Source organism: Megascapheus bottae, chromosome 2 (assembly GCF_031878675.1).
Source record: "Megascapheus bottae isolate mThoBot1 chromosome 2, mThoBot2.hap1, whole genome shotgun sequence".
Taxonomy (NCBI): domain Eukaryota; kingdom Metazoa; phylum Chordata; class Mammalia; order Rodentia; family Geomyidae; genus Megascapheus; species Megascapheus bottae.
Genome location: NC_143510.1, coordinates 94,768,183 through 94,837,716, shown reverse-complemented (window position 1 = coordinate 94,837,716; position 69,534 = coordinate 94,768,183). Strand labels below are relative to the sequence as shown.

Here is a 69,534-nt window from a genome sequence, read left to right as displayed (position 1 = left end):
CCTCAGCACCACTTCCGGCCTTTTTTCGTATGTATGTGGTACCGAGGAATCGAACCCGGGTCTTTGTGCATGCTAGGCAAACACATGCTAGGCAAGCACTTTAACCACTAGGCCAAACTCCCAGCCCTCCATTTCTTTTTCTTTTTGGACAGTCTCACCCCTTCCCTCACTCTCCAAGTTTTTTTGTTTTATTATTTTTTTTTTGTCAGTCATGGGGCTTGAACAGGCGCTGTCCCTGAGCTCTTCAGCTCAAGGCTACCACCCTACTCCTGAGCCACAGTGCCACTTCTGGTTTTCTGGTGATTAGTTGAAGATAAGAGTCTCACGGACTTTTTAGTGCCCACGCTGGCTTTGAACCTTGATCCTCAGATCTCAGCCTTCTGAGTAGCTAGGATGACAGGCGTGAGCCACTGTGCCCGGTTAACTTGGGTTTTGGAGGCAAGCCCATACTGTGTAGCCCAGACTGGCTTCAAAACCCCGATTCTCCTGCCTCACCTCCCAGGGGCTCAAATTACAGGAGCGCATCAGCGTGTCTGGTGTTTTTTGTGTTTTTAAATGCTGCCTCCAGCCCACCTTTCTCCCAGGCACCTTCTTTCTCATGAGCACCTGTTTTGTTTTTTTTTTGGCCAGTCCTAGAGACTGAACTCAGGGCCTGGACTTTCTCTAGGCTAGAGCTCTGCCACCTGAGCCACCGCTCCACTTCTGGCTTTTTCTGGGTATATGGTGCCTTCTGTCTTAGATACTGGAGCCATGAATCCTGTTTCTCCCCTGTGTCGGCCAAGGGCCTCAGTGCCGTCGGGGGACAGGAGGGCCGGGTGGGCTTCCTCACAGCGTCCCTCTGCCTCAGGGGACTCGCTGGCCATGGACGTGTCCTCTGTGCACCACGGCAGCACCCTGCTGCGCTACTCCGTGTCGCTGCTGGGCTACGGCTTCTATGGGGACCTGATCAAGGACAGCGAGAAGAAGCGGTGGATGGGGCTCATCAGATATGACTTCTCAGGTAACGTGGACGGCATGAGTGGGACGCCACGGTGAGCTGGCCATGTGTGCGAGCACACACACACATCATCAGATACGACTGCTCAGTGGTAGAGTGCTTCTGTAACATGCATGAAGCCCTGGGTTCGATTCCTCGGTACCACATACACAGAAAAAGCTAGAAGTAGTGCTGTGGCTCAAGTGGTGGAGCTCGAGCCTTGAGAAAGCCCAAGGACAGTGCCCAGGCCCTGAGTTCAAGCCCAGGACTGGCAAAAAAAAAAAGAAAAGAAAAGAAAAAAAGAGGGTCAGGAAATCTGTTTTCTCGTTCCCCTTGTTCTGTTGAAGTGCAAGGCGGATTTTGTTTGTTTTGGGTGCTGGTCCTGGGGCTGGAACACAGGGCCTGGACTGTCCCTGAGCTGCTTTTGCTCAAGGCTAGCGCTCTACCACCTGAGCCACAGCGCCACTTCCGGCTTCTGGAACTTTATGGGAAGTAGGAGTCACCCAGTCCTGCTGTGCCCACCTTAGACCTCAGCTTCCGAAGCAGCCAGTTACAGACGCTGGCCACAGCACCTGCCCAAAGGGGACGTTTCAATAGGGAAAATTGGTTTTGTAATCCGTCGGAGCACAGCAGTCTATGTGACACAAGTGTCCCCAGTGGGGACCCTGCAGTGGAGCGAGGGCACATGCGCCCCACATTCCCCCAGAAGTGCTGTCTCAGCGGCTCCACGTGCCGCCAGCCACCTGGTCCTGGGCCAGACCTTCCTGCCAGTACTGGGGACATGCCCTGGGCGGGACAGGCAAAACCTGCTCACATCAGAGCCCAGACCCTGGGCCACCCCAGAAATAACTGATGCAGGGCCGGACCGTGGCCTAGGGGTAGCGTGCTTGCCTAGCATGCACTAAGCTAGGTTCTATTCCCCGGAACCACATACACAGAAAAAGCTGGAAGTGGTGCTGTGACTCAAGTGGTGGAGCTTTAGCCTTGAGAAAGCCCAAGGACGGTGTTCAAGCCCCAGGACTGCCAAAAAAGAAAAGAACTGATGCAGGTCGTGCTGCTGCTAGGGAAGTGGAGAAAGCTACGTCTGTGGCTGGCTGAGGGCTGAGGACGCATGAGGTGGCGCCTCACTGGAAGTCTATGGGCGATGCCACAGGCAGGGTCTGCACGCGTGTGCATGCGGGGAGGGCAGGGCCCCGTGAACAGACGGAACCTTTCCTTCCAGAGGATGCGCCTGCAGCCGCCGCGCCTGTGGCAGCAGGCAGTGACCATGGCTCTCTGTGCTGCTGTGTTCCAGGTGTCAAGACGTTCCTCTCACATCACTACTACGAAGGGACCGTGTCTTTCCTCCCTGCCCAGCACACAGTGGGGTCTCCCCGGGACAGGAAAGCCTGCCGGGCAGGGTAAGGGCATTGTCTCCGTGTTTATCGCCAATGGTAGGCGGTGCGCAGGGCGGCCTCACTTGGTTCCTGTTGTGACGGTGGGTGCGCTGTGCCCGGGCCGAGGGAGACCGCCGAGGGAGGGGCTGCCCGGGAGCGAGGCTTACCTCTACGTGCTCCGCTTTTGTGGGTTCCGGCTGTCCCACTTGGGGATCTGATGGGTGAGAGACAGGCGGGGAAGGATGAAAGCGGCTTCCGTTGGGGAGGACTTGTAGCATGGCTGGACTGGAGTTGCGTTCTCAGCTACAGATGGGAACTGAACCCCTGCCCCTGCCCCCAGGAGCTCCCTGTCCACGGCGGGGGCTCCTCCTCTGGTCAGCTCCCGGAGTCCCTCAGGACGGGGAGGCATGGCAGCAGAAGGCCAGGGCTGCCCCCTTGTGCTGGGGCTGGGCAGGCACCTGGCCCGTCATCTGTCACCGGGCGTCAGGGAGTGTCCCCGAGCCGCCGCTGGTGGAGCTGGCCTTGCCGTGCACTGCGGCCAGCAGGCCAGGGCCTGCCTCAGACCCTGTGTGTCGATCACCGAGCTCAGGAAGGGATTAGCAGGTGCAAACATAAAAGCCAACCTGATGTTGAATTCTCAAAATCAGTAAGCTGAGTTGTTTTCAGTGGAACTTTGAGGTGGCACTTTTTATTCTGTAGAGAGTTTGAAAGCTCCTGTGTGCACCCGGCACAGGGGCTCCACTGCTCAGTACCGCTAGATAGAAGACCACCGTGTTCTTGCTTTTCAGATGCTTTGTGTGCAGGCAGAGCAAGCAGCAGCTAGAGGAGGAGCAGAAGAAAGCCTTATATGGCTTAGAAAATGCTGGTAAACCCCACAACCCGTCTGTTTGTGTCGAATCCCCACACCAGCCCTCTTTCAGTGCGTTGGCATTTCTGCTGTCTGTCCACGCTTTCCTCTCTGCTCTGCTGGGCCACACGTTCCCTTGATTTCTAGCTCCAGGCAACAACAGTTTGTCGTTACTCGCCAGACTTGGGGAAGATAATGGTGGCCGGGAGGCCTCACACGGCGAGGCCTGGCCAGACTCCCACTGGGCTGCCCTGCAGTGTGCAGTCAGCAAACGTGGTGTTTGGGCTTAGTCAGGTGAAACCTGGCGCTCTCCCTGCCCAGCAGTGCTGCCCACAGTGCGTGGCCTCCTGGCCAAGGCAGGTGGTTTATGGACACCAAGACTAGAGTGCTGTTTTCCATATGGTACAAAATAGGAAGCGTTTTATTTGTTTTCTGTTATATCTGGGGGGTCAAACTCAGGGTTTGCGCTCTCTCAACCACACCTCCAGTACAGCTTTTTGTTGGCTAACTGGAGATGGAGTGATTTTACAGTTGATTAGTTTTAAAGATTTTTTTTGTCTACCCTAGCTTCAGACTGTTCATCTCGGGCCTCAGCCAGCTGAGTTGTTAGGATTACAGGAGTGAGCCACTGTTCCTTTGATTTGTTTTTCAACTATTGTAAAATGTGAGATCCACTCTCAGGTCACAGGCGGCACACACAGACATTCAGCCCTTGGCTGTGCTTTGCTGGCCTTTGTTATAAATCACAGGCCCAGGGGAGTCCAGGCTGCCGCCCCACACAGGAAGTGGCCTTCAGGCCCTAGGTCAATGGGCAGCTTCAGGGTGGGGCTGGTGGCTGGTGGGGCAGCTTCCTGTCTGGGGCTCATGAGGTCTCTGTCTAGAAAGGCCAGGAATGTGTCCAGCATGCTGGAGGGAGCACAGCAAACTGCCCCATCTCCACAGAGAGGTTTCTGCCGCACCACACGACAGTGATGCCTTCCCGGTTCCTTCTGCTTCAGAGGAAGTGGAGGAGTGGCAGGTTGTCTGTGGGAAGTTTCTGGCCATCAACGCTACAAACATGTCCTGTGCTTGTCCCCGGAGCCCTCGGGGCCTCTCCCCAGCCGCCCACCTGGGAGATGGCTCTTCTGACCTCATCCTCATCCGGAAGTGCTCCCGGTTCAACTTCCTGAGGTTCCTTGTCAGGCATACCAACCAGTGTGACCAGGTGAGCGGAGAGCCCTTTACTCCAGGGAACAGAACACTCTGGAAGCCACTGCTAGTGAAGAGGTGTTTGCTCCGGGGAGGAGCTGACTCCGAGGTGTTAGCAGTGCTCGGAAGCACCTGTGCATGGTGCAGCTTACCTGGCTCAGGTGTGGCTTTGTCGGGTCGGGGGCAGAGTGGCTTTGAGCTCCTGGGAACCAGGCCGGCTGGCTGGGTGGCATTAGGGGAGGCTTGGCTCCTGTGCCCACAGTGGTGTGAGGAACTCAGTTTCCCCTTTTGTCTTCTTGCTGCAGTTTGACTTCACCTTTGTTGAGGTGTATCGCGTCAAGAAGTTCCAGTTTACGTCGAAGCCCGTGGAGGACGGGGACAAGGACCTCAGAGAACATGGGAAGCAGCGGTTCGGGCCTCTCTGCAGCGACAGCCCCGACTGCTGCTGCTCGGGCTCCCGGGGCGCCTGGAACTGTGACGGGGAGCTGCTGCACTCGCCGGCCCTGGAGGTCAGGTGAGTGCAGGGCCCCTGCTGGCCGCTCAGACGGCCAAGGAGACGCTGCTGTCCCAGGCTTGAAGCAGACAGGGAGGAGTCCCTGGACCCCCAGCCCCCTCCACCCTCGGCCCCTCTGTGACACCTGCACAGGGCAGGCCTAGTGCCCTGCTCTGGCATTCTCTTCCTCCCGTCCTTTTCCTTCTGCTATGTAATTCAGAAAGCAACCAAAGTACCTGCTTTCGCACGAGCCCTTCCTTAGGCCTGGTCCTGCTGGATCCAACTCCCGATGCCAGTGCTCAGAGCACCAGGCGGCAGAGGTGGCATGATTGGGGCTGAGGGGCCTCAGGATGGCAGGAAAGATGGGAGGAGGAACCACAGAGGAAGCTGTGCCAGGCCTCAGCAAACCAGGGCACCGGGGCGTGGTGTGGCCAGGGAGGACGGCGTGGGAGAGAGACGCAGAGCCATGTGGCTGTCCAAACACATCACGTGCAGTTGGCTTTTGTTTGGCTGGACTTTTCTTTTTTGTACTGGGATTTGAACTTGAGGCCTGGTGCTTGCTAGGCAGACGCTGTATTGCTGAGCTCTTTCCACTACTTGGTTTTGAAGCAGGGTCTTGCTTCTTACCCAGGCACACAGCTGGACTGGTTCGCCTGTCCTAGGATTCCCAGCACTGCCACCGTGCCCACCTCTCCCACGGAGATGTGGCATCCTGAGAGCTTTACGCACAGCTGGCATCACCCCGCAGTGCTCCCCGGCAGTGAGCCTCACAGCGTGGCGTGAGCATCAGCACTCAGCTTTTTTGCCTTTTTTTTTTTTTGGTGGCAGTCATGGCTCTTGAACTCAGGGCCTCACACTTGCGAGACAGGCAGTGTACTTGCGCCATATCTCTATAGCCCCTTTAGCTTCTGCTATTATTCAGTTAGAGTCTTGAGCTTTTTCCCCGGTGTCCTCAGCCTCGGGTCCTCCCGCCATTGCCTCCATCTGGGATTACAAGCCCACACAGTTTAAACATGGCTGTTTGCCCCGCAGGGTCCACTGCCAGCTTGTTCGCCTCTTTGCTCGAGGAATTGAGGAGAATTCTAAGCAAGAATCACAGAGCTGAGAAGCGGCTCCAAACAAAGAAACTACAACAGATCAATTATGTTCAGATACACATTTACATTTAGAAGTTTATTTTTGATAGTCCAATCTTGATTTTAGAAAAAATACCTTTGTCAACAATTTTGTGTAGACACTTGGCATTCTGAGTTCTACAGACTTGTGTCCCAGGCCGGCGGCAGCACAGCCAGCCTTCTTCATCTTAGTGATGCCAAGAGTGAAGATTTCCAAGCAGCCCATTCAAGCCACTGCTGCAATCATTTCAGGACTTGGCCGGCCCTGGGCTGCAGTGTGTGGACAGGGTAGCTGCCCCGGGCCCCGGGACGGTTTGCAATAACGTCTCCTGGAGTTGTTTGTGGCTTTGGAAGACAGATGTTGCTCTCCACCTTTGCTGCACGTCCTCCTTGGCCGTCAGGAGGTCGCTCCAAGGTCCTTCTGTGTGGTGCGCGGAGGTGGCGGCCCAACACTCCAGAGATGGTCCTGTGCTGAGCGTGCTGGAAATGGGCACAGGCCATCACCAGGTGAACCAAAGGACCAACCCAGCTGGATGTTCCAGGGACCAGCGAGCCGCTGGCACCCACTGGCAGAGGGGGCACACTGGCTCTGTGCCGACTCCCAGCCCCAGTCCTGCAGCTGCTGACAGGGTGACCCCAGCTCCTGCTGGGTTATTTTGGTGCAGGTCTTGAGTTGTCTTGAACCACATTTGTTCTCCTCATCCTGGATTTTGGGTATTTATTGGAAGCTTTTTTCCTGTCTACCAGAGGAGTGCAGGCGGCATCTTGGCGGATAGTTTCGTAGCTGTCTGTTTTGTCTCTAACAGAAGGGTTATAGCTTCCTGCTGTAGCTTCCAGGCTAGAGACCAGGGCCTCTGCAGGGTTGTCCTACACCTGCCCTGCCATCTTCCCGGCTCCTCCTGCGCCCAGCAACCTTGCGTGTTTCTAGACCAATGTGTATGATAAGATGTATGTAAACTCGTTTATGTGAAGTACAAGAATACGCAGCTTTAACTTGATTTGCAGAGATGGCACTGACTGTTACAAAAATGGTAAGCAAGGGACCGTGGCAGAGGTGCCACAAATCGGCTGTTGCATTCTGGCTTTTCCAGAATCCCTTGTGTGGATTTCCATTAGAAGCTACAGGAAATGTCCACTTCATCCCTCCCAAATCGAAGGACAGCCTTGCAGGGGGCTCTAAAATAATGGAGGGTCAGTGAAAAGTCCCACTCACACCCATGCCTGGAGGGAGGGGGCGGATACAAAGGTGTTGACTGGCAGCTGTTGGAGGAAGTGGTGACAGGGCTGGGCAGTAAGGCCGACTGCCTTGCTGTCCACCCCTCTGGCCACCCCAGGGGGGCACAGGCAGAGGAGCCGAGGCCCTGTGCTGCTCTGCAACAGGCCCCCAAGGGTCCAAGCCTTTGCATCTGGCTAAACTCCTTACACAGCGCCACCCAGAGGCCTTGCTGATCTTAGGAACCCAAGTGGAGGACTCGGGCCCAGGCTGGCACCGAAGACGCAAGCCTGGAGCTAGAGCTGCTCTGGGGTGCAGTGGGTGCATGGCATGCTGAAAGCCCCTTCTCGCCTTGCCCTGGGCGGGAGGTGGCCTCTCGAATTCCCGGCCAGAGGCTCAGACTTCACTGCGACATTTCCTAGATGCAATACAGTCCCCCAGCCCCACGCACAGGTGGAAGACCAGGAATGGCGTTAGACGGGGCACACGGGAGCCTTGGGGAGGGTCCATCTATGTGTTAACTTCCTTTGTGGCTCATTGGTGCAAAATAATTAGGCAGCATTCATGCATAGTAACTTATTCTTGTTGGTTCACATGAAGAGGAGGTAGAGGAGCAGGCGGCCTGCCTCCTGTTCCTGAACGGTCTCCTGCAGCTGGGACACTGACTTGGGGACACCTGATGTTCCTTCTAATCTTGCTGGTTTCAAGATTAGAAAATGGTGTATTTGACCAGATGTTGTATTGGAGAAGACAAAAATAAAGTTACTTTGGGCAGAAAGTGGCACTTGTGCTTTTATTTGCAAATAAATTCCTTTTTCTCAAGACAGTTTTTTTTTTTTTAATTTTTTTTCAGTCCTGGGTCTTGAACTCAAGGTTAGTGCCCTACCACTCGAGCCACAGCACCACTTCCAGCTTTTTCTATGCATGTGGTACCAAGGAATTGAACCCCAGTCTTCATGCATGCTAGGCAAGCACTCTACCACTAGGTCAAACTCCTAGCCCAGCAGAGTATTATTTTTTTCTTTAATGAAAAATGAGTGAAGTTTAAAATAGGGTGCAAGGGTGGGTTGACTGATAGGTGTGTGGGTGGATGGAAGATGGACAAGCAGGTTGATGGATAGGTGTGTGTATAAATAAAGTACAGGTAGGTAAGAAATGTAGATGGGTGGGTAGATAGGTAAGTGGACGGGGTAGGTGGGTGGATGGAAAATGAGACATATGGATTAGTGGGTGGATGAGTAGATAGATGAAGAATGGGTAGGGTGGGTGAATACAGATGGAAGGTAATGGATAAAGGATGGGTAGAGTGGGTAGATGGATGAAAGAATGGATGGCAGGGATGAGTGGATAGATGAGTGAAGGACAGAGAAACTTGAGTGGATGGAAGAGGGATGGGTCGGGAGAGATGCAAAATGGATGTGTAGGTGGGTAGATGACTGAGTAGAGAGTGAACAGATGGAAGATAGGAGAGTGGGTAGATGGGCAGGTGATGGGTGGGGGGGTGGGTGGATGGAAGATGGGTGGAGAGAGTAAATGGCTGGAAGATGGATGACTAGATGGATGGATGAAGGATCACAGGGTAGATGGGTGGAAGGCAGATGCGGAGTATGTAAATGTCAGACCTCATCTAGCCATACTTAAGGTGATTGCTGCTGCAGTCACTTCCCCCTGCCCCCATGTGTTCTAGGGGAGGAGGCATCGGTGGGCCACACAGCTAGGTACCAAGATTCCAGCGGTTTAGAAGCCAGCTAGATTCTTCTGCTCCGCCGTAGTGTCTGGATCAGATGCCTCAAGTCCCGCCAGGGCCCATCTTCCCAGCCCTTCCAGGAGGACGGAGCCAGGACCCACAGTGCCAGCTCACCCCTGCCTGGCCTCCAGCCCCACCCCCATCCTGGGTCCCTCCGCCCAGCCCCTTCACACTCCGGCCTCCATCCTCTGGGACTTGGGGCCACCTTCCACGTGTAGCCCCTCCAGTGCTGGGTCCTGCTTCCCCCCACGTCCCCCCGGTGGCCCCAGGGCCTGACATGCCATCCTACAGTTCAGGGGCTGGGGACACTGGGAGTGAGGATGGGCAGAAACTGGGGACTTACCCAGCTGCTCAGCCACCTACATCCAGAACTCTGTCAAGAACATGGTGGACCCTGCCTTGGCACAAAGCATTTTAGGTTTATTTGAATAAAAATTATAATTTATACAAGACTTTATTTAAACAAGGTTTTCTTTAAAAAACGTGATGGAGGACTTCTCTCATCCATTCTTCATGGAGGACGGCCCTTTACACCACCACCGATTATGTACAGATCAAAATAGACTCAAGCTTCAGACATACAAAATTTAACATTCAATCCAATCCAGTGACTAGTCGTAGAAATTAAGTATCTGCCCAGATTTATACCATCCGGTAAAAAACATGGTCTCTCTGACAGGGAGCCTGGAGCCCGCCCCTCCCTGTCGACTCCACACCAGGACGGCTGGCAGTGTCCTCCCCGGAGCTGCCTCACCTCCCTGACTGGTCAGGGCCACCCTGTGGGACCAGGCACCGGCCACGTGGTCAGTCTTCATCCCCCTTTCTCTGTAAAAGGGCTCCAACTAAACCACTCTGCCCGGCTCTGCTCAGGGTCCCCTTATGCCTGTAAGGGGCATTGCCACAGCCCTGGGCACAGATCGGGGACCCCCTGCCTCCCCTCGGGCACCCACGGCTGCTCCTTCCTCGCCCTCGTGCACTGGAAGGTGTGGGTCTCTTGTAAAGACCCGGCCGTGGTCCACAGCGGGTTCTGCCTTCACGGGCGAGGCTGATGTGCCGTCCTGGCCCACAGCCATGCCTGTGTGGCTGGAGCCCCCCCCTCTAGGGTGGGTGTGTGCTTGATCTAGCTGGTGGGCTGGTCCTGGATGCCCCAGTGAGGGGGGTCCCCACCCCAAGCCATCAGGCCTCACATCCAAACCAGCAAATGAGGATTGGAGCAAAGGTAAAAATTACATCTGAAAAATGATACAAAAATAAGAAAAACAGCTTGCTCTCTGTAAAAAATATAATCTGTTTCTTCAAAAAAAAAAAAACCAAAAAACAAACAAACAAAAAAAACCCCAACAAGTATCTTAATGATGACTCGGTAATCCACTCGGAACCAGCAAGGTGGCAGCAAGTGCCCCAGGACTTGTGCCAGTGTTCTGTTCCCAGTGTTCCAATACGGAAGTCCCTGGGGGAGGCGTCAGGAGCACCCCGCTGAGTCCAGGGCTTCCCTGGACAGGAGTCTGCCTCAGGGACAGGAATACTGTCGGATGTTGGGTGGACCCATCTCTGGGCTCTGCTCACAGCGACCACCACGGTGGAGGGCCCCGCAACAGCGTGCCAGTGGCTGGGTCTCCTGCCCACCCTGGCCTCCCCCCATCAGCCCGGAGGCCAAACGCCAGCCAGACTCCGGCTGATGGTCACCTGAGAGCAGCCGAAGCCGTCCTGACGCCGCCAGGGCCTCTCCAAAGAGCCAAGTGTTTAAAAGATGTGCTTTTACTGCACAGCCTCTGCCCTGCTCACCAGCCGTGGGCCTCAGGCTGGGATGTCAGGACAAGATGTCCACATGGACAGTGGGCCAGGACCAGGCTCCAGGGGTGGTGAGAGGTGGGACCCACGGGACCCCCGTGCCAGCCTCACAGCTCCCACGGGATTCAGGGAGCCATGCATGGAACAACACAAGGCTGTGCCCTGGCCTGCTCAGCCCAGGTGCTGAGGATGCATGCAGGCCAGGGGAGACCAACTAGCCGTTGGCTCTGGAGGCCATCAAGGAGCCTCCGTGCCATGTTCACCACCTCAGCTCCACAGGAGGGGCACAAACCCGCTCCGCTATGGCTTTGATGGAGAAACACCTGTGGCTGCGGAGCGCTGGGGTCAGGAGAGCCTCTGTGGCCGGCTGGGCCTGTACTCAGGCCAGGGCAGGGAACGAGGAGCTGTGCTTGGCGGGGCCTGCAGGCAGTGTCCTTCCGACCGCCCGCCTGTGTGGCCTGTGTGTGTGAACTAAAGTGCTTCACCCCTGGCAGGGGCCCAGCTCTGGCCTCGGGTGCCCCAGCCCCTCTGAGAAGGGGTGGGCAGAACCTGGGCCAAAACATGAGACACTGCAGGTCCAGGGGGATTATTGCAGAAGACCGGGTGGTGTGGAGGGGACCCGGCAGGGCCCGGTCAGTACTAGCTGTCGCCACCAGAGGCCGCCGCCGCCGCCGTGATCTTCATATACTGCCCGAAAATGGTCTCGAAGGCCTCATCTCTGTGCACCATGGCACCGAACACAAGGGGCTGGCAGGAAGGAATGTGTTTCTGAGCCCCCTTCAGCCGGGCTGGACCAGGACAGAACCCGCCCCATGCCAGCACAGCGAGCAGCCACGAGGGCTCTGGGGGCGAGATCAGATGCCTGTGACACCCACAAAGCTCCAGCCTCTAGAGAAACCAGGGCAGGGGGCAGAGAGTCCCCCTCCCCGGATGCCATCACCTGTGGCCCCATCCAGGCTGAACTCTCTGGACCCTGCATTGAGGGAGCCAGGTGGGAGCCGGGTTTCAGCCCAGCAGAAACCATACCAGGATGCTGGGAGCCCCGCCCACCTCCTAGGGAGCCCTTGCTTGGCACTTACTTTCTGGGTTGACGGTGTAGAGACAGCAATCCCCATGCCAGAGCCCGGGAGGACAGACAGGACCTTGTACTGAAAGGCAACGCAGGGCTGTGAACACAGGCGCGCCGGGAGGTCATGCACGCAGGAACAGGCTGGGCATCTGTGATGGCCCAGCCACGGGGAGAAAAGGACCTACGCGTAACTCCTGACTGTGTGACGGAGCAAGCATACCAGTGGCCTGGCCCACCAGCCTGGGTGGCCAGGGACAGCAGCTCTCCAAGTTTGTGGCACACGGATGAGGCCTGCACTGTGCATGGGGGGATGGGAGGCGTCTAGGTGGCAGCGCAACAGCGAGCATTAAAACCGCCAATACCCAACAATGCACCGTTTCTCTGCACAGCAGTATGATCACAACAGCCGTGGGTGACCAGGTGGCAGTGGGGGGCACAGAGAAGGCCAGTCTGTCTGCCGGGCCCAGGGGGCTCAGAGGCAGCTGAGGCGTGTGGGGCACACGCCAGCTGAGCCACCTCCCGCCTCTGGCCCGGGGAACCAAATCTGCAGAAAAGCAAGAAACTGCCCTCAGGATACAAGACAGCATCTCTGCCGGGAGCCTGGCCTCTCTCTGGCATCCCAGAGATAGAGCACGCAAAGCAGCACGGAACAGGTGCCTCCAGTGCTCCTCTGGGGACACGGCCTGGCAGGTGCACGTGCTCACGGCACGTGCAGCAAGAGACAAGCAGAGGTGCCAACCCATGGGAACACGGGGAGCTGGGGACCGAGGAAGGTCCCAGTCTGTGGGTATCTGGGGTGTGGGTTGAGGGGCATCCGCGTCTCTGATGGGGTTCTGCACAGAGCCTTGTAGGTGAGCTGCAACCTCGGGGGTGGCCGCACACGCGATCTCTCAGCCCCAGTGCTGAGACAATGCCCAGGAGGCCCTGGAGCCGTGTGACCTCTGACACCGGGATGGTGCCCCCACCTTCTGGATGTCAGTGATGTCCACCAGCTTGATCACTTTGTTCCTCTTCGACGAGCCAGACTTGGAGCTTTCGAAGCACAAGTAACTAGACCGGGAGGAAACGCAGAGGCAGGGATCGCACGCGAGCCAGGCGGCCCCTGCCCGCGGCTGCCTCCACCGCCCTGTGGGCGGCCAGTGACCCACCGCGCACCGCCCCTAGAAGAAGACCAAGTGGCGTCTGCGGGAGAGCTGGGCTTTGCTCCCACAGGCTCCCTGGGAGAAAGGCAAGCAGGGCCCTGGGGCTGGCCAGTGCTCTGCTAGGCCAGGTCCTTCAGCTGGGGAAGCACAGGGCATGGGAGGACAGAGTAGCTGAGAGCCATGCTGGCTGACAGCTCTGTACACAGGGAGGTGAGGATCACGAGACCCCAGCCTGGATCCTTGTCCAGCAGAGAGAAGCCAAAGCCCCATTTTTGCTGATGCAGCTCAACCGTCAGGACTTGGGCCCGCGTCTCCCTGGGAGACAGCTAGCTGCTTGACCTCTTCAACAGCTATGACGCCCACCCCCCCCAGCCTTCCACCAGCCGGGGCAGGGGTGTGGGTGGCACTGGCCTTGTCATGTCGGGTCAGAGGCAGTGCTTGGCCAGTGAGCAGGACAGGGAGACAAGGCCCAGTGCTTGCTGGGCTCAGCTGTCTACCCAAGGGCAGGGGAGCGCCTCGCTGTGCCTCCACTCACTTTTCTGTCACATAGAGAATCCCGTTCCTGATGTAGTCCGTGGGCATCTTCCGGTCTCTGTTTATCAGGCAGCAGCGCCAGCCGTTCTCACACACTAAGGGGAGAGAGCTGGCCTGAACCCCGGCTGACCGGCACATCCAGCCCGTGACCCACCTCAACTTGGATTCTCCCAGGGCCCATCTGTAGCTCCCAGCGACCATCTACCCGTCCACGTGTGGGCAGGCAGACCCAGCGGCCAGAGGCAGGTCCATGGCAGAGCACCGTGCCTAGCAGGCAAGAGGCCCTGGGTTCCATCCCCAATCCTGCACACAAACAGTCTATAGGGAGAGGTGCGTGGACTTGCTCCATCCTGGGGACGTGTGCGGCCCTGTGCGTGCACGCCTGGCCAACAGTGAGTGGACGGAATGAGGTGCAGCCCACCACACGCAGCCGCTATGCTCCCCTGGCCAGGCCCACAGACAGGGCTCGGGCTCTCACCTCTGCACCCACACTGCAAGACTGGAAGAATGGCTAGGGGTCAGCTCCAGAGGTACCAGATAGTGGACACCTCTGGTTTGTACACACAGACCACCGTGTTCCCAACGCTGCCAGGGCCACCCTGAGCCTGGCACCTGCCGTGCGGGGACACGGCCTCCTCCAGCGGGGGTGGCCCTGGCGTCCGTACCCCGCTCCCTGGGAAGCAGATGTGGGCTCGTGGTTAGCGGTGAGGGCACCCCTCCAGCAGGGAGAGCCTGCGCCCTGCTTCCTGTCCTGTGTGTTGTCCAGCTCCCGACTCGCCCACACCTACCGGCCAGAGGACGCTCATTCTCCGTCAGGTTGAAGATTTCATGGAAGTTACCCCTCTTGCTGCTGTGGAAGCGACCCACGTCTTCGTCCTTGCTCAGGCCGGCTGGCGTGCTGGACACGCAGCTCCGTGACGAGGCCGTCTGTAGCTGCCAACGGCACCCAGGGCGCTGGTCAGGTCTGGGGAGAAGCAGCTGGCCACACAGGTGGGTGCCCACACCAGCTGCAAGCCTTGGCCAGCTCAGCAGCTCCCAGTCCAAATGTGGGGGTGCAGTTCCCACAGGCCCCGGTCAGGGCGGGCTCCCTTCCCCAGCCCTGGGCACTGGGCCAGGCCCGAGCCCCGGCACGCCATGGCCAAGGCCATGGCTGCCCAGTGCTGTGGAACCCTGGAGCGTCAGCCACAGCACAGCAAGGGCACCGCATCAGTCACAGTGGCCGGGGAGCTGCACACCACACCGTACCTTGTCATGCCCTGACAGCTGGCCAGAAAGGAGACAACAGACACATGTGACCAACACAGACAAAAAGGGGGACGCGTAGGACACCCTAAGCTCGTGGATCTGAGCAGATCTGAGCAGACACCCGGGGCCCATCCCAGTGCTCAGGCCACACCTCGGCTCTACTTACTCTCAAGAGCGGACCAGGAAGACCCTGTACCAACTACCCTGGGGATGGGGAGGGGCTCCGCCTCAGGGCCGTGACCCACATCTGTCACGGGGGACCCCGGGGCAGCAGGGGCTCCTCCAGGGCTAGTGGCCCCAGCCTGGGAAAGGTGGGATAGCTAGAAGCAGCAGAGCCAGGATGGGAAATCTCCACTGTCCACTGTCCAGGGCCCCCAAATTAGCAAATTTCATCTCCAAAGGCGTGAGTGTGGAGGGAGGGCAGAGGAAGGGATCCCCCCTCCCGGGGCGGCAGGCTCACCCGGCGGGACACGGTGGCGCCAGAGCGCTCCTTGAGCTGGGGGTCCGTGGGGAGGCTGCGCCAGATGATGTAGGGCGTGTCGTACTTGGCTCGCAGCCTAGGGCAGCGCTTGAAGATGAAGTCGATGAGGAAAAACTTGATGCCGGCATACAGCCCTGAGGGCGAAGAAAGAGCATCTCACCCGGGCACTTCCCCTCTGGTCTGGCAGCAGAGCCTGTTGGTGCTCGAGGTGGGGGGGGAGGACACAAGGCACAAGGCCCCTGCTCCTGAACTCATGGGACAGGACTAGAATGGACAGAGGCCCTGGGAGGCCAGTGCTGGGTGAGGGATGTGGCCTGGGTGAGGATGACGATTTTTTGTCTATCATTAGCTCAAACTCGGGTGGCACACACCAAAACAGACACTCCTCTGTAAACAGAAATAAATCACAGAAAACCGTGACTCTCCTCTTAAAGGTGACCAGAGAAGTCTGGCCACTCCTCAGCAGTGGGCGGGGGTCAGGGGGTTCTTACCATGGGGCAGGCAGGGGGCAGGGGGCTCTCACCATGGCACAGGAGCCACAGGGATCCCCCCATGGGGCGAGCAGGGGGGGAAAGGAGAGGATTCCTACCACTGTGTACCCCTTTCTGGGTCAAGCAGCCATGGGCTGGCCCAGGGCCCTGGAAGAAAAGGGCAGAGATTGCACAGACGCCTCCACCCCAGGGCATTTTAGTGGCACTAGCACTGGCTGTTTCCCTCATGACCACACTACGCGCCACCCCTGGCTTTCCTGGTAAGGAGTGAGGAGAGCCCTCCAAAATGCTGAGGACCTGTCAGGATCACATACCCTGTGTGGACTTGAGGACAAGGGTACCAAGCTGGCTGGCGGGCTGGCGGGGAGGGAAGGGCACAGCTTCCCGTAGGCTAGTGGGCTGAGAGGACAAGGGGGCAGCCTTGACTGGACGGCCTACGACACAACCATGGTCTTCCAAAGCTGACCATCCGAGGTCTGGCTGCAGTGGTCACTCGGCCAGCCCAGCGCCCCAGGGGACTCTGAAGGCTCCCGTCTGAGATCTGAGACCCCTCCTGCTGTCAGACTCCCCACCTCACTCAGACTGGGCACCAGCAGCCTCCAAACGCTATCCCCTCATGTCAAGCTCAGCATCCTCCAGCCACACCCTTCCCAGCTCCCCGAGTCCCCCTGAATGTTTCCCTGGGGCTCCTTTCTTCTTCCAGGGTCCCCCCACTCATCTCCCAGCCCTCCCAGATCCGAGTCTTGCTTTCCCAGACTCACCTGCCCCGAGGTCTGAACTGCTGGGGGGTCCCCCATTGTACGCCTTCCCACTACAGAATCAAATTATACCCCAGCAGAACACAGTGGTGAGTCCCACCCTGGCTGCCTCAGCACTGGACCCCATCACCTCCCCAGCAGGTCAAGAGAGCTCACAGCGTCCCTTTCTTCCTCCTCTCCCTTGGTCCAGCCACCCGCTAACAAGTAGTTCTACCTGCTTGCCAAATGGTGGCTTCTACCCAGGGCCCATAGCCAGTGTCCACCCACTCCTCTCCAAGCCACGCCCACTCCTGCCAGCAGGCCACACCCTCCGCAATCACAGCCAGACCCACAAGGCCACCAGCTGGGGTGCTGACAAGAGTTAATAAGCAGCCCAAGTTAAGACCAGGGCTGCACAGGGCATGGTCACAGTGACAAAGTAGAACTAGCCACGGAGGCCGAGTAAGAGTGAGGACATGTCCACAGGGACTGACTGAGTGGGACCTGTCACTGAGCATGTCCGCACCCTCCATTTCCTTGAAGGACTCTCCCTTCTGCTCACCCTTCACTGGGCACAGCGCAGGCCCAGCGGGGGTGGGGGGTGGGGGTCTGGTTGCACAGGTGCTCCCAGTTTTTTCTTCCCGGGCGCATGGCGGAGCCAGGCTGCCTAGGCTGCCCAGGCTATGACAGTGGGCTGCAGGGGGGTGGGGGTCCTGACCTGGCTCCAGCGAGGACATCCTCCCTCCCCTCTCCCACCCTCACTACTCACACTCTGTGCGGCTTACAGGGCTCCTGCCTGCCCAGCAGCAGCACCAGGACCCCCAGTCCTGCCCTGTGTGCCGCATGGGCTGCGTCCCCATCACCTACCAGAGGGCTGAGGGAGGTGGGGAGAGAAAGAGACAGGAGGGCGGGGAAGGGACCAGTTCCACCCCTGTGCCAAGGTGGTGGGGTTGTCACAGACATTCCCCATCCCGGTTCCCCTGCCAGCAAGTGTTCCACGTGCAACGCTGACCTCACACCCTCACCACACCAGGCCCCCACCCGGTACCCAGCAGCCCGCGCGCAGTGGCCGGGCCCAGGGCAGACGAAGTGCGGATGGATGTACGATGGGCCCCCCTTCTCACGAACTTACATGCTTTGACTCTGGTGTGAAGCTGGGGCGCAGCCTCACCCCGTGGGTGCAGACACCAGCAGGCCCTGTCCCCGGTCCCTCCCTCAGCTCCACCAGCCTCGCGCCAGCTCTGGCCCTTGCTCCTTACCCACGGCCAGGCCCACCAGGCGGTAGGGGAAGCAGCAGGAGGCCAGGAAGGCGGCCCACAGCGCGATGTACAGCTTCTGAGTGATCTCGGGCTGGACCCACATGAACAGGCTGCAAGGAGCACAGGGTGAGTGGGGGCCGGGGGAGGCGTATGGAGTGGGCAGGATGGGGCCGGGGGGGCCACCCTCGCTGCAGGCTGGAGACTTACTTCTTGATCTTTTCCAGGATGTCAGCCATCTTGCCAAAGAGGTTCTGTGTGGAGAAGGCATGGTGGTGACCACAGGCCCCAGCAGAGGTGCAGGCCTTGGGGTGGAGTGCCTCCCGTCCCCCGGATACTGCACGAGCCCCAGGGCAGTACCTGAGCCTTCTGGGCAACATCCAGCACCAGCTGGAACTTTTCAGACACAGTCAGGTCTTCCTTTGGCGGTTCCTTTAAAAGGCAAGAGAATTTCCCACTGAAATTGGACAATCCAGGAAAATTACTGACAGCCCACATGAAGGCTCCAGGCCCCAGGCCGCTTGCCCACCTCCTCAAAGGCCTCCTAACTCCTGTGGGTGCTCGCACAGGCACAGTGCTCTCCTCTGGAGAAAGCTGCTATGAATGTTTTCATCTTTGGGGCCAGGTGGACTGTTAGAGCTATACCACCATAGTGCAAAACAGTGATGGCGGGTGTGTCGCTTAGTGGGGAGGGAGCAGGGCTGAGGGTTGAGTGTGCGGGGGGGGGGGGGGTTCACGTCTAAAATCCTAGCTCATCAGGAGGCTGGGATTTGAAGATAAAGGTTCAATGCCAAGTCAGGCACTCAAGTCTGTGAGACTTATCTCCAAAGAATCTCCAGAAAACCAGAAGTGGAGCTATGGCTCCAGGGGTAGGGAGGTAGCCTCCAGCTGAAGAGCTCAGGGACAGCGCCAGGCCCAGTCCAAGCCCCACAACCGACAAAAACAAACCTCTATATACAAATTAGACAATGGGCCACGTGGGTCCCCACAGTCCTAGAGAAAAAACTCCCAAGCTTGTCTGGCTTTCTGTCACCTCCCACTCTGGGGGATCAGGAGGGCCAGCCTGCCCTGCCCTGGCCACAGCAACCCCAGCCAGGACAGCAGGGCAGGGCAGTCCCTCCTCGCACTGCCAGGTGGGGCACTGTCAAGTGCCAGAGTGGACATCCTGCCAGGGCTCGGGCTGGGTGGGTTCCTTCTGGACCCATCCCCCCGCCGGGACAGGGTACCTTGCACTGGGTCCTGCCCAGTAGACAGGAGAAGGGCCCTTCTCCCTTGGGAACTCACCACGGCTTCCGACACCTCAGGCACAATGCTCCACTGGATCCTCCAGCCCCTGGAAACACAAGCCGCCATCCTTTAGGGCAGTATCGCCTGCAAGCGTGGAGCTGGGGACAACATGCAATCCCCGGCCCTGAGCTCCCCCGGGGCGGCTGTGCGGGTGGGAAAGGGCCCTGCCACTGGTCCCCAGCTGGCTCTCCTCTGGGAGGACCATGCATATGCACAGCAGGCGGATATGCACAGCAGGGGGATATGCACCGCAGGCTGCAGCATTGGCCCCAGCTCATTCACCTCGCCCTGTGGATTTTGGCTGCTTTAAACGCATTACCATGCTTTCTACCAAAAGCCTTAAAACCAGGCAGCTGAAGCAGGCCATGGTGAAGGACGGGAAGACGGGAGCATAGAAAAGCAATGCTCCGGGTGGAAGTCTGGGAACACTGGGGGTGACGTTCAGAGGGAACGAGCCCAGCAGAGTGAAGGTCGGGGGACACCTGCCGGCAGGTGAGCTGTGTACTACCCACGCTACAGTCCAGGCCTGGCAGCTCAGCCCTGTCCTGGTGTCAGCAGCCACCAGGAGCCCGGGGCATCACCAACCTGCCCCTGCCACACACAAGGCCCTGGGGAGGAGGAGGAGGGGTGCTCGCAGGAGGGACTCATGGCAGTCCACAGGGAGTCTGCAGGGAACCCAGGAAAACCCACCGCCGACCCAGCAAAGCAGGCAGCGTGGCCATCCTGCTGGAGGTCTCGGAGCCTCTCGCAGCAGCATCTCCACGACCAGGGCACAGCATGCCTGTGTGCAATGTGGTGGAAACTCAGGAGCCAGCTCACCTACCTGGCGATGAGGTAATTGAGGGACAGCCTCAAAATTGCTAGAAACAGGAACATGGGGATGGCCCAGCCATGCCACACGGCGTTCATGTACACCTGCGGGGAGAGGACGGGAGGGCAGGCACGCAGCAGGCGTGGCAGGGAGAGCAGGCCCAGCTCGGGAGCCATGGCAGGCTGTGGTCTGGGAGGGCGCCTGGTGTGGGCGGGAGGCGGGGCATCCTGACCAGCACTGCTACCCCAACCAGGGCCAGGAGAGGGCAATGGGCTCTGGGCGGGGCCTCACTCCATGGGTGACTCGTGAGTCCCAGCAGCACAACTGAGGAGGAAGTGGCCAGGGGACCTGGGAGTGACCGGAGTCCCCACCCCTGGACGGACCCCAGCTCAGGTGTGCCTAGGAAGTAGGCCTACTTCGAGGGCTCCTCTCCTGACAAGGCAGACGGGTCCTGGGAAGCTCCGTGAAAGTGACAAGGGGGCAAGACCCCAGGACCCAAGCAGACGTGCCCTCCCCTGCAGCTTCTTCTGTGGCATGGAAAGTGCTCCCCGCCCAGGGGCCTCGGGTGGCTTGGGCTGGGAGCTCTCAGCTCTCTAGGAGGAGTCGGCAGGACGAGCACTACATCAGGGCACTCTGGAAGAGGCCAGGAGGGCTTGGGGGTGACACAGCCATCTGCCTACCTCCTTCTGCTACTAGAAGGCCTGCTGCCCCATGCCACGTGTGCCTTCAGAGAAGCAGACAGGGCCCAACTGCTGCAGGACACATCCTCGGGCAGCCAGGCCCACTTTCCCCAGTGCCCAGAGCACGCCAGCCCCAGCCCTGTCTAGGCCCTAAGCCAGCACGCCAGGCACCGGTGAGCAGGGCAGCCCTGGGCCAGTGCGCTAAGAAAGGGCAGACGGGTGAGCCGCACGCAGGCCAGGGCCACTCCCGAACACACTGTGGAGGGACAGGCTACACGGCCACAGAGGTGACCACCTCTGGTCCCAGGACCCTGGGCAGCCCTGGACCATGCCTGCCTTGGCCATGCCTGACGGCCGGCTACTCAACACCCCTACTTGACTCACAAGACACCCCTACAAGCTTAACAAGCTGCCGGGCCCCTGGAGGTGCTAGGCAGGGCTGTCCACCCCTGGGCCGTGGCGGGAGCTGGAGACATGTACCCCACTCACTGTGAAGGCGATAGCCGAGGTATAGACGGAGTACCAGTCAGATAAGGCAGAGAGGTTCTTCACAAAGTTGGTGACAGGCTTGGCACCTCGCTCTGGGGACAGAACAGACCATACTGCTCACAACGGCGCTGGGCCAGCCACCAGCATACCAGCGGGGTCTGGCTGGCCTCCCGGCCTAAAGGAAACCAAAGGAGCAACCCAAGGACTGCCTGGCCACAGGTCCTTCCCTTGCCTGACCAGTGCCCCTCCTGCTGCCTGTAGTCCCTCGGGAGCCACTGCTGTCCCATCGCTGGTCCCTTGGTGGGCAGCAAAAAGGGAAGCGGCAAAGGCAGGGGTGGTACTTCATTCACATTCCCTGGGGCCTAGGGCCTTTGGAAAAGCACATCTGACTCCAGTTCTGCCACGGGCCTTCTTTCCCAGGAGGCTGGGCAGGAGTGGCCTTTAAAACAGACCAGTGGCGAGCCGGGCACCGGTGACTCATGCCTATAATCCCTGCCACTCAGGAGGCTGAGATCTGAAGACTGAGGTTCAAAGTCAGCCACGTAGACAAACCTATGAGGCCCTCATCTCCAATTAACCGCAGAAAGCTGGTTAAAAATACCAAAAGCAGGCCGGGAGTGTGGCCTAGTGGTTAAAGTGCTTGCCTAGCATGCACGAAGGCCTGGGTTCGATTCCTCAGTACCACATACATAAAAAAAGCTGGAACTGGTGCTGAGGCTCAAGTGGTAGAGCTCTAGCCTTGAGAAAGTCCACGGACAGTGCTCAGGCCCTGAGCTCAAGCCCAGGACTGGCAAAAAAAAAAAAAAAAAAAAAAGCCAAAAGTAGGAGTGACGGCTATGAGTTCAAGCTCCAGTACTGGTGTGCGCACATGTGCTCGCGCGCGCGCTCTCGCTCTCTCCATCTCTCCCTCCCTCCATCCCTCCCTCTTTGTGGAGAGAAGCCCTGTCTAGCTCAGGACCTCGTGGCCCCTCCTAGGTGGCACAGCCATCAGCGTTCTACTCACTCAGTCGTCTCATATTTTCTGTTAACCTGCAGGAGGGAGGGGAGAAAGGCCCAGAGTCAGTTCAGAGGTCAGTGCTGGTTGCATGCCACTGTCCCTCACCCCGCCAGCATCTGGACAGCAGGGGGGAGGATGTGGGATGCCAAGGCTCTCAGATGCCTGAAACTGTCACACAGAGTGGGACAGGACAGGGATACCCAATTGCCCTGGCTGCTATCCCTAAACTGGGATGGGGGGTGGGAAATCCACAACAGACCAGACCCTCGTCTACTCTGTCACACTGCCCTCAAGAGCAGGGGCTCAGGATGTGAACAACGCTCGGCCCGCCCCTCCCCGCCAGGAAGCCCTGGGCAGCGGCACCAGCCCATAGAGGGCCCTCGTCACCTATCAGTGAGACCCACGAGGGATGTGATGTGCTCCACTCTGACACAGACCTGAAGGCCCCCACCAGGCAGGTCCCCCAGGGGCCCCCACCTGCGGGCGCTGAGGGGCTCCTCAGTCTCCACCGTGCTCTCCTCGGGCTGGAAGCGGAAGTCCTCCACATACTCCCCAAACTTCTCAAAGAACCACTTCTGCACGCGGGAGGACAGCCCCTGGCCACGCCGGTCTGCAGGAAGGGGCAGGTGGGAGAGGGCCACATAGCCCCTTCGTACTGAGGCTGGGGCAGGGAGGGACCTCGATGGGCGAGGGCTCAGGAAATGGGGAGGGGTCCCTGCTATAGAGCAGGACAGGCAGGATGCGGCTCTTAGGGGCACAAGGCGTGTCTCTCCCCTCCCAGTCCCCAGTCATCTCGGCTGTGCCTCAGCCCTCCGTGAAAGTCTGCACCCTCTGTCCCCTCTCTGATTTGTCTGGAATGTGTCAGCCTTGCAATGCCACCAAAAGATCCTAAGGACCCACAGTGCATGTGCGCTGGGGAGTCAGGGCGCCCTGTGAGGGAGCAGGCGCAGTGAGTGACATGGCTGGCCGGCCAGGATGAGCCCACGGTAACTTAGAGTCTGACTCACACTCTGCTCACCCACAGCTGACACTGTAGGAAGCGGCCCACACCACAGAGCACTTGTCTGGGTGCCACACAGGCAGTGCCCTCAGAGAGCAGGCAGTGAGGCCGCCCGCCTGCAGGGGGCGCTCTGGGAGAAGGCACCATAAACATGTAGAGATTATGTGTCCATGAAAGACCCATGAAAGCAAACACAGCCAGGTGTGCTGAGGCTCAGGGCAGATGGTGAGTGAGGAACATACACGCCAGGGGCAAGGAAGCCCTGAGTCTGCACCCCGTGGGACTGCCAGAAGCACAGGGGAGGCAGAGACAGCGTGGGGCAGGCTGCTGGGGGCTCTCGGCAAGTCCAGGGGGGCCGGCAAGCTGGCCAGGAGCAGAGGATGGCCACTAAACATGGCGGGACCGGGGTCTGCTACGGATGCTGAGATTCCACACCCATGGAGGAATCTGAAATGATTTTCAATCTTCTCCACCATTTCCAAATGTAAAGAACACTTTAAAATGGACAACTAGACAGTGGCTTTGGGTTGCTGACCCGGGTCCAGCCCCCGCCCCTCCCCAAAGCCCACCATGGGTCATGGAGCTCAGGCCCCCAAGGCTAACCGAGGAGGTGAAAACCCTGAAGAGCTGCATCCCCAGCACAGACGCACACCTGAGGCCCACCTGTGGGCAGCTCCGGCCCTGTCCCCCTACCGCGTCCTCCTGGCAGGTGGCCGGGGCTCCCGGGAGGGCCTCCCTTCTGGCCTCCGAGCGGAGGAAGGGGCTGGCTCCACGCAGGGCTCACCAGCACTGGCAGGGAGGCCCCACGAGAGGTGAGCAGGCAGGAGGAACCGCCAGGGCCGGAGCAGAACGCGCCCCACAGAAAACGTAGACCGCGAGCGTGGGGTTTGATAGGAAACAGCTTCTCAGGGAGGAGGAGTAGGGCAGGGCAGGGCTCCCCAGCAGGGCCCGAGTCCAGCCTGCCAGGAACACTGCTGCCTGCTGAGCCCCTCAACCACGGGGAGCAGATCACGTGCCCATGCAGAGCACCAGGGACTGGACGCCCGTCAGTGGGGCCGGCCTGAGACAGGCACCGACTCGCCCTTCTCTGGGAAACATGGTCATGGGTGGAAGGCTTCCGTCTGATTGGACGGTCTCTGGGTGAGGGGGAGACTCGATCCCAGCCCTGACGGGGGACGGAGACACTGAACAAGCTGCCTGTGCCACATGACCCACCTGTGCCATTGCCGGCCTGGCTCTGCCCCTTGGGGGGCTGCTGAGCCTGCGCTGTCTGCTCTTCCGACCTGCGGGGGGAAAAGAGATGAGCCTGCCGTAAGTGGGAAGGCCTTGCCCCGCGGACCGCGAAGGCTTAGCTTCATGACGGCTAAGCCCCTGGACTCCCGAAGGCCGGAAGGCTGGTGGCCGGCAAGCAGAGCTGCGTTCCGATGGACACACATTCTGGTTCAATGCCCCAAACTACTGTCTCCTAAATAGACAATTCTCTTATTAATTCTAGTACAGTGAGCTCAGAATACCTAGCTTGCTGAGATACACATTTTTATCCGGCACTGTGGGAAGCCACTGCAGGGCCTGCCAGCTGCCCAGGTCTGACCCCACCTGGGCCATGCCGTGTGGGTTTCCAGGGTCCAGACCTCTCCCAAAGTTTCTGTCTACCTGTTGGAACCAAACTTCATACCAGCCAGGGGGGCTAGAGTCCAGCCAGCAGCTTGGGCCCTGTCTTCTAGACAGGGTCTCTGTCCTAACTCTCGGCCAGCTGTGCTTTCCTCCAATGCCTCCTCACCCACACTGACCTGAGCTGTAGATGCACCACTGAGAGTTCCCAGTGTCCTGGGCCCCCCAGGTGAGCCTGGGGGGGCCAGGGGAGGGGGCACCTCTGAGGTCTCCACAGTGATGGGGCAGGGTGAGGTGGTTTCTGCTGCTCACCTCCCATGAACCACCCCTCCTGAGCCCCTTTCTGAGGGAGGCTCCCCCCACCCTCTCCTGAGCAGATGGAGCAGCACACTGCCTATGGTTCCAGAAGAAGCAGCTGCACCAGGAAGCACGGGCCAGCTGGATTTGCCAGAGCTGGACCCAGGTGGGCACACAAGGGCAGAAGGCCAGGTGAATGGCCCTGTGGGACACACTCTGAGAGGCCGTGGGGCTTCTGAGGTGCTGCCCCTTACCATGCGCTCTGCCCTCAGTCACCACACTGCCGAGGGGCGGCAGCATGGTCCTGCCAGGCACAGAAGGCCAGAGCGGGGTGAGGGCCAGGGCAGGAACTCAACCTCTCCATGTGACACTGGGTGCAGGGACATGGGCCTCAGGATGGCTTATGAGAGCTGCAGGAACCCTTACAGATGGGGAGGCTGGGACAAGTGGTCCTTCCAGCCTTTGGGACATGGGAGGGGCCAGGTAGCCTCTGGGTCACGTGACTGCCACGTGACCACCACAGGCCCGTGTTGAATGGGGAGGGCCCACGGTGCTCTACCAACTACTGGTTCATCCTAGGCGGCGGCGGCGGCGGGTCAATGGCCCACCAGTACTGTGCAGAGGCAGTGTGAGCTGCTGCTTTTGCAAAGCCCGGTCCCCACCACAGTGACTGAAGAGGACTCCAAGCCAGGCCTGGTGCTGCAGGCCGGCAGGGCTGCTAAAATCTGGGAGTGGCAGTTTGAAGCCATTCTAGGCAATTAAGCACCAAAAAAGCCAAAGGTGGAGCTGTGGTGCAAGTGGTAAAGTGCTAGCCTTGAGCAAGAAAGCTCAGGGCCACCCAGGCCCTGAGTTCAAGCCCCAGACTGGCACATGGACACAAGAGAGTTCCAAATGTAATGGTGGTGGACCCGGAAGCTCACCTGCAGTCTCAGGTGTGGCGTGAGGGTGCACGTCTGAGTGTACACACAAGTGTGTGTCTCTGAAGGCAGCTCTCTGCAGCCACCCATACCTGAGTCAGCGTGATGGGAAAGGGGAAGCCCCCCGCCTGCTCCTCTTCAGGCTTCCAGGATCCTGAATATGGCACCCTGAACACCGGGGAGAGGCCTCCTCTGCTCTCAGAATCCCCCAACTCTATTGCCTGAGTCATGACCTCAACGTTTCCTCCTGTCCTCCTGCAGGAGGCCCTTCTGTACCCTGTACTGAGGCAGAGCTGGGCATACTCACTGCCAGGGGTGAAAGACGAGGTGGAAGGATGGGCAGAAAGCCCAGTGCTGCTGCTGCTGGAGAGCGGGGACAAGGTCAGCCCGAGGCTGGGCAAGCTGCCCAGTGCCACCAGAGGGAGCCTGGACTCCAGGAGAAGTGGACAGAACAGCTGGGCTGGAGGAAAAGGATGCACCCTGCACTGGGCCAAGTGCCGAGGGACCCCATCTGTCCCCTGGATCTCCTAGCATAGGCCAGGCCCCTGCCTACACACACACACACGACTCAATGTTCAAGTTCCTACAGAGTCCCTGAAGGTCATCTCAAGGGGAAACCTGGCTAGGGCTTGGTACTCATGTCTGGCCTGGAGCTTGGCCTCAGAGACTGGGATGGGGCTGGGGAGATGGACTGCCAGAAGCATAAAGAAGTCCCAGGAATATGCCAGAGGGCTAGGAACAAGTCAATCTTCCTCCTCAGAATTGGCCTCCCCAAGTCAGGGAAGACTTGAGTGTGGCCCATGTGCCACACGGGAGGCAGTCACGTACTGCCAGCCACGTACTGCCAGCCACGTACCGCCTGTGTAGACAGCCAACAGCAGGTTGACACCAAAGGAAGACACCCTAATAGCGAGGACACTCAGAGCCTCAAGCTACTGAGAGAAGGGCGAGACGTGCCAAGTGTGATGCTGAGCAGGAGACAGGGTCTCGTGGACTGGGGGTGGGCACAGCCTGCTGGCTCTGTCAACTGCTGCATTATTCTAGAACCACCTGCCTCCGTGACACCACCAGAATCCCAACCCTGGAGGTGCCCCAAGGGAGCTCCTCTAGGGATGAGGTGTGACTACAGCATGTAGAACTGAGGTCCCTGGGGCCAGGAGTTTGGCCTAGTGCTAGAATGCTTGCCTAGCATGCACGAAGACCCGGGTTCGATTCCTCGGTACCACATACATAGAAAAAAGCTGGAAGTGGTGCTGAGGTCAAGTGGTAGAGCTCTAGCCTTGAGAAAGTCCAAGGACAGTGCTCAGGCCCTGAGCTCAAGCCCAGGACTGGCAAAAAAAAAAAAGAACTTAAGTCCCTGCAAAGTGCTGGGGAGGCCAGAGGCTGGGGAGAGGACCCAGTCTTGAGGCTGAAGACCTCTTTTCTTAGTAAGCACCGGACCAGGCATTTTGTTACTAGACCAGAAAGACACGCAGCACGGGCGTCACCTGGTTTTCAGCACCTCCTGCATCCTCTGCTCCAGCTCGATCCGTCGCTGCCGCTCCCGGTCCAGCTCCTGCCGCAGCATCTCTGAGTTGGTTTCTTCTCGAAGCTTCCGGAGTTCCTCCTCTGTGGAGGGAACAGGTGAGCCGCGCTCACACCCTGGCCTCCAAGGTCTGCCATGGAGCAGCTCTCTGGCTCTGCTTCTGGGAGGAGCTAACAGCTGACTGGGGTCCTGGGGGGGGGGGGGGCGGGGGCGGGGATGGGAGCCCGACCGGAAGCAAGGATGAGGCCTTCTTTGCCTAGGCTCAAATAGTGGTGCAAAACAGACCCACAAAAGGCATTTGCCAAGCCACCAAAGCCCCGCAGGGCATCCCGAGCAGAGGCACAGACTCGCTCTGCTGGGCACCTGCATTCACCCAACACCTCCGTGCCTGGCAGGCTCCTGGAGGTGGTAGACAACACAGGGCCCAGCAATGGGGTGCAGGAAACTCTGGAAATCCCCCAACATGGTGAGATCAGAGACAAGCCTTAGCTGAGACAGGAGCAGGGCTGCAGGTGGCTGGGGAAGGGTACCGGGCAGAGGAAGGCAGGGATAGACTGGCAGCCTTGGGCCGGGAGTGTGGCCTAGTGGTAGAGTGCTTGCCTAGCATGCATGAAGACCCGGGTTCGATTCCTCAGTACCACATACATAGAAAAAAGCTGGAAGTGGTGCTGAGGCTCAGGTGGTAGAGCTCTAGCCTTGAGAAAATCCAAGGACAGTGCTCAGGCCCTGAGCTCAAACCCAGGACTGGGGAGAAAAAAAAAAAGAGCTGGGTGCGGTGGCTCACACCTGTAATCCTAGCTACTCAGGAAGCTGAGATCTGAGGATCGCAGTTCAAAGCCAACATGGGCACTAAAAAAGTCTGTGAGACTCTCATCTCCAATTAAGCATCAGAAAACTGGAAGTGGCACTGTGGCTCAACGGGTAGGGAGGTAGCCATGAGCTGAAGAGCTCAGGGACAACACCCAGGCCCAGGGTTCAAGTCTCATGAGGCAGGGGGTGCCATAAAGGGCAGCAGCCTTCAGGCTGCTCAGGTGAAGATGGCAGCCATTTCATAATCACTTCCTTTGTTTCTGAGCTGGCATGTGAGGACTCGTCCACACCATAGCCCCATGACACAGAGTCCATCCCGTCCACTCTGCCCACTCGGCAAGAGGACATGGGCACCCGAGCACATGGCCTCTCCTGCTCCCCTCACAGATGCAGGTTATCCATCCAAACTCTGTGGGACCACCTGTCCTCCTTGAGGCATCCAGTTCACTGGTGGATCCCTTCACTAGTACAGAACCAGGTGACCGGTCCTACCAGTCCCTGCGCTTGGTAGCCCGAGCACTGGCGGGCAGGGGTCAGGAGCAGGCAGTGTCTTAGAGGCAGAGTGGGCAGCCTCCTGGCATGGTGTTGGAAAGGAAGACACAGAACAAAGAAGGCACCAGGATGAACTGGATTCCACGCGGCCCCCATTTCCTTCTCACAGTGCTTCAACCACTGCCGGGGGAGAAGGGGGAGGGAACGCGTTCGCTGGCTGGCCACCGACGGTGTGCCATGCGGTAGGATTGCTGGAGACCAGGGCACGGAGCCCTGCCTTGTCCTGGCCTCTGTGGACACTGCCCTGAGGCCACTGAGAGTCCTGCCCACACCACATCTGAGGACCACCAGAAGTGGGGGTCACAGACCAGACCACAAGCCCTGACCTCCTCCCAATCTCCTCTGCCCCCAGCCCAGGCCCTCCACGGGGTGCTCTGGCTCTCTCACACACACACCCCCCACACACACCTCCACACCTCCATACACACCTCCACACACACACACACACACACACACACACACACACACACACACACACACACACACACACACACACACACACAGAGCTCCGCTCACACACACTCGGCTGGGAAGCCGACATGGATCAGCCGCTCTCTCAGGGGATGCCAACATGAGCCAAGGGGGAGCTGCCACACTGGGGCCGCCACTACGCTGGGCCCTGCCATGCTCTAGACTCACTGTGGCAAAGCTGTGTCTCCAGTGCAGGACCTGTCACCTCGGGCCCTTCCCCAGAGAGGGGTCACATGTTTGCCGGGGTGGGCTCAGACACAGGGCTGCTCCATCTCTGATGCTGTCCCCCTGTCTGTGTGTACACACACACACACACACACACACACACACACACACACACACACACACACTCCCCCACTCCCAGCACCCAGACCATCACTTCTGACCCTGGCCTGTGTGCAGATCAGATCAGCCTGGTGGCCTTCCCTCCCCACCCATGTGGAGACCCGCCCTCTGCCCACCCCCACCTCCTGCGAGGCACTGGGCTCTCCCAGCACTGGAAACAGGAAACCATGTGTTCCTTGCTGGCTACTGGGCTGGGCTGCTCCTGGATGTTTGCTCTTTCCTGGTGTCACTGAGCTAGAAAGGTAAGCACACCAGCCACTGGCTTACAGCACAGCAGGGGTGGGCCTGAGCCAGCTGGTGGTGCCACCAGGGGATGGTGGACATGGGTGGACATGGCAGTGAGAGGCACGGCGCCCGCCTACTGTGTGACTGGGTCACACCCAGGCTTCCAGGACCAGCGCAGGGCCAGCCCAGCCCGGCCCATCCCGATCTCAACCTGGCAGGGCCAGCCCAGGCCCGGCCCATCCTGAGAACTCAACCTGCTCGCTCAGCTGGTCTGTTCCCAACATGGAGATCAGCTGGGATTGCTGGGCTCCATTTCCTCTCAGTAGATGACCCCTGCAAGGCCAGGCGCTCACTCTGCAGCCGTGAGATCTAGCAGCCGGGCCCTGTGGGCCCGCCTCCACCCCACGGTGACATATTTAGGGCAGCACACAGTCGACTTTCCCGAGGACAAAAACAAAACAAATCCCCTATCACTGGCTTTTCTTTCTCTTCCCTGAGAGCAGGAATAGGAGGGCTGAATTCCTGCCAGAGGAAAGTGCTCAGCTAGGCATTCAAAAGGCGGCCTTGCCTCACGGGGTCTCCCCCAGCTGATGAGACCCCAAGGACCGCCCCTCCCCTGCCATGGCAGCTGGCTTTTATCCTCAGGGTGAATGGCTGTCTGGAGGGGCGGGACCCTAGCCAGGCCCCATCTCCCATCCTCCCACCCCCTCCAGGGGTGCCCCCCAAGTGCCCCCGGAACTAGACTGCCAGTGCCTGGGTGGCCCTGCCAATACAGTGCACTCACACGACCTTCAGACCCCATGCTGAAAGGCGTCATGAAGGCCAGCCAGCCACATGTGCCATGCTGCAGGAGCCACTGAGGCCCTCTGCCACACATCCTAGGGTAACGTGTGTGACCTCAGAATCCAGGCTGCAGCTTCTGGAGCCTCACCTCATGGTGGCCGAGCCACAGGTCGGGAGCTGCAGTAAGTCACAGCCAGCACATTACACTGTGGCACCAGCCCGGGCCCAGGGCTGGCCACAAAGGCTCAGAGCAGTCAGCTGACATGGTTAACCACTGAAGACAGCCAGGGATCTGCAGGGGGCCAGGGAAGACAGGAGGCCTGCTTGAGCCGAGTCTGTCCCCAAATTTTCCAAGTCCCAGGGATACACGGTAGAAGATAATTTTGTGCCATAATCAAGAAGTTCCCATTCCAGGCTTCTGCTCAACCCAGCATCAGTGCCAACAACCAGCCATCCAATTAACAGGGAGGCAAGCCAGGCCACTCAGGGTGACACTGCAGGAAAACCGGGGCATCCTCATGAGGCCAACCCACCCCCACCCCTGTGAGAGCAATGGGGAAGCAAAAATGACAGGGAGAGGGCAGAGACAGGGGACACTGAGCCAGGGATGCCCACGGGCCACAGGGTCTCAACAAGCCTGCAGGAGAAGGGCAGGTAGCCTGCTTGCCCTCGACTCTGGGGCCCTAACCCTCCCTCCACGTTCTGTGGGGGTGTACAGGAGCCACCCCACCCCTGTGTGGCTGTGGCTCGTGGACACCCAGCCGGCCTCAGTGCCACCCAGCCAGCAGGGAGGCTGCAGGGGGAGGAAGGAGAGCAGCTTTGGGGCTATTTTTAAACCTGCAAAAGTGGAACTCTCAAGCAAGAGAGCCCCTCTTGGCATACAATCCAACCAGCCCAGCCTCTGCCAGAAATAAAATCAAGTGATAATCCTTAAATAAAACTCCTTCCCATCCAGCCAGAAGTGCAAGCTGGGGAGGGACGCCCAAAGGAACAGAGTGCTGTTAGGCCTGGCCACCTGGAGCCTGGACACTGGGCCCTCGTGAACTCTCCTCTCCCAAGGCTGGAGGCCTGGCTCCAATGGTACAGCACCTGCCTGGCCCAGGCTGGCTTTGAACCTTGAGCCTCAGATCTTAGCCTCCTGAGTAGCTAGGATAACAGGTGTGAGCCAGGGTGCCCAGAAGTTCTCCCCCCTTCCCCTCTCTCTTTAACCTCCATCATCACGATGAACTCTAGAAGGCAAAGCCCTGTCCTTCCCCAAATGGACCAAGGGCCCCACCCCCTCCTGTTGCAGCAGCAAGGTGGTATGGGCTCCCTCCACCTCCCCACTCTGGGGCGGGGGCTGCCCTCACAGGAAATGCCTTCCTCTGCACACGGCCTCCAGCCACATTCTCCTCGCAGAGGCCACTTCACAGACTGGAGAGCAAGGGGGCCAGTAATCAAGCTGCCGCCGGGTCGGGGCATTTCTACTCTAACAGGACCGGCTGCTGCTCCAACTCCGCTGCGTCCCCATGTCACCATACTCGGAAACTGCTTCTGGGGCTGGGCTACCACGTACACTGGGATCCCCCTCCCTTGGGACTCCAGCTAGGGGAGTCCAGCGGGGTCCGGTGGGGGTCACCCACCGCCTCCCTTCAGTGTGAGATGGAGACATAGCCCCGGCTGCTGCAGCCTATGGCTGGACTTGGACCCTGGTACCAGGGAGCTGGAAGACTGGAGCATTCAAAAGCTGGGGTTTCAGTCCCCTCCCTCTGCCCCATCCCATCCCCTCTCTCTTTCCACACAGCCAGCAGCCCCAGTGCCTTCTCAAAGCATATGGCTCCTCATTAAACACCTAATTCCTGCTCAGCTTGGACTGGGGAACACGAAAGGGGACCCCTCACCTTCAGGAAGGGGAAGATGGAGGCAGAGCACCCACATTAGGGGTCAAAACTGACAAGGGAAAATGCTAAACAGGATGGGAAAAGAAGGAAGGGTTAGCTGGAGGTTGGGCTCTGGATAGTACCCGGTGTGGTCTTGAAGGATGTGTAGAGGACAGTCCAGTAAAAGGAATAGCCACTTTATCCATCTTACCATCCATTATCCATCCATCTATCATCCATCCATCTATCCATCCATCCATCCATCCATTACCCATCATACATCATCATCCATTCACCCATCTATCTATCCATTATCTATCATCCATTCACTCATCCTACCACCCATCATCCTACCACTCCTCCATTATCCATCATCCATCCATCCATCCATCCATCCATCATCCATCCATCCATCCATCAATCCATCCATCATCCATCCACCCATCATCCATCCACCCATCCATCCACCCATCATCCATCCATCCATCCATCCATCATCCATCATCCATCCATCCACCCACCCATCCATCCATCCATCATCTACCCATCCATCCACCCACCCATCCATCATCCATCCATCCATCCATTAACATCATCATCCTATCCACACAGTCATCTATTCAATCAGCCACCTTCCTGCCTACTCATTCATCCATCCATTTGTCCATCATGCAAACATACATGCATACATGCATGCATACATACAAACATACACTCAGATGTATACTGAGCTCTGAGCAGCTGTCAGTCTCTAGGTCCAAGCTGTTGGAATTTCCAAATAAAGGGACAGCGACCTCCACCACCACCTGCAGGAGCCCAGCGAGTGAAGGGGACAAGTGAAGCAATGACATGTGCCCACAGTGCTGTCCTGCACTGAATACATGCTGCCTACTGCACCTCAATCACATTGCATGGACACCCCACTAGCACAGCTCGGGCCAGGCGAGAGCCAATGGGACAGCGGTGGTTCCAGCACCCCATGGAAGCACCGTTGGGTGGTACTGCTGGACCCCAGGATCTGGAGCCATCAGCACAGCCTCCCTCCGCCCTCCCCCTCCCCCTAGCGGAGCAGGGCAGTGCTAAGCACTAGGGTCTCTCCCAGGGTGCAGGTCCGAAGGTCTCCTGGCCTTGCCTGGCCAAAACAAGTCTCAATGCCAAACATCCCCAGCGAAGACTGAGATGGCGGATGTCCATCGGGCAAGAGAAGTGATTCAGATTTTGTTTTCTCTTGAGACGCTTGGGATGGAAGGGAAGCTGCATGCATGCCAGGCATGTGCTCTACGACCAACCCACACCCCCGGCCCGAGAAACGTGGAGTTCTGAGCACTGGGAGGCACACCTTCGTGTCCTTGGGTGCCAATGTCATCCTTTTCATCTACCCTCTCACTCACTGTCCTCACTGCCCACCAAGCTGGGGGCAGAACCGGGCCCACCCATGTGACCTGCAAAGCAGCATCAGGAGGCCAGTGCCAGGGGACACCACAGGCACGGAGGTTCAGGGGCAGAGAAGTCTGGCCAGCAGGTCTGTGTCTGTCTCATCTCCGCTGGATGCACTGACAGCTCCCAAGACCCTCTGCTTTCAGAAGGCTGAAGGGGCGGGGACCGACAGTGTCAATCATCCCTGGAACTCCATGTTGGGCAGGACCCTTCCCTTGAGTCTGTGCATCCCGGGGGAGGTCCTGGTGCCTTCTGAAGCAGCTAGCCCTCTCTGACCCGCTTCTTTCAAAAGGCCCCGTACAGGGCCACTCTGCCCCCAGAATCCCAGAGCAGGAGGGGCTTCCAGGAGCACTGGTGTACCCCACGTCAGAGTACCATCATGCACGGTGCGTGAGCTCCAGGAAGAGCACAGCACAGTGATAGGGAGTGATGGGGAGGCTTCCACACCCAGCAGTCCCCTGAAAAATGCCTCCAAAGTCCAATTCCATCCAGGCTGCTTTTGGGTGGATGCAGGGTGTGTGTGCCTTACAATACGGGAGATCTCAGTTCGGGGCCCTCAGCCACAGCTGATCAATAACTTCACACTCGGGTACAGAAACCACAGAATACAGTGTATTTCGCTCAGAAAGAAACAAGCCATTGAAGTACATCTCAGGCTGAGAACAGACGATGCTTTTAATTTATTCATGCACTTCTTAACCAATTCAGGTTCCTCCCTTCAGCCTTGGCTGGGTCACTGCCCCTTCACCCTCTTCATCCTGCCTCGTTTTCTCACAGCAACACTTGTACTCTTCAATATTTGATAACTGCAGAAGCCTACATATACCTCATCTATTTCCTCTCCTCTATATAAAAAAGAAAAAAAGATGGCAGTCTGCAGGCTGTGCAGTGTAACTTCCACCTCCGGCTTTTCTGTAGTCAACTGTCACCAGGCTCAGGTCACAAAAATAAGTCCCACTCGTAGGCTCAGGGCCCAGAGCCTCCTTTAGCTAACAGCAACCACCAAAGCTGATGACAGAATAACCGTCAATCAGTAGGGAACAGGCAGGATAAACCATGCCACCGCCAAAGTCCAGTGATGGGGCAGGGTACCAGTGACTCACACCTGCAATCCTCGCTGCCTGGGAAGCTGAGAAGGGGAGAATTGAAGTTCAAGACCAGCCCAGGCCAGAAAAGTTACCCATTGCTTGATGGAGTGGCATACATATCTTAAGCCATATGGGAGGCTGAGATCGGGAAGCGGTGGTTCCTGGCTAGCCCAGACTTTTCGGAAAAGTCCATGAGACTTCACCTCCACGGAGGGAAGCTGGGTGTGGTAGCACTGACTCCCTTGTATTTCCAGCTGTGACAAAAATCTAAACAGGCAGATCACAGTCCAGGCGCACACCTACCTTTAAAATGGTCAGCCAAAAAGGCTGGGGTGGGGTTCAGCAGCAGAGCACCTGCCTAGCAAGGACAGGTCCTAAGTTCAAATCTCAGTGCTGAAAAAAAAAAATCAGTGGATGAAATTAGTAAATAATCAAAAGAAAATCTGTCATAGGGGAATGGAGGAAAGTGATCTAGCAGTGCATGAAGAAAAACTCATCTTCTCAAAATATATTCTGATTTCAAAGCCAGGTATCGTCTTTATTCTTGAGACAGGGTCTCCCTTTGTTACTTAGGCTGAGGTCAAACTCTTGAGCTCAAGTGATCATCTTGCCCCAGTCCTCTCCAGTCCTAGCGCTGCAGAACTGTCCTCCTCAAACAACTTTAAACAGCATGAGAATTGAAAAGAACTTCTGACCCCGAGCATAGTAAGACGACATCACACATTTCCTGATGGAATGAGCCCAAGACACCACAACATCGCTGAAGCTGGGGACTCGTCTACGCACAGGACAAACACAAACTGAGGACATGCCACCAAAAGGCGGACTCTTGCTCTTCTACAACACCCAGATCCGGAAATACAGAAGGCCTGAGCACCTGCTCTGGGGAAGAGGAGTCCGAGGAGACGAGGTGGGACACAACCCACGACGCAGGGCTGGCCTTTGCTGGGCAGATACCCATGGAACAACACCACACTGGAAGGTATCAGCACTGAACCGGTGCTAACTTACTGGCCTTCCCGAGGTGCTGACCTTGTTTCTGGGAAACACAGCAGAGTAGTCCTAACTCAGGGTTCAGTGTCAGCAACTGACCCTCAGGAATCCCAGAAAAAAATATAGATGGACAAACGGATGAACGAACAGATGCCTGGATGGATGGATGGACAAGTGGATGGGTGATGGATAGATCAAGTGAAAGAATGGATGGATGGAGTTTAGATGGATAGCAGTACGTGTGTGTGTGTGTATGTGTGTGTGTGTAGGTAGATGGTCAGATGTGTGAATGAACGGGGAAAGGATGGGCTGGTAGATAAAAGACAGACATGATAAAATATTAACCTTAGAGGAATAACTGTATAAAAAATACATGCAAGTTTTATGCTACTTTTGTAACTTTCCTTTAAGTCTAAAGTTGGGTCACAGAGAAAGTAAAAAAGAAAACAAAGACAACCTCTGAACATCTAAAGTGCAGAGAAACGGATGGAGCCAGGCTTACGCTGCCTGGGTAGCAGTCAGGCGGGGGAGTTCCTGTGAAGGATGGTCAAATCCAGCAGTGCACCCCCGCCTGTGGAGGCCACGAGGGGGTAGGCACTAAATCCAAGTGTGCTTAGTCATCTGATGGTTGGTGGCGGTCCCTCAGGGTGCCGAGATTTACATGTGCTTTCATAATGTAACAGAAACAAACAGGGAGGGCTGGTATCCCAGGAACCGGGGTGAAGGTCCAGTGAGATGTGAGTTTCCATCAGGTTGTGTGATGGACCCCCAGGTGCTGGCTCTGGCCAGATCAGGACACAGTGCCCAGCCAGTGCAGGAAGCCCCCTGCCTGCCACCGGAGGTCTCCAGCACAAGGAACCAGGGATGCTTTCATACACAGTTCCTTTCAGGACTGGGACAGGTTAGGTTTATAACAAAGCTGAATATGTTGTCACCCTGAAAAGGACTCAGAAACCAACCCTGCATCTCCCACATCCCACAGCCAGAACTGCGAGAACCCCAGCAAGTCATAACCGCATGACCAAAACCTATCAGGGTGCACTGATCCATGACCCAAGGATGGTAATAAAACCCTCACCATCACCCTCACTGTTCAACTCATTAGTTTAGAACTGGAGAGTAAAGGGGGGACATCAAGCATGTGTCCTGCACCCCCACATACAATGACAGCCAAACAACCAGCAGGGGAGTTTGTTTTCAGAAATGTGGGGGTGAGTCAAAGGAGCGTGAATGGCGAAAGCAGAAAATGAACACGCTGCAGTGGCTGCCAGGAGATGAGTCTCAGTAATAACGAGCCAGGCTGTTATCTGTGAAATAGTCCACACCCACGCCCACACCCACGTCCACACCCACATCCATGCCCACCAGCGGATGTCCTCCCCAAGCACCCATCAAATTCTGGGACATGCTGACCGCACACAGACACTGTCAGCAGGTGGCCCCGTCACTAATCAGAGTGACCAGAGAGAGAATCTGCAGTCAAGACGGAGATTCACACAGCTACCACCCCTAATCCTCGTGAGTGTCACTTCAAAGGGAGTTGTCAAAAATATGAAAGGACTACCAGGCAATTTAAGCTTGAGTCTGGTATCTGACAAAATCAAAGAAAAGCCATTTTTCATTTTACTTAGTATACTGGACACGCAGCTTTTGTCTTTAAAACATCATGAGCTACCTCGTAAAATATTTACAGATGAAATGATAGGGTGCTGGCTGGGGTTTGTCCAAAATACTCTGGGAGGGAGGGGGAAGAAGACAGCCTGGCCCAGAACCAACTCCTGTTATGGACATGAGCAAGAGCTCTATTTCTACGAATGCTTGAAATTTTCCAGAATTAAGAAGCACTGCCTGCACAAGGCATGGCTGGATCCCCCATGCCAGCCCCAGCCACGGCAGAGGCAGAGTTTGGGAAGATCAGGGTTCGAGGCTCTATCTCAATCAGTAAGCTGAGTGTGGAGGCCCGGGCCTCTGATCCCAGCTATGCAGGCACCATGCATGCAGCCAAGGATGGCAATCCAGCTTGGCCCCAGACAAAAGTACAAGATCTTTTCTGAAAAATAAAGCTAGAAAGGTCTAGAGCCCTTGATGTAGGCATAAGTCCCTTAAACCAAACTATCACTGTGATACCCACAGGTATCGTGATGAACTCTACATGTTAAGAGCCGCCACGAAGTGGCAAAACTGAGGACAGACCTGTGGGTCCCGCCGTGAGATGTCCCCTTGCACACTCTTCGGTCCCAGGGAGCTGTCAGTCCCATGAGTTCTCTCTGCCCCTCAGCCCCCCTCCCACAATGGGACACAGCAGGCTTCGTTCTGCACTTTCACCGTGTTTCTCAGAGAACCAGAGAACCTCATATGGGTCACCCATTGCAGTGACCCCAAATCCAAGCCTTTGCTCTGTGCAATTCACAGTGACCAAATCCAGGCACACAACTGATGCCGCCTCTTCCTGCACTTTCTTCCTAAGCACATACCATCGCTACCATGGCAATAGCAGTTATGACACAGTGTCCCACAGCATCAAATGCACAGGCGCTGGGGCCGCCCCTTATATTCAGAAGACTTCATTAGCAGTAGGGTGACGATGACTTTAGTTAGCTCTATGCCTCAGTTTCTCCACCTGTAAGACTAGATGGAGATGGAGGAGGAGGAGGAGGAGGAGGAGGAAGAGGAGGAAGAGGAGGAAGAGGGATGAAAAGTGAGATGTTAATGGAAGCCAGCCCGCAGGGCACCCATGAGGTCTTCATGATCCTCTCTGCTCACAGTCCCAGAGGCCAGGGCCCCATGAGCGGCCAGCAGGTGATGATGCCCAGTGCCCACTATGCAGATAATGGAGACCCCAGTACCTCCGCTCTTCTGGCCGTGTAAATAACTACAACACAGAGCTCCCCAAATTCTCAGTGAACCAGGCAAAGCATGCCAAATCCACCCAAACTCTCCAGATTCTCCAGAGCGTTTCTTTCTTTGTCCTGAGACTCTGCCTGACCTCACCTGCCAATCCCAGGCCAGGGCTGCACTTTGTGGAATCAATGGTCATGTGTGGACTTCTGAACCCATGGATCCACACAGGCGCATACCTGTTCTCACCCCAGACCCAATGGCAGAGCTCCTGACGGCACAGTCGAGAGCGAGAGGCCACCTGTCCCCTGCCAGCTCTTTGGGTACTCACGGAGGAAGTGCTTCTCCAGTAAGGCGATTTCCAGGTGACCCTTGATCTCATTCAGCCGATCAAACTCTGTCCTGCTAAAGTCCTGGACCCCTGCGGCCATGATGAGGGTCCCTGGGCCAGCCTGGAAGACAAACGCCAGGAGCTCAAAGGATGCTGAACACGCGTCCCCAGCCCACACCAGTCAGTTCCACAGGGCTGAGGCCGTGGACCTGAAAGGGACGGCAGCCTCAGAGCCCAGGACACAGGGTGGCACGACCACCACAGGGCTCCCGTCCACACCGGCCTGACTCGGGCCACATGCTCCGCAGTGAGGCTGGCACCAGCCACTCTGCATCTCAGGCCACGTGGACATCCATGGAGGCCACCAACGGTCAACTTGCAGAACAGACACAAAGTGAAAACTTGGGGAGTCTCTGCTCTGAACTTCCTGCTGATGCCATGTGGTTTGTTTGTTTGTTTTTTTGCCAGTCCTGGGCTTGAGCTCAGGGCCTGAGCACTGTCCTTGGTCTTTCTCAAGGCTAGAGCTCTACCACTTGAGCCTCAGCACCACTTCTGGCTTTTTGCTATCTATGTATGTGGGGTACTGAGGAATTGAACCCAGCTCTTCGTGCATGCTAGGCAAGCACTCTACCACTAGGCCAAACTCCCGGCCCTGCCATGTGGTTTTCGCCTGCAGAGAGAAGTTGTGGCCAGCACCCTCAGAGCATGCAAGGAGCAGCCAGAGCTATGTTCATCTCACAGGCATGCCCCCACCATAGGAGAACAAAACAAGTGGAGCCAGGCCTGGGAGGGACCAGGCTGAGCAGACTCTAAACCTAGGTCTCCACACCCTTGGAGACCTAGTCCTGTCCTGGTGATGGCGGGAAAGGAATGAGGCCAGGCCTGCCTAGGCTGCGTGTGGGTGGGCATGTGGGCACGAGGGCATGTGTGTGGGGGGGCCATGTGGGCATGCATCAGCAGGTGCTTACCCCATCGCCTTGCATGGCAGCCTCCTGCTGCTGACCCCATGAGAAATGGCATACAGGGCCCTGTGCCAGCGACAGTGGGGGCTGGCTTCACCCAGTTGGGTGCCAGATCTCTCCTCTGGACTAGGTGACAGAAGCATGTGTGGACAGGTCAGCCAGGGGCGGCACCGTGGATGCTCCATGCACTCTTATCACTTCCCCAGAGACTGCAGACTGGAGTCAAGGGGCTGATGGGAGCCAGGGGTTCTGGGCCAGGGCCTCCTGGCCTGCAGCTCTCCTGCCCTGGGTGCCCAGCTCACTTTCAGCTGCTCTGGTTATCAGGGCACCATTCCTAGGGCTTGGCAGGGTGGCGCATGGAGACGGGTCAGAGGCCCCATAGGTGCCTCTAAGCGCACCCCTCTATTGCTGACAGGCAAGGCCCACGAGTGGGTGCTCCGATCTGCCCATGGGCTGGAGGCACTCCCCAGGACCACCCGCCTCTCCTCCTGGGCTCTGCCAGGGCCGATCGGACCCTGGTCCGTGCTCTGAGCAGACTCCCACAGAGCTTGCAATCGGAGGTGAGCTAGATGGGCCTCAGCTCAGAGCCACGGCCCGGATGTCAGAGTCTACACATCCGTCCAGCCAGCAGCAGACAAGCTCGCAGCGCCTAGGAAAAGGAGGTTCTCTGACACCTGAGCAGGCAGTGGCCAGCAGACAGTGTGTCCCCGTCCAGTTGTGGGGGGCACTGCAAACCCTGCACCAAGACCCCAACACGGTAGCTGTCAGTCCCCAGCCCTTATCTTCCGACCAACCCCTAATGTGTTAGACGGGCAAACAAGTGCCTAGCGTATGCTCCAAAACCATGCAAAATGGTTCAGGGGGTGGAGTCAAGGCAGGGAGGCCAGGAGGGGCGGGGAGATGGGCGAGTCGTACATGGGGGATTGGAGGCTCATGTTCCAGTACGCTGGACACTTGGGGCATTTTCTACTCCCAGAAAGGAAGGGGAAGCAATGTGCCCCCCACACACACTTGGTGCCACCTGCATACCGTGGGCAGTCCTGGCCACCTGACCAACGACGCAGGCTCTGTGCTTAGCTCCTCCTCCGCCCCCTCCCACCCCCAGCTCCCCGGGCCATGTCCAGGACCCAGGGTGTACATTCTAGTGTACATGCTGGTCACCTCATCTCCGTCCCCGGGGCCTCGTTCTCATGTGTGAGTCATAAGGAGGCGCCTGCCCCCAGCTGGTGAGGCGAGGCTGTCTGGAGGAGGAGGTCATAAATGTTAGATTGAAATGCGATCCGATCCGACCTGGCAGCCTGGGAGCTCACGGCCCTGGTCCTCCCTCTCTACCTTCCTTCCCCTGCCCCACTCTTGTTGCCCTCTCACCTGACCTTCAATGTCACCAGCAGGGCCACCTTCACAGGTACAGGCTCTGAAGAGTTCACTCTTTTTGCCCCTGAAACCTGAGTGCCATACCTGACCTGTATGCTGTCCCCCCCTGCTGTGACACCTGCAGCAGGTGGCTTAGGGGAACCAGGCCAGAGGCTGGCCTAGGAGTGCAACTGAGGCCTGGCCAGGAGACCCCAGGGGCAGGAACCAAGTTCTCTCCCATGCCCCCGCCCAGGTAGTACCACACACCATGCAGCCACCTACCCTGCCCGGAGACTGGATTTGCCCATGATAGATCTCAGAGAGTCCCCTTTCTCTTGGGCCTGCACCTCCTGGAGACTGGTCTGCTGCCAGGGTACCAGTCACTTAACCTCACACAGTCCCCACACAGCCTATCCAGGGAGAGGAAGGAAGGGAGCGGAAGTCGGCTGGAAGCTGGGCATCTAAGCTTCCCAAGGCCAACTGCAATTGAAGGCAATTCCCAGGGAATGTGTTCCACAGTCCCAAATCCAAACAGCACCCCTCCCCCATGACCAGGCCGTCAGAGGACAGAGGCAAAGGGGCTGGGGAGGGGTTCCAGGCACAGGTGGGCAGGTGAGGACACAGAGGGAGGGGCCTAAGAGCTCTCAAGGCCTGAGGGCAGGGGGAGACAGGGCGCAGGGCTTGCCCCTGGTCTGGCCCAGCTCTGCGCTTACAGGTGACCTCAGGTACAGCCATGGCCTAGACACAGAGATGGTGACCTCCCAGAGATGCTGCCAGGCCTGGCCTTCACATTCCCTATGTGCCAATGTCCCTTAGGATGGGCCCAGAGGAGGGAAATGGGCACGGGTGACGCTGCCACCATTCTCCAGTCCAGGCAGGGAGAGTTCTAAGTGACTAGGGTGGAGAAGGGAGTTCAGGTGCTGTGTCTTCCACGTGCATGCATCCTTCAGTCCGCAGTCTGCCTTCCTCCCAGATGCATGGCCTGCACCTGGGCTGCAGAGGCCTGCTCCCTGCAGCCGTCTGGTGGCTTTGGCATAGAAGGGGCCACAGCTCTCCTAGGAGCTCCCTGGGTCCCAGGGCAGTTGGATGGCTCTGACGAAGCCCCTGGTGGGCTCTGAGATTCTGTAAGCATGACTCCCGTCTCCCAAATGCCCCTTCTCAGACTCAGGAGTGACGTGGGGCCTGCACACAGGACCCTGGCTGTGGTCCCTGCGACACAAGGAGGTTGCTGGCCATTTCCTCAGCTTTTCAAAAATAATTTCCTGTCTTGAAACTGTAGCCTTGGTCGGGGGGGGCAGCAATTCTTCCACCTGCTCCTGAGGTGCCTGGGCTTCTTGTGTATGAGGCCATCACAGACGCCACCCCAGTTTAAAGTCTCTGCTGCCCACTTCCGGCTTTCCTCTTGTCCTGACAGGCCTGGTGCTGGCCTCAGGGCCAGCCCCACATCTTCTGTCTTTACTTCCCCTGTCCATGCTGCCCTCTCCTGACCACTGTCATCCCACCCACGGTCACAGGACTGCACACAGCCTCCTGGTCCTCACCGGACCCCCCTTCACCGCTCCCTCCCTGACCTTTCCAACGGGGTCTAAATTCTACCCTCAACCACTTTGTCCTGGACACAAACAGATCTTCCAGAAAGGATATGGGAATGCACCCACCTGCTGGCTCGGGACCTGAGAGTGAGCCAGGGACAGGGGTGTGGGAGTCACTCACGGACAGTTCCCAGGGCTGGTCAGACTCTCAGGGACAGAAGGCCAGACAGGAGTGGCCTGGGGTGGGAGGATGGGGAGTTGGCATTTAACGAGTAGAGGCTGACAGCTTAGAGCAGTGAGAAACTTCTGGTAATGGATGATGGTGACGGTTCACAGATGACTTCATGCCACTCCCAGTGGAGGGTGACATGGCCCAGGTGACAGGAGGCACCATCCACGCAGGCTGGAGGCCAGAGGCATGGCGCCCTCCCCCGGGCATCTGCAGGGCAGTGGATCTGAGCCCTTCAAGTGTTGTTTCGTGTTGTCTTTTCTTTCTTGGTTCTGGGGATGGAGCCCAGCATGCTGGATTTGCTAGACAAATGCTTTGCCATTAAGCTACGTCCCAGCCCAAGTCTGAGGCCTTTTCAGTGAGTGGCTCGGTGCCAGCTCAGAGGAGACCTCCAGCCTGCCAAGCAGGCAGCCTTCCATGCCAGCCAAGCAAGGGAACCATAGACCAGCTGCGGGAGGGGTGCCAGAGCCTGGGAACAGACCGCGGCAGGCCAGCGGGGGAGCGGGGGCTCCACGTGATCCAGCCACCCATGTGAAAGCAGATGCTCATGAGAAAACATGTACACAGCTGTTCAGCGTCACTGGTTGGAGCCCGGGAGTGGAAACAGCCACAGGTGCCTGGCCAGCCACGTGGATGAGCAGCCACGGTCCACGCAGACCAGACATACTCAGCTGTGAAAACAGACCGTGAGAACCTGAGGCCCAGCGAAGGAAGCCGGGGCGGTGGCTTTGTGATGCCTTCTTCAAGAAACGTCGGGGCAGCTGCTGGGCGCACGGGCATCTCGGGTGACAGCAGGGACACACTGCCTGCGGTGGGGATCCTAACACAAGGCTGCCCCGTCAAGCCCGGGCTGAGGACTCAGTGCTGGCCACACAAAGGAGAGAACCCTGCCAGGCCCGTGGAGGAGGACAGAGGGAGGGCAGCCCAGGGCAGCAGAGCGCCCTGTCCGTGTGCAGCGTCCCCGGGCCTCAGGAGTGACTCCAGCGCGGGCTTCGCAGCGCACTTTTGCCAAGGGACCTGGACAGGGCTCTGCACCACTGTCCCGTCATGCCTGCGAGCTCACAAGAGGTTAGGCACAGGCCCAGCGCCTCGCCTGTATTTCCACTTTTAATGTGCAAAGAAGGCCTAGAAGGCAGACAGCGTGACTGTCCCTTCTTAGGACGGAAGGTCAGGCAAGGGCCCCCAGCTGGCCCCAGCTGGTCCCCCATCCCTCTCAGGGCACTGCGCCCGGCCCTTTCTCCTCACAGGAGTCCACGGCTCCCCAGTGTCTGAAGGGCAGGAACACGGGTTCCAGCCTGACCTTGCAAAAGCCTCTTTGGCATCTGCCCTTACCCTCAGCTACCCCAACACATCAGGGGCAGTTCAGACCATGTCCCCCCTCGGGGACCCACTCCATCTTCATCCACACAGCCCCTGGCATGACTCCTCCCTCCCTCCTGGCCTGCCCCTCAAAAGCCACATTTTTCAGACATTACCTACAGCAGCCAACTCCAGCACTGACCCACCCAGCAAGGGCTACCAGTGCCTCCAAATCCAGACACTGTGTCCCTTGTCAAGACCTCCATGGTCCTGCAGCCTTGCCTCCCCTGCCTGTCCACCCCTGGACTGTCTCCCGTCTTCCTTGGTTCCAACTCACTCAACACCCCCTAGGGACCATGGACTGTTCTGGAGAGAATGGGGAGGAGCCCAGAGCAGAAGCTGCTAAGCTCCAACCCCTCCATTCACTGTGAGTCCCGGACAATGCTCCCCTGGGAGGCCACAGAGCGGGGCACAGGGAGGGATGTGATCCAGACACGGCTGAATCTTTCCACCCTTCCACACCAAGGCCCCCACTCCTGCCACGAGTCAACCTACATTGCATGAGGCCCCTGTGCTCAACAGGGCCTCAGCACCTCTGGCAGTGCCCCCCCACTCCCAGTCCTGGCTGTGCAGTGCCACACAGCGACTACAACAAGCAGATCCAGCAGGAGGCTCTTGGCTGGCCAGAGGTCAGTGCGGGGAGGGCATCAATGGACGGGGCTTGGCTGAACGCTGTGCTAATGACAGCACCTGTGGCCCATACGCCCAGCCACAAACACTACAGCAGGGCCTTGTGCCAGCCCAGGGCCTCAGTGCTAGTGTCTGAGACTCTAAACCAGGGTGGCTGGAGGGCGGCTGGCCCTGGAGATTCCATGTACCATGCTTGCCTCCCACACGGCTCGTGGAAGGTGGAAGGAGGGACAGGCAGAATAGCCCAGCTTCAGTCTCTATGTGGGTCCTGGTTGAGTTCAGACCCATGGGGGACAGAAGGGGGGTCTTGTCACTGCACGCTAAGCCCAGAGGCCACCAGAGCCACCAGCACCACAGACTTGTGGTCCATAGCCCACCATGCAGGAACTGCCCAGCACTGGACAAACTCTCTACCACTCAGGAACATTGCTGGCACCAGGGGACACACCAGGCCAGGGACACAGCCAGAAGCTACAAGAGCAGCCTTCGAACACGAGGGACAGGCTGGGCAGGGCAGGACACCTAGCTAGTCTCTTAGGAGGCTGCCATGGTGAATTATTAATTCCTGTCCGCAGCAGTATGCCCTTACCACCTAACTGTGAAGCATGAACGATACAAGGAGCTGGAGGCCAGTGGTGGCAGGGTCACATCTGTAAACAAAAGCCAGTTCCGGGGCTGGGAGTGAGAAGCCACAGGCAGCCAAATATGAAGTGCACCACGGGCTACCCTCCGCTGGCAGGAGGACGACAATGCAAGGTGGGCACGAGGGAGGCGGGGGTCAGGGCGGCAAGGCTGGGAGTCCACACCCTGGCACCACACTCCGGCTGTACCCCACTGGTCCTCACCACGATGCCCCGGAAACACAAGCTCCTGCCTGGTTTGCACCCAGGCCTTCAGCCTGGCCAAGGCACTCAGTGGACACTGGCTGACCAAATGAAGGATGCCACACTGACGAGGGCCCACTGCCAGGAATCACTGATACCCACCCCGGAGTGGTCCTTCCAGCCTGGCTCTGCCCATCCCAGCCCCATGTGAACGTTCCTGGGGCCAGGCCGAGCCTCCTCACATCTGCACAGAAGAGCTAGCTGACCACCCAGAGAAAACAACGAGGAAGGCAACAAAATTCGGGCTCTGGATGGCCTTCCATAGCACAGGCCTGCCGTGAGCCAGGCCTCTGCCCAGTACGGGGGTGGGGTTGACAGGGGAGCGAGATGAGGAAATGGGGACCCAGCCCCAGGCCTCTGCCAGCCTGGGCCTTCACCCACGCACACTCAGTCACCCAAGGGCTGGGGACAGCAGAGGGAAAAGCCAGGACACTCAAGTCAGTGTACTCACAGGGTCCCTGAGCTCCTCGCTGTCTCTGGGCGAGGTCCGAGGCACCTTCAGGGGCAGCTCATCTCCGCCCTCCGTGTCCGAGGCATTTGGGGACTCAGCCAGGTCGAGGAAGTCCTCTCGCTTGTGGCCTCTGAACCTGATCCGGTCCAGTCTCCTCAGCATGTTCAGCCCGGCGCTCCTTGGCCTCACCCGGACATGACGGACGGGCTCCCTGCAAGAGAATTGGCCTGCGTGGTCACTGCTCTGGCCATACTCAGGTCCAGGCCCCTTGCTGCTGCTGGTCCAGGGCACAGACCACCACACTGTGCCGCCAGGCCAGACCGCCCAGCACCTCCAGCCAGCCAGCCTTCTCCTCTGCTGGGGCTCTACCCACTGCCTCCACCAGCAGCACCAAAGAATGCCAGGTCCTCAGTGGACCTTCCTGGCCACAACCACGTGTAGACCCAAGGGTGCAGGAAAGAAGAGGGGAGCTGATCACTCTCCAAAGATGCCAGCAAACTGTGTGAGACAGGGACATACAGCTACACACTGTCTGCAGCCACCAAGGCCAGGCGCTGGCATCGCCACTGCTGCCGGAGTCCCTGGTGAGACCTGGTCTCATGTCCACCCCCCCTCCACCTGCCCGACCACCAGGGATGCTGTGCACGTTTCTATCTGCTCCTAATCCTCTTCACAGTTACCTGGCTCTGCCTTTCCACAAGGACCCAGGAGAGACTTTGCTTTTTGCCCCTACCCTCCGAGTGCAGGGTGCAGGCCACAGTGAGCCTGACGCCACACATGGGCGAGGGCCTGCTCCTGTCACCTGAGAGCTGAGTGCTGGGTGAATGGCTGTGCACCTAGCCCAGATGTTCCAGGGGCCATTTCCCACAGCAGTGCCCTAAAGAGTCCCGGGGCATGGCATTCTCCCCAGGGAACAGGGGCACAGCTCTGCTTCCTGGGGTCCAGCTGGCCTCACTTCCCACAGCAGGACCTGGCCAGCAGAGAGAATCCCCAGGGCCTACCAGTTGCCCACAGCTCCAGCAATCTGCCACTTAGCACTTTTCAGAGCAGGTTTCCGCTCAGGGATGTCTGACAAGTATTCTGGAACCTGAGATGACAAACACAGAGGTCCTCACTGGGCCTAGGCCCAAAGCCACAGGAGAGGGGACACGAAGAGAGTGGGGTAGGGATAAGCAGGTGGCCCCATGCAGCACCAGGCCACGCCAAGCAGGAAGAGCTTCTTGTCATCCCCCACTGAGCAGCCTAGCAGTCACCACACCCACCACACCCAGGAGCCAGGTTGAGCCACGTTACTCCTGGCTCCTCCTTGCTCTTCCTGCTCCTCCGGCTCCTCCTGGCTCCTCCTGGCTCCTCCTGCTCCTCCACACACCTCTCAGCATTCAAGGCAGTCTAAGGCAAGACGAACAAGTAGAGGGGACCCCAGGTCCCTCAGGACGGTTGAGGCATGCAGAGAACGAGAGGCAGTGTGAAACTGGACCTAGTACAGACCTCAAGGGAAATGGGACCTCCACATAGCAGTCTCCTAGGAGCTGGCAGGGGCTCAGGAGAGGGCAGTGCAGCCACTGCCAGCCACATGGCACAATGTCACATACAGAATTCCAGAGGGACTAAAGAACAGTACATTCACAAACATGCCAACCAAAAGATAACTTTGTACTCCACAAATGCCCAGAGAGGAGAAAGCTGGCTACATTAGTAGACTGAAAAATGACCCATAAAGTAACGAAAGCTAACAAAACTGGACAAATGTAACATACTTCCACTTAAGAATATTCACGATGACGGCCTGGAGAGCGTAGCCTAGTGGTAGAGTGATCGCCTAGCATGTACGAAGCCCTGGGTTCAATTCCCCGGTACCACACACACAGAAAAAGCCACAAGTGACACTGTGGCTCAAGTAGCAGAGCACTAACCTTGAGCAAAAGGTGTCTAAGGACATTGCCCAGGCCCTGAAGTCAAGCCCCAGGACTGGCAAAAAAAGAAAAAGAAAAAAAAGTAAGAGTCTTATGGAATTTTTGCTAGGCTGGCTTTAAATACCAATCCCGCCTGGTACCAGTGGCTCGCATCTGTAATCCTAGTTAATCAGGAGGCTGAGATCTGAAGATCGAGGTTCAAAGCCAGCCTGGGCACAAAAATTCATGACTCTTACCTTGAGCTGAAGAGCTCAGGGATGATGCCCAGGCCCAGAGTTCAAGCCCCACAACTGAACCTCCCCTCCAAAAAAAATATATATCCTCAAATTTCAGGCCCCTAGGTAGCTAGGGCTATAGGGGTGCACCACCAGCGCTCAGCTCAAAAGCAATTTTTTTTTTTAAAGCTGTGGGGCCAGGAGTTTGACGTAGTGGTAGAGTGCTTGCCTAGCATGCACGAAGACCTGGATTGATTCCTTGGTACCACATAAATAGAACAAGCCAGAAGTAGTGCTGTGGCTCAAGTGATAGATCTCTAGCTTTGAGAAAGCCCAAGGACAGTGCTCAAGCCCTGAGTTCAAGCCTAGGACTGGCACAAAAAAACAAAAGCAGGGAAGGAGGAGGGGAGAAACCCAGAATGTATGAGGCCCTGGGTTCCAACCTAACGATATCACACACATACTACACAGCGTCTCATACACACACCTACACAGTCCATGCCCACAAGTCCCAGAACTTGGAGTTCTGCCTCTTCACTCTGACCCTCAGAATCCTTGGATCAAATCCAAGACACAGGGCTCATGTGATCTGGGAGTGTGGCCAGTGGTCACCATGAGTCCCTTATGCTCACCCTCTGACCTACACCCTGGGGTCCAAGGAAAGTCCATGTAGCCTCACAGAGGACACGGGCCACAAATCTCACATCGGGTCACACTGTACATTGCACGCTCATGGAGGAGGCAGGAAGGCCTGGCCCTGTCCTGGGGTGTCGACCCCCTGCCCAGGGATGGCTTTCTGCTGTGGGGTGCCAGCGTCCCAGGCTGGGGGTGAACCCCCTGTAGACCTGGCCATGGAGGCACCCCTCCCTGGAGTGTCTGCTCGCTCAGGATGGCTTTCAACAGCTCTCTGAAGTACTTCCATAATCTTTTTTTCTTCTCCCACCCCTTTGGTGGGCAAGGGGGCTGAACTCAGGGCCGCCTACTTGGAAGGCCACTGCTCTGTCACTTGAGTCACACCCCTATCACTTTTTTGCTTTAGAAGTTTTCCCAAGACAGTCTCAAATCATGCGTGATTCCCCTACCTCGGTGGGTCTCAGCACCAACTCCGCCTCCTCTCCACACACAGCCTTGGCCATGGCGCTGACTCAGAAAAACGGGCACGAGAGGTGTAGCAACCTGAGGCCTACTTCCTCTTCTTCTAGAAATGTCATCGGCCCCTAGCAGATGAGGACAGAGGAGGCTGAGGCCCTGGGTGCCTGAGCGGAGGCACCTAGCTGGCTCTGCCAAGGACGGAAACCACTCAGACTCTCAGCTCCTTAGAAGGCTTTATAGCGAAGACTACTGAAGTCAGAGACCTTGTCTGGAGCTGGCTACATGGGACAGGGGACAAAGGGACTGAGAATCCTAACTGCCACCATCTGAACCAAAGGCATGACGGCTTGGCTGCCCCATGGGAACTGCCTTCCAGCCACCAGCTCAGCGCCAAACCCAGGGTTTAGATGGCTGCTCACACAGGCCTTAGGGACTCAGACACACAGCCCACAGGAGAGACCCTCCACCTGGAATACCTACTCCTTGCCCCAAACTTGAGAGTTCCTCAAGAAGACAAACTCAGTCAGTGGCTCACACCTGTAATCCTAGCTAGTCCGGAGGCTGAGAAGATCAAGGTTCAAATCCAGGCGAGGCCAAAAGAAAAAAAAGTCAATGAGATTCCATCTCTATTAACCAGAAAGATGTCAGACTAGAAGCATGACTCGAGTGGTGAGTACCAGCACTGGGCAAGAAGACTTGAGTGAAAGTGGAAGGCCCTGAGTTCAAGCCTTGGTTGGCAAAAACAACAGAAACAAATTCTTCAGAGTCATGAGAAGGACTCAACTCACTGCCTCTGGGCAAGCCCCAGGGCCAGGGCCGGCTGTACCTCCACCCCGCCTGCCTGTGGTGGGGAGTCCTGCAGCCCAGTCAGCTCCTCCTAACAGCATAAATATGAGGGGGCACTGACACCCCACTTGTGGGTAAGGAAATCTGGCTGAGCCCACCAGTGAGGGCCCCTGTCCCAGGATGAGTGCTCAGAGACCAGAGCAGCAGCCAGCCGAGGACTCCCTGCCCTGGGTGGGGCTGCCCTGAGTCGCCCCCTCTGCCCTCAGCCCTCCCAATGCACAGTCCAGCAAGTGCCCCCAGCCCAAGGGAGGACGGTGGCTCCTCAGCCCACAGTTCATCACGGTCCCTGGGACATGTGTCCCCCCCCCCCGTGCACCCCAGCCCATGCCCCCTCCTCTCCTCCTGTCTCGTCCCACGCACAGAGCTTCCGGAGACGGAACAGTGACTTCCCTTCACCACACTGGGTCCCAGGGGGCCTCCGCCCTCCTGCAGCAACACCGCGGTCCTCACAAACCAGCCAACCTTCTAGAAGGAAGTGCCTTTCTCTAGCTAGAGAAGGCTCCAGAAGAGGAGGCACCACGGTGATCTGCTACCCTTGGTGAGCACCAGCTTCCCCTGCAGCGGGCAGTCAGTGCAACCTGCACGGCCCACGACCCCAACGCTGCTGGGGGCTTGGGAAGGCCCCGCTCCCCAGCTCCCCAGCCCTGGGCGACCCCACTGGCCTCCTATCCCCTATTGGCCAGCCACTCACCCTGCAGCCTGGCCTGCTGCTGTGGAAACGGCCGCACAAAGGAGGCAGTGTCTGGGAACCACGCGGGCCTTCTCTTCCCTTCCCAGGTCCACAGCAAAGCATAAAGCGCGAGCCTCTGGCGAGAGCCTGGGCCACAGCTCCTCCAAGCTGACCGGCTGCCCAAAGCCTTCCTTTGAGAGCTGAGTCCAAGTGCTGGGTCCTCAGCCCAGCCGCCAACCCCAGCCAGGGCCTGGCTACGCCCTCACCCCCAGCAATCCACTTTCCTACATGATGCCAACCCTCGAGACTCAGCAGCACTTGGGAGGGGACAGAGGGGGCTCACACAATCAGATGTGGTACAAGACCCAGGCATTGTGGGGAAGATGGCGCTAAACTCCCAAGTCAGAAAGGCTTGGGATCAGAGCAGGCCCAAGAGTACAGCCATTCCAAGCAGCTGTGGGGAGTACAAGACTGGAGCAACATGGGGCTCTCACTAAGGCTCTGAAGATCTAGATCCCTAAGGCTCTAGAGGGGCTTATGGCGTGACCTCTGCTCCTGACCCTAACACCTGCTCTTAGCCAGCCCTGGGCTCACACTCCCTCCGACGGATTATACCTCAGGTCTGCAAGCTGAGCAGGCAGCTGGACCCCAAATGTCACCCAGAGAACCTGGGGAGCACACGCCTCTGGGAAGTGCAGCAAGAACTGAGAAGTATCCAGACTCAGGAATTCCACAGCCTCTGCTTTCTCATCTGATTTGAAGTTTGCATACTTTCATCTTGACTGATGGCCAGCTCACAGACTATTCCTGAAAGCCCAGCAATCACAGAGCTCCTGTGAGGTGGCCCAACTATGTCCTGGACCCCTCCTGTCACCAAGTCCCAGTCCCAGGGAGCGGGCCTCAGTGAGCGTCCACAGCCTCCCACTGGCTCGACTACTCCAGGGGCCACAGTTTCAGGGCAGAGAATTCCCAAGGCAAGCAGGCACCACGCACTCGTCTGAGGCACCCGCAAGGTATCTCAGGCAGGAAGGGGCATGCTTAAGGAATGCCACCAGACGCAGCAGGGTGCAGAGGCATCTCTGACTCCTAGAGACTTTAGTAGGCCCCCGGGAGCTCCAGGACCTGCCTGGCCTCCGCATGCTGCCCGGGCCATCCCTCCATCTGACCCCTCTCCGTCACCTAGGGTCATCAGCACCTGTGTCATGTCATGTCACCTGCTGGCTGACATATGACAAGCTCCCTGGTGGTCACCTGCACATCTCCCCAGGAGAGGGGGTGACCTTGCCTATGACAGCCAGGGGAGAGACGTAGGGAGTCGGGGGTTATCTCAAGCTCCATCACTACCAGGCTCCAGCTTTCTCCCAGGCAGGGCCCAAGCCTGGGGTCCTGGCTGGGGACAAGAAGGGTGATGAGTTATTTGTAGGAAATAGGACACAAGACATAAACAAGCCTTAGCTGGACCCAAGACAAGGAGGTGGCTTAGGGAGAGCACAGCTCCCTCTAGCCACCCACCAAGTCAGCTCACCAGTGCTTGTCCTGTCCCCACCCCGAGAGGAGAGTGCGATTTCTCCAGCCTGGCTGCCCAGATGGGCCGGCCCTCCTCAGCCTGTTTCCTGGCCTCTAGGTGGGAAGAGGGTGGTTGGCCTCCACATGACCCAGCCTCGGCCCAGGTGAAGGATGGCTAAAGTGTTCTGGGGACCCCAGCACCGCACCCTCACTTTGCCTGGTCCTCTGAATGCCATGAAGCCTGCCTGGGGCCCCAGTCTCCTGACATGGAGGAGAAGCTCCTCCAGGATGCTGGGGTCGCAACTCTGGAATCTGGGTCCACAGCAAAGCATGGTCACGGTGGTAAGGTTGGCAGGGTCCCCCTGAAGCCAAGGGCAGCGTCTCACTCGACACTCCACATCTGCACAGCTGCGAACTTGGCTTCCAGCGGCAGCTCCTGGCCCTGCAGTCAGTGTCCCTGGCCCCCCAGGAGTGGGGTTGTAACAGGACCATCCCATCAGAGGGTCTCAGCCCTCCACCCTCCACCCTGCACCCTCTACCCTCCCTTTGGAGGCACTGCCTCCTTCAGCAGGGCCTCCTGCCATGGACAGACCAGCACCCCTCAATCAATGACTAAAACATCGATGAGCCCGGAAATCACAGCAAGTCAGGTCAAGGGGTGGCACTGCACTTCAGCAAGGGGGACCAAACAGCCCACAGGCTCCGGCCAGCCCCCCCCCCACCTCGCAGTGTCCTCTGCCTCGGCAGTGGATGGCACCACCCCCCACCAGCAGCAAAGCCCCACACACCTCACTACGAATGTCATCGAGAAAGGTCCCCACTGCCAAACTCTAATGAACAGACTAAAAACATGTGAGTACCCAGAACACGCCACCATCTGCTGAACCCGAAAGGCACGCAGAAAAACAGAAAAAAAATCAAAACAAAACCTACAGCTCATACCCATGCTCCCCAAACACTAACCTACAAAGAAAACTGCACTGTTTTTGTCCTAATTAAACCTGAGAAAATCAGTGAAATGAGGGAGAGGGAGGGAAAGAGGGAGGGTGGGAGGGAGGGAGAAAGGAAGGGAGGGAGGGAGGGAGGGAGGGAGGGAGGGAGGGAGGGAGGGAGGGAAGGGAGGAAAAGAAGGGAGGGAGGGAAGGGAGGGAGGGAGGAAAGGAAGGGAGGGAGGGAGGGAAGGAAGGGAGGGAGGGAGGAAAGGAAGGGAAGGGAGGGAGGGAGGGAGGGAGGGAGGGAGGGAGCGCCTCTTCACCTCTGGACCTGAGATCCTGACTCACCACATCTCACTGCACAGCTCCTCAGGCCTCAGACCCTTTAATCTTCGGGACACGGGACCTCTTAACCATGGAGGTACAGCAACCTGGCTCTCCTTCATGACACACGTTCTGCCCCTGTCTCCCGGCGGGCAGCGGGGCTCTGTGCTCTGCCGTGAGCGCGTCAAGCCCACGCCTGCTCCTGGAGACCTGAAGAGGCTCTGGGAGCTCCTGCTCCCACCTGCGGGGCCCACGGCCCACAGCGCTGGCTGCGGCCCCCTAGGGAGGGCAGGACTCGGAGCAGGCCTGGAGACCTGGCTAGACCAGATGAACAGGTTGTGGGCCAACACCAAGAAGGGTGCTGGGTCCTCCTGGAGAGACAGCGTGGGTGGAGTTGGTGTCCAGCCAGCACAGGTCCCCAGTGGCTGTGGGAAAGGCCCCAAGGGACGGGGGGGGGGGGGGGGGCTCAACTTCCAGAGATGTAATCACAGCCAGGAAAAAAGGGAAGAACCAGGGCCTGGAAACCCCAGGAGCCCTCACCCAACCCCTGCCAGCGTCCACCCACATGGGACAGGGTGCCACTGAAAGGCAACTTAACCAGACAAGACTGCAGGCCCCAGCTTGGATGCCAGGCGGCCCTGCTCCCTGGAGCAAGTGTCCTGTGGTCAGTCCAGGCCAAGCAACAGAGGAACTACCCAGTGAGGTGGCCTCCGACCTCCCCGCGCAGTACTGACCTGGAACTATAACACGTGATGCAATGCTGAGCTCCACAGTGGATGTCAGAAAAGGACACCCATCCTAACAAGCTGGCAGACACGTCTAGAAAGCAGCTTCGGGGTCAGCGGGGCTGTGGTCAGGACGGGCGCTCACTCACCCTGTGCACAGCCTTTGCTGGCTTCTGCTCCTTCCTGGATATATGCCTCAGCTTCCCCAAGCAGGCTAGGAAGGAAGCCAAGGTTAGAAAGGGTGCTGGAGTTACTAGAGCTAGACAACAGCTAGAGGACCAAGCTCAGCGTCCACCCCGGATAGGCAGCCTGTACCTGTCGGGGACAGCCACCCCCTGCACAGCCAGGGCTCTGAGTTTCTCTGCATATCTGAATGTGGGCCTCCTGGCCTGGCATGGCTCTGCAGCAGTCAGAGGGACCAAGCCAGGCACAGGGACTGCCCGTGGCTGTACCCAGGCTGACCCAACAGAATGTCAGACATCACCTGACCTTGCTAAGGCTCAGCCAGCCTCTGGGCTCTAAGGTAGGGTCTCACAGGCAATGGGCTTCCCCGTGTGGCTTGAAGGAGAGACCCGCAGCCCACGAGGCCTGCAGAGGAAGAGGCATCTACCCGGGAAAGCAACCCAATTAAAAACCTGTTCAGAGCTGCCTGCAGTGGCTCACACCTGCAATCACAGCTTCTCAGAATGGGCAGGAACGTCTGTGAGACTCTTCCCTCCACCAAAAAGCCAGACGTGGAGCTGTAGCTCGAGTGGTAAAGTGCCATCTTTACGGGAAAAGCAAACGCACAGTGCCTAGGCCCTAAACTTTCTCCTTTGTATTAGGCCCTAAACTCTCTTTGTACCAGGAGGCATGAGCACACTCTCGCGCGTGTGTGTGTGTGTGTGTAAACTTAGTAAGTAGACAGAGGGCAAACATAAAAGGGGAAGAGCAAGAAGCAGCCCCGTGGTGAGTCTGTCTCTTCTACCCATCAGTCAAAGCATCCCAGCTTCATCTTCCCCCCCCAGGCAGGAGGCAGGCAATCTATGGGGGGGTCTGGAGAGAATGAGGGAGGCGAGAGCCGGTCATGGCTCCAAAGGCCTCGACACGGGACTTTACGCCATTTCACTGCAATTTCCTTCTCCACTGAAAAGGTAGGTAAAGAAAGCAATGGGGCCAGGAGTTTGGCCTAGTGATAGAGTGCTTGCCTAGCATGCATGAAGACCCTGGTTCGATTCCTTGATAGCACACACACAGAAAAAACCAGAAGTGGTGCTGAGGCTCAAGTGGTAGAACTCTACCTTGAGAAAGTCCAAGGACAGTGCTCAGGCCCTGAGCTCAAGCCCAGGACTGGGGAAAAAAAAAAAAATAATAAAGAAAGCAATGGAGGGGGCCTGCAACACTGGACAGTGCGAGGGGACACAATGGAGAGAGGCCAGAGCCGCTGTTGAGGGGAGCAGGGACTGGCGCCATCCCGAATGCCTAAGAGTTCCCCCCGCCCCATTGTGGAAGGTCAATGGTACAGCCCAGCCACCTTTGCCCTTCTAGGGAGGGGCAACCTTGACCTTCTCCCCACCCCCAGGAGGAGGGATATCCGCTTGGGTGGGGAGGGGCCCGGCTTTGTGTGGAGACCTTTCCAATTTGCCCGCCAATTCCAACTAAGGTGATAGGTAAATTCAAACACTGGACTGTGACCCTATTGGCTACCTGCGTGTGGGTGGTAATGGTCCCTCTGTGTATGTGACAATCCCATTGGCCACCTGTGTGACCAGGTTCGACCGCATGGGTTTTGCCCTGAAAAACCCTGCGTGAGAGCCGCTCTGGGTCACAGCGTCAGCTCCCGAGTCTGCACTGCGTCCCTGGCCGGTCAATTCACCATCCACTTCCCCAATAAATTCACCTTTCTATATGAGACTGCCTCTGTGTGGTGGACTCTGGTGAGACGTGGAATTCCCTCCTCTTGACCCCATAACACCGCCATGACTCGTGGTAACCAGCGTGAGCTCGCCCGCCAGAAGAATATGAGAAAGCAGGCGACTCCATTAAGGAAAAGCACCGAGACGATGGGCTTTCTGCTGCTGCCCACAAGCAGAGGGACCCGAGATCATGCAGCAGGAGCAGAAGAAGGCAAAAGAGAAGGAGGAACCCAAGCAGCTTTGTGGCTTCGTGTCCAACTCTCTTGCCCTTCGCCTGTGTGCCTGGAGCCAGCCCCACCGAGCTCGTGTTTCCTCCTGGGGCACTCACAGGTCCCAGCTCCGATGGCATTCCCTTTGGCCTGGGTCTGCAGCGGGTCCCTTTTGTGCTTCCTTCCCCTCAGGTAGCCTCTCTCCCCCGGGGCCACACTTGGGGGTGAGGGGTTACTCCTTCCCAGTGTGGGGCATACCCCAAAGTATTAAAGTAGCTTTGTAATTCCAAAAAGTAAAAAAAAAGAAAGAAAGAAAAGAAAGCAAACGAGTTAAGACGCATCTGCTAACTTCAAGTTGGCTCAACCCTGTAATCCTTGCTACTCAGGAGGCTGAGATCTGAGGATCTTGGCTCAAAGTCAGCCCAGGTACTAATGTCTGTGAGACTCCTATATCCAATTCACCACCAGAAAACCGGAAGCGGCACTGTGACTCAAGGGGTAGTAGGGACAGTCCCTAGGCCCACAGTCTAAGCACAACGACAAAGGAAGGAAGGAAGGAAGGAAGGAAGGAAGGAAGGAAGGAAGGAAGGAAGGAAGGAAGAAAGATAGATAGATAGATCTGCTAACTTTAGAAATCGCTCTTCTCAGACTCTGGAAACAGGGTGCATAAAATCAATTCCCTTCATGTTTTTGTTCAAATGCTTGTTTCTTCTTTGAAAACCCACATGAAAATAGTTCTAATTTAGGTTATGTTGGGGGGGGGAATAAGCACAGAGCAGAGCTCCTACCTTCTAATTACACAGGATTTAGGACAAAATATTCATGTACGTGATGCAGAAATACTTTGTAAATAGGTCACAACAGGCTCTTTTCCTTGCCAAAATTCTTCACACCCAATGCAACACGGGTAACTCTTCCCTACAGAAACTGGCCAGAGCTCAGAAAGCCAACAGCCCCTCCTCCCTGCCTGCCGCACCCTGGAAGGGCAGGGCGTGGGTGCCAGCCACCAAAGTGCCTGGTACTACTACAGCTTCCAAAAGACAATTACAGGGCATGTCCCCACTGGGAGCATCAGAACTCAAAGCCCCTGGGCGAAGTCTGGCTTCTATGGGTGTGGAGGGGGGGAGCTTCTCCAGGAACTGCAAACACTGCACACAGCCCCTGACCGCCCAGGACCCCGTGCACGGCCACTGATGACCCCACACACAGCCCCTGACCTGGTCAGTCCACACATGAATGAGCCCCACACAGAGATGCGCTGGGTGCTTTCCTTATGAATCAGCATGACAAGAGTTCCCGCTCACACTGGACTATTTTTAATCCTACAATTAGGTATTCAGTTGTTAAAAAATACAACCTCGCCTACCTTAACGGAACAATAGTTATTTGTCAATTAAGTCAGCCCGGGGGCGTGGGGGAGGTCTCCCCCAGGACAGCCCCGCCCACCACTTGGCCTGCCTGAGTCCTTGCTGCCCGGTGAGCCAGGCTTTGGGACAGGCTCAGGGTGAGGGTCTGGCACTGTCCCCCCAGCTGTGCTGAGGTCCCTTGCTCTCTGTCCTCAGCTGAGAGCCTGGGAAGGGGTTGGGAAGGATCACAGCCTCATGGTCCGGGGATGGCACTGACCCCAGTTCCTCTCAATGCCATCTCCCACTTTCTGACTGTCCCTAGCCACTGAGGGGAGGAGAGCCAGGCCTCCCGAGGAATCAAAGAGCCGCGGTCAGCATCCACATGGACGTGCTTTGGAAAACTGGAGTCTAAACTAACAAACCCCAATTGTCACGGAGCAGCGGTGGAAACTTCCTTAAGTCCCTGATAAGAGAATTTAAGGTAAGGGGGGCTTCATGATCTCCAGGTGGACCCCTACTGCGGCCAGGGAGAGAAGCAGCTCCCTGGGCTGTTCTGGGCTCTCTCTCCCCATATGAGGCCTGTTGAGCCCACTGCCGACCGCCCCTAGCCGTCCCCCAGCCATGCGGGCTCCTGGCACTTGACTCAGCCCTGGGACCCCTCCCCTCACCAAGACATGGCAGGCATCGCAGCGACCAGCCAAGGCGCCAGTTGGGACTTACGTGGTGGCAGCCCAGGCCTGGCCGCGCCAAGGACAGCACCTTCTCCTCACTGACCGTCCTGGCCCACCCAGCCCCCTGCAAAGTCCTCGCTCTCCCCAGCCCCTCCTTGGCTTCCTGTTCTTACTCAGAGGCTCAGACAGACAGTGGGTGCAGGGGGCCCTTGGCATGCATATGGTGGGGATGTCAGAAGAACCTATGATGTGAGCCATAGGGAGAGCTACGGTACACCCCCAAAGCCATAAGGAGGGGTGAGTGAAGACACACTGACGCTTTGAAGGATGCAAACCAGAGCGGGCTGAGGGGAGCCAAGCCAGCGCCCGTCAGACACACAAAAGCTCCCAAGTAGGGGTATGGGACCCTAGGGGTGGCAGCCCCTCCCCGCACAGCCCTGAGACCAAGCCAGGGTCCTTCCCCTTGAGGCAGCCTCCAGAAGTAGGGGCCCTGCAAGGACACCCTTCTATGAGGCATAGACCCCAACACCAGGCTCACTCCTCAGACATCCCTGACTTGCAGGGACCCCCGCCTAGTACCCAGGACCCCCTGTGACAGCAGGGACCCCTCTCAGTATCCAGGACCCACTCTGACAGCAGGGATCCCTCAGGCGCCAAGGGCAGGCATGTGTGAAGAAAGCTCCAGAACTTTCAGGTGGCAACTGACTGCCAAGACTCGTGGGGAATGGTCTGGTCGCTGGAAGGCATTCCCCATGACCACATCAGCAGGGCCTGCTGCATCCACAGCCTCTGGGGTTGTGTTCTGTGGGTACTGCTCAGCAGTGCTTGGAGCCCAGCACCCCACTTGCCCCACAACCCTCACTCGTGACACCCTTTACACATGATGTCTCAAGAACCCAGCAGCTGGGGCCAGGAACATGGCCTAGTGGTAGATTGCTTGCCTGGCATACACGAAGTCGTGGGTTCAATTCCTCCGTACCACATACATAGGAAATGTTAGAAATGGTGCTGTGGCTCAAGTGGTAGAGCGCTAGCCTTGAGAAAGCCCAAGGACAGTGTCCAGGCCCCAAGTTCAAGCCCCAGGACTGGCAAAAAGAAAACCATAAAAGAACTAAGCAGCATCTTGCTGTCAGACTTTGCTCTGGAGGCTGCCAGCTAGAAGGCAGCCATGGGCCCCAGGCTCCAGCTCTCTGCCCTGCTCTGGGGCAGGAGGGTGTAGCTCCAGCCTGTCCAACTGCATGTATTTTCCTCAAACCTTCTGGGACCATCAAGACCTGGCCCAAGGGACATGGGACAGAGCTTGACTATGGCATGCTAGAGGAGGGTGGGAAGGAGCCAGGGCCTCTGGAGCAGGCCTGGGCAGAAGGTCCTCAGCCGTGGGGAAACAGCAACCCAGCCCCACTCCAAGCATACAGCCAACTAAATGGCTGCAGGGGCCTTTTAATAGCTTAGAGTGGTTGGCCAGAGGCCAGCTCCCCTTTTCTTGCCTCTCAAGGAGCCTGGTGCATCCCTCCCCAGATGACAATATGAACAAGACATTGGCCCTGGGCACGGGCATCCTGAGAGCCAGCGGGCCCATTCCTCCCGTGCATGGCACCAAGGGCCCAGCATTGGCACTTCAGCTGCCGCCTGCTACCCTCGTGGGTGACAGGCAGGAGCTGTGTGGCCCCAGCGTCACCTGCGCTGCTCCCTGCCCCAGGGCACCCTCAGCAGAAACAAAAGAAGACTGATTCCCCAAGGCTGCCCCAACCTGAGATGCAAAGTTCTAGATGCCCAGCTCAGAGTCGCTCAGACAGCGCAGGCAGAGGTCAGCACGGCCAGTCCCCGAAGACCCCGTGTGGCTCTCCCTCCTCCACCCGCCCTCCACACTCCTCCACAACTGGCCCTGCGCCTCCTGCCTGGGGCCTCTGGACACCAGTAAGGGGATCTGAGTCATTCCCGGGAAAGTGAGGAGCTCGGTGGGCAGAGCAGGGAGAACAGGGGTCATCCTCAGTGCCATCTCCCGGGGTTCCACCCTGGTGCTGTCAGTGAGTGACTCACAGCTCACTTCCTCTCCACACAGCCAACTCCCCTGCCAAGGCACATGTGTGTCACCCCACCAGTAGGCAGCGGGCCCTAAAGGCCAGCAGCAGCCAGCAGCAAATGTCAGTCCTTTACATCCTCCATGGGGCCCAACCTCCACACGCCTGCCTCTTCTCTGCGCTCCACCTTCCCTCTCTTCTGCTCACCGTATTTAAACCTTCTGGTGGCAGGCTTGTGGAGTGATTCACACCTCCCCCTTACATTCTCCAGCAACGGCTGTTCAACAAAATGTCACCTTCCTTCTGGTCCAGGAACTGTGAGGCTTGCCTTCTCTGTGTTCCTCCAGGCCAAGCCTCGAGGCAGGGAACCACGGACCCCACCCACCCACCTGCTTCGTCCTGGCTGCCTGTCTCACCTCTCTCCTTGGTCAACAGAAGGGAAACTGCAGCTGCAGAAGCCATCATGAAACCCCCGCGGAGTCTCGGGGGCTTGTGAGTGTCCACCCAGAGAGCTGTGCCTCCTGGTGGCCTCTTACCAGACCTCACAGGCTCATTTCTTAGAGGCCATCTTGGGAAGTGGCCCACACCGCGCTCAGTTCCCAGCAGTGATCACAGGCTGCCTGGCTCTGAGGCCCCTGCCAGGACCCCTGGCTCACCACAGCCCAGCAGTGATGTGAACTCAACTGAGAGTTCCTCCAGCCAAGGGGTCCGGCCCACCATGCTAGGATTACAGGGGTCTTGCTGTATAACCCAGGCTGTCCTTGAGCTCTGATTGCTCCTGCTTCTGTCTCCACAATGCAGAGACTGCGGCCATGCATCACCATGCCCTATCAGCAACTCAGATTACTTCAGAATTATATTTTACTTTACTGTTTTAAGGCCTGGGTACTGCCCTTACTCAAGGCCAGTGCTCTACTATGTCTGTCTGACTTTCTGCTGGAGGTAAGAGTTTCACAGGGATTTTCCCTGCCCCGGGAGCTGGCTTTGAACCGTGATCCTCAGATCTCAGCCTCCTGAGTAGCTAGGACCACAGGTGTGACCACCAGTTCCCGGCTGCTTCAGAACTGGAAATGCCAAACGTCTATGGTCAGGGACGATGACTGAAGGAAAGCCTACTGAGCTGCACCCCATCCTCAGGCCCCAGGAGTCGTGGCACCAGCTCCTCCTCAGGCTGCAGTGCAGGACAGGGGACTAGGCCTCTCTGGCCCAGCAAATGCCATCTGGGGCTGCTTTCCCAGACAAGCAGGTAGCACCCCACTCCATGTGCGCACACGTGGTCAGCAGGTGGGCTCTCTGGGAAGCTGGGCACCCTACTCCACCTGCTTCCTGAGACACCCCACAGGAAGGGGAACCTGGGAGTGGGCAGAGGCCGGGGCCTCCAGGAGACTCTGACAGCCAGGTCTCCAAAGCACCAATGCCCTCCCCCCACCCCCTCCCCCAGGGGCTGAGAACACTGCCTGAATGGAACCCTGAGTCGAATCAGGAAGGCAAACAAGTGGTCAAGGTCTCAGCGTGGACACCCTGATGCTGGCCCCTGAACGGGGGTCCTGTCCTCCCTCACCCCACAGCCAGGGACTCTACCTTCCAGATCTCCCTTTCACCTTGGGCTCCATGGAGCCTCGTCCAGGGCCTGGCATGGAACAGGGCCTCAGTAAACATATGCCAAGGCCTGGGTTGGGGCAGCTCAATGCCCCAGGAGGGGAGGAGAGTGGGCGTGGCTGGTCTTTAGGACCAGGAGCCCAGCTCCCACAGCAAGGGAAACCCAACAGCATGGCAGGCTGATCCCGAAAACCCTGCTTGGAGCAGGACGCACCAGCTCACGTGCATGGCAGCACGCCCCTGCCCACACATGCCAAGTCTGGTGTGCCCAGCCTCCTGAGTGTGCCAGCAGGGCACCCCCCAGGCACAAACACGGTGCAGTCCACATACCCTCCCTGCCACTCCACCACCTGTGCAGCTGGCACCTGCCCTGTCATACCCAGGGCTCTGCTCATAGCATGCAGCAAACAGGAGCCCAGGTGCTAAACCACCCTGCTGAGCCAGCCCAGCACCACACCCCAGCCCTGCTCCCTGGCCTTTCACAAGAGACACAGTGCCACCTCCTTCCCACCTAGCTGTCCCCTTAGCTTTCAAGTTCCATGCACCCAGATCCACTCTGCTCCAATTCCATCTGCACAATTCCTGCGTAAACAAGCCCTGCATGGACACCCCCAGAGTTGCTGCCTGCCCTTCCTCCACCCCCACCCCCGGCTCTTGTGGACTCATATTCCCAGGCCAGGACATTGTACATGGCTGAGCCACAGTAAAACAATAAACTAGAGACATAGAGCAGAGGTCAGCAGGGTTGGAGTGTCCACCCCGTTCCCTTTTCCCATACAGTCTGGGAAGTATTCCGGTGTGCACAGCATTTCCCAGAAAGGCAACAAGTAAGCCTGCCTGCTCAGAAGATGGCTCTCTGCCGCCTGCTCAAAGGCTGCCCCCTGTCACAGGGGCAAGTTCAGAGGCACAGGGAGGCAGAGAAGAGGCAGACCCAGCTGGAATCAGAGCCCAAAAGTCTCAGAGCATCAGAGCATCCTGGAAGGCCCTCCCCTGGCCAGCCTGATAAGGCCAGACCACTGAGCTAGTCAAAGATGGCCTTATCCTCAAATCTCAAAGGGATGCCCCATCTGTGCCCACTGGCAGCTAGGCTGGCAAGTGCATCAGGGAAGTCCTTACCTGGCTCCCAGCCTTCTCCCCTTTCCTTTCCCTCCTGCCTCAGAACCATTTAGGGGTGGCAGCAGTCCCTCCCCAGGCTCACAAGTCACTGTGACAGTGGGACAGGGGCCGAGGCAGAGAGACAAGCACACCTGCAGTAAAAACCTGTCACCAATGCCCATGTGGATCCAGGCAGGACACTGACGCTGAATAGTGCTCAATAAGTGATGTTGAATAACGTTATAAATATGACCTCCAGGAACCACAAACAATAGACAAGAAAATAAAGAACTGTCTCTGCATGGCAAAATTTACTTTTGCCAAAGGGTGAGCCACCAGCCAAAAATCTGACAGGCAAGCACACACAGCAGGCAAGTACTCCCCCATCTCTATTTATCCCTAATGCGGAAGGCCCCACCCCTTTGCTTAGATTGGTTGAGCTCAGGTTCACAATCTGCATGTGATTGGCTAGTTGGAACAGGGTAAAATGTATTTACATAAGGTGACTTTGAAATAAGATCAACAGTGTACAAGTAATCTTAAAAAATATAGCAGTACCCTCTGCTATTTCTTGAACAGTCTGAGGTGTGTCTTAATTCTACCTTGGAAAAAAAGAAAAAAGACAAAACCTTACATTTCAAAAACTCTTCCTTATTCTAAAGCAGTTCCTCTTTTCCTCAACAAGAGCCAAGCCATCAGGCCAAAGAAGAAACTTCTAAGCAATATCCTTCGAGAGAAAAGACAGTTTTTTCTAAATTGGTGGCTGAAGGGGGCACATAGGGTACCGTGCAAGTCCAAGGCTAGAGCTCTACCACTCACTCCTGGCTTTTTCTGTGTCTGTGGTTCCGAGGAATTGAACCCGGGGCTTCGTGCATGCTAGGCAAGCACTCTACCACTAGCCACATTCCTGGCCCCGCCTTACATGTCTTGTTTCTCTGTTGCACTGCTCTGGCCCAGGATCAGCTGTAGGACCACCCACGTCTCCAGGACCCTGGGACCCAGATCTAGGTACAAGGTGTGCCACCTGGCTTCTCAGACCCTGGCCTGGCAGAGCGTGAATGCAGGTAGGCATGGAACCCCTCACCGGCACTTCCATGCGTGCCAGTGTGGATGTGTGTTGAGGGGCATGCGTGTTCACAGGGCAACGAACCCAATTCAGTCGCCACATGAGATGTTCCCAACCCCTGGGATCATACACCCCACCCCAGGTGTCCACGTCACCCTTGAACTCCACACTGACCTGTGCTCCCCCAGACAGCCTAGCTGGAGGGAGGGTAGGAGGATACAGCTGCCTGGCCCTCTGATCTCAGCAGAACTCAACCAAGACAGCCCAGGGTCTTAAAAGCCTGCTACATGCCACATCACCACAGCTTCCAGGCACACTGAGTTTCTCTCAGGTTCTCAAGGAACAGGCACAGTGCTTCAGTGTCCTGCAGTCCTCTGCCCCTCTCAGATGGCTGCAATGCAGTGGTGGGTGGCAGGCACCAGCCTGGAAGCTCTCACTGCAAGACCCATCGCTCAGTTCATTCAACCTGGGCCAAGGTGCTAGTGCCCACGCATACACACACATACAGAGCCAAGGAATTAGGGGCTAGGTCTCCCCCAGCCATCCAAGGGTGTAGACTCCATGGCCACAGGGCAGGGACTAGCTCTCAGACCCTGGCTGCCATGAATCCAGGACAAGCCCCTTGTCCACAGAATGGAGGCCCCAAGAGGCTAACACTCTTGCAAAAATAAAAACACAAGGCCAGGTACCAGTGACACACCTGTAACTCCAGCTACTCAGGATGCTGGGATCTGAGGATCGCAGTTCAAAGCCAGCCTGGGCAGGAAAGTCTGTGAGACTCTTTTCTCCAACTGGCCCAAGTGATAGAGCACTAGCCTTCAGCATAAGTGCTCGGGGACAGTCCTTGAATCCAAGTTCAAAAATAAATAAAATAAAAACAAAAATGCAATACAACAAGACCTTCCACCTAGGCCAAGTCAGGAGAGGAGCCCACCAATTCTACCCAACTGTACCAGGTCCACACCCACCAAGCCCAGGAGTTGGGACCCTCCCAAGTGAGTCAGGGAAAGCATTCTTGATGGCCTGGGGCCTGCAAGGGCCCATCCACCTCTTGCCATGACTGTGTATAAGTGCAAAGGGAAGAGTGCACTGCCACTAAACAGACTGTTTACGGTTCATTCACAAAACCCAGCAACTCTGCTGAACTTTCCAGAAAGATGGTTGTCAGGAGAGAACAAGAGGGCGGTAAGATTGCTGTAGCTACAGCCGAGCTGAGTTTGAATCCCAAGTCTACTTGAGAACTAATGGGGCCCTTGGGCCCACCGGCCTTATCTTCTGTGCCTCAGTTTCTTCATTGGGAGAATGGGGGGGACACATATGCCTTGAGGACTTGGAGACACTCTGTGGAAGGCCCATGGTGTATATGGTACACACAGTCTACTGGCATGATTAATTTTTTGGATAGGCCAATACTTTGTCTTCCTGTGTAACTGCAGGGGCTCTAATCACAGGGCTTAAGCGTAATCACCACCCCGGTCATAACTCAAATGCCAACAGTCTTAACAATGGCCTTCAGATGTTGAATGTCATTAGCAGTGACTTACAGCCCAAATACCCGCCCTGGCCACACACAAACCCTCAGGGGGAGAGAACATGCTTCTCTAATTAGGGAAAGCCTGGTAGCCTGGTGTTCTGTCTGCACGCGGGCTGACGGCCCATTTCCCCACCCTCGAGCCGCGCAGCAGGTGCAGGTGGCTAGGGCCCCACCTTCCATGGGGCCAGACAAGAACAGCCACCTGCCAGTCTCCAGGCCTCCTCCCCGGCAGGCTGGCCATACCCACCCCAGGCTGCTGGGGACTTGAACTTTCACCTACCGTAAGCAGTATATTCCGGGCTCTTCCCAGCACACAGTGCAAAGCAAAGGAGAAGGCAGGCCTGAACCCACAGTGGCACCCAAGAGCTCCAGGCTCTCAGGAGAAAGTGGCCACTGGGCAGCATGTCTACATTTACCTTTTGCAGGCAATGCCAGCCCACAGGCCCTGGCTTCTCTCCCTCCATTCATTATTAATTCCTCTCGGCACAGCATGCTCCACCACTCAGCCCCGCATGGTCAGCAGAGGGAAGGAGGCAGAAACTCCAGAGACAGGTGACCCTGCCACAAAGCCAGTCACAGCATGTCCCTTCCTGGCCAGCCTGCTGCTGACACTAGGAGATACATCCCTCCGTGGCTACCTAGCAGGAGTACACCACACACACACACACACACACACACACACACACACACACACGCCAGAGACCAGAGGCTCATGGAAGATGAGCCTCTGGCTGGAGCCATGCCACTCCAAGAGGGATACCCCAGCTCTTTGGGCTCAGCGGATCCAGCTTCCAGAAGAAAATGTCCTGGTAGCAATGCAGAGAGCAGGAGGTGGGGGGGTCCATGTGTCCTAGGCTGGCACAGACCACAGGCCACACCACAGAAGCCTCTCAAATCTTTGGTCCATGGAACAGGTGATGTGATGGGGTCTAGGGGCATTTCTAGAACCCTTCCAATGAGAACTCCATGTGGGCTGCGGAGCCAGCTGCTGGCAGACTCCAGTGACACTTTGTTTCCATAAGTTTTCCTTCTTCCTTTTGGTTTTAGTTTTGTTTTCTGGGGCTAAACTCAGGGTCTGGGCACTATCCCCCAGCTTTTTCACTCAACGATATCACTCTACCACTTGCACCACAACTCCACTTTCAACTTCCTGGTGGTTGATTTTACACAGTCTCCTGGGCTTTCCTGCCTCAGCTCTCAGCCTCCTGAGTGGTTAGGATTACAGGCCTGAGCCATGGCTCTAGTCTACCCTGTTGTATAGCAAAACTGGGCGACTTGGGAAAGTTTCTGACTCTCGTGCCAACTTGAGGTACTGAAGATAAGGTCCGGCAAAGAGAAGGGCTACAGAGGCCACAGGAGCTGGCGTGGGTGACCAGGCACTGAGGCAATGTGGAGAGGGCCTTCCTCCTACCTCACCAGGAGACACAGGACAAACATGTTCCCAGGGCTGTGTAAACAGGCCTCAACCACACGTGGTCCCCAAGTCCTTTCCGGGAAGTGGCTTTCCAGTGCACACCAGACTTCGTGGGAACAAATGGGACAGACACACTCCCCACCACCAGCTGGGTAGTGGAGGAAAGATGGGTGGAGCCAGGGGCGTGATTGGTTACTGAGCTACTGAGTGTGAGACCCCAGTCCCAGCCTACTAGTCACCAGGACCCCTGTGAGTCCTGCCCTGTGCTACCGAGGGTCACCGGCACAGCCAAGGGAGGAGGAAGGCCAGGCAGCCATCTCAGAGGAGTCTCAGGTAGGAAGGAGGGCCAGGCTTCCCTAAACTGGTGTCGGGGCTAACATCTCAGGGATGTGTTCTCAGAGCAGCATGGGACAGAGGCCACCAATAGAACCCCATCACCAGGCCGCACCCGAGACAGGTGGAAGAGCAAGCAGGAAGTGACAGAAGATCTTCAGAGTGCCACAGGTCAGCGAGGGCCACTTGGGAGGCAAAGGACACGTCCAGTCTGGCCATCCTGCACTGATTCATGACCCAGGGTGTGCCCGGACTGCCAGGTACCCTCATCACCTCCCCGATTCTCCTAGCGGTCCCCACCATCTTCCAAGTGGATGAATTTGAGGTACTGGAGGCTCAGGACCCTGCCAAGGTCACAAGAGGGTCTCCATCTGCCTCCTACCTCAGCCCCAGGACGTCCATCATCCAGACTCTCCTCTGGGCCCAGCCCTGGGGGAACCCCACTGCTGGCTGGGCTCCGCTGGGCTGGGCTGACCTAGGACTCCAGAGCTCATATCAGACAGTTCCTTCCCCCAACCCACAAGAAGGCCATCCTGCAAAACACTCCCCCTAAACTGAATTCCTCTGACCCTCTGTGGCGGTCCCACAGCTACTCTCTGGCCCAGGGCCACAAGCAAGGCCAGGTACACCAGGCCCAGGCCAGGCTGGCTCTATCTCCCCCACCGCACGCCCACGTGGGGTGAGCCGGTCCTGTTCCATACAGGTGAGGACTTAGGCTGGGGGCTGCCACACTGGCTCCCATCTCTTGCTCTGCCTCCCCACATGCGTGCGCATACTCACATACACGCACAGGCCTAGGCTCCAGCCAGGTGCCACCCCACCCCAGGTAACATCCACACAAAGGAGAGGAGCCGGGAGGGAAGTGGGGTGCCAGGGAGGAACAAGCGCCACAAGTTCTGGCCAGGCCACGGCTGGGGTCGCGCGGGCTGGGCCCCTCCTCCGCCCCTGCTCCCCCGGGATCGGGCGGCAGGGCGTCTGCTGCGCCCGCGCCCGCTCCCGCCCCCCTCCAGCGGTCTAGCCTCAGTGCCCCCCCCCGGCCGGCGGCCCCAGACTCACCCCGTGCCCCGGGGATGTCTGTCCTCTCGCCTGGCGGTTCCCCGACCCGGCGGGACGGCCGAGACGCGCGCCCGGGGCCCCACGCCCAGAGGTCTCGCAGCGGGGCTCCCCGCTCCGGGCCCGGGCGTGGCGGGAGGAGCCCGGAGAGCGCGCCGGGCGGGGGCCGCTGGCCCCGGGGACGGAGCGCGGCGAGCGCCGCCGAGGTCCACGCGTGCGTCCGCGCGCGTCGCTTACCCTGCACGGAGATCGGGGCCAACTCTCATCCACCCGCCGCCACGACGCCTCGCTCGCCGGCCCCGGCCCGGCTGCGCTGCACCTGCCGCCCGCCCGGGAGCCCAGCGGCGCCGGGGAGCGGGGAGGAGGCGGCCCCGCGGGTCCCGGCCACGAGCGCGGAGGCGGCGACGCCGGGTCGCGCGCTCGCGGTCCGCCGCGCGGAGTCTGCGCGGCCCCGGGCTTGGCCTGCGCAGCCGCCGCCCCGCCCCGCGCCTCCGGGCCCCGCCCCGCGCCTCGAGGCCCCGCCCCGCCGGGCCCCGCCCCTCCGCCCGGAGGCCCCGCCCCACGCCGCCGGGCCACGCCTCGAGCTTCCCGGCTCCGCCCCTCAGCCTCTCGATTCCGTCCCTCCCGC

The 69,534-nt window shown here is 57.9% G+C and overlaps 2 protein-coding genes across 3 annotated transcripts in view; one reads left to right on the top strand and one right to left on the bottom strand.

The window, feature by feature from the left end:
* Window positions 1–7,986, top strand: part of Cerk (ceramide kinase) — a 27,464-nt gene extending 19,478 nt beyond the window's left edge. For both annotated transcript variants that reach the window (XM_090328900.1, XM_090328901.1), the window contains exons 8-13: window positions 848–1,000; window positions 2,271–2,376; window positions 3,141–3,217; window positions 4,198–4,403; window positions 4,693–4,901; window positions 5,913–7,986. In XM_090328900.1, the coding sequence (XP_090185026.1) occupies window positions 848–1,000; window positions 2,271–2,376; window positions 3,141–3,217; window positions 4,198–4,403; window positions 4,693–4,901; window positions 5,913–5,985 (824 nt within the window). In that variant the 3' untranslated portion in view covers window positions 5,986–7,986. The remainder of the gene's footprint in view (window positions 1–847; window positions 1,001–2,270; window positions 2,377–3,140; window positions 3,218–4,197; window positions 4,404–4,692; window positions 4,902–5,912) is intronic.
* A 2,373-nt stretch (window positions 7,987–10,359) lies between these two features.
* On the bottom strand, window positions 10,360–69,303 carry Gramd4 (GRAM domain containing 4). The gene is made up of 19 exons (XM_090328899.1): window positions 69,144–69,303; window positions 46,448–46,658; window positions 39,048–39,168; window positions 27,278–27,398; window positions 24,181–24,248; window positions 22,443–22,575; window positions 21,972–21,997; window positions 20,969–21,060; window positions 19,812–19,903; window positions 18,986–19,034; window positions 18,062–18,133; window positions 17,912–17,955; window positions 17,705–17,814; window positions 15,197–15,351; window positions 14,280–14,424; window positions 13,493–13,586; window positions 12,781–12,865; window positions 11,826–11,894; window positions 10,360–11,493 (listed from the first exon to the last, which is right to left on the bottom strand). Exons 1-19 carry the CDS (start codon window positions 69,170–69,172, stop codon window positions 11,386–11,388), a joined length of 1,824 nt encoding a protein of 607 aa, XP_090185025.1. The 5' UTR covers window positions 69,173–69,303; the 3' UTR covers window positions 10,360–11,385.
* Window positions 69,304–69,534: the final 231 nt, after the last annotated feature.

Coding starts and splice junctions, on each gene's coding strand:
- Gramd4 (XM_090328899.1), bottom strand. CDS start 69,172: ATGAGAGTTGGCCCCGATCTCCGTGCAGG. Junction 27,399..39,047: donor ACTGGAGAAGCACTTCCTCC/GTGAGTACCCAA, acceptor TTCCCTCCACAG/AGGAGGAACTCCGGAAGCTT. Junction 13,587..14,279: donor GAATGAGCGTCCTCTGGCCG/GTAGGTGTGGGC, acceptor CTCTCCCCTTAG/TGTGTGAGAACGGCTGGCGC.